This window comes from Chinchilla lanigera, unplaced genomic scaffold (assembly GCF_000276665.1).
Source record: "Chinchilla lanigera isolate Chin_1 unplaced genomic scaffold, ChiLan1.0 scaffold00016, whole genome shotgun sequence".
In the NCBI taxonomy this organism is placed as follows: Eukaryota; Metazoa; Chordata; class Mammalia; order Rodentia; family Chinchillidae; genus Chinchilla; species Chinchilla lanigera.
Window position 1 is genome coordinate 7,027,271 of NW_004955417.1, and position 72,089 is coordinate 7,099,359.

The following is a 72,089-nucleotide window of genomic DNA, read 5'->3' on the forward strand; positions in this document are numbered from 1 at the left end:
GATTTGGGTTCAAGGCTGAATGACATGTGATATCATAATCGCTTTTGCCTGGTGATTGTCAGGAAAACAAAGTGTTTTGCTTCCTTCTGTTCCCATACTACAATCGACAGTGAAGATTTTTGATACCAAGAGCTGTGGAATTTTTTTTTCTTTATTCACCAAAGATTCAGTTCTGCAATGAATGCTGGCTGAATGTCCTTGAATCCAGTTCAGTTTTTATACTACTTATCTGAGATCACATCAGATCCTACAGAATGAAGTGTGAGTTGCCAAGACCATCCCACCCCGAACTTCATAGGCCAGCCAAAGTACAATCTTGGATTATTTTACCTGTGCTTCTGACCTACCCACTATAATTAGCATGCTCACAAGCCCCTTGTTGGTTTCCATTATTTTGCTTAAGCAGCTCATGGAACTCAGGGAGAAGCTTACTCACCAATGTCATTTCATTATACAGAATGTTATGGGATACAGATGAGGAAATGCACAGGACAAGGAATGGGGAAAGGGACATAGTGTTTCCATGTCTATATGGGCATGCTCCCTTCCAGGGATCACTATGTGTTCTACTATCTGGAAGCTCTCTAAATCCTGTCCTTTGTATTTGTATGTAGACTTCATTGCACAGGCATGACTGAAATATGGACAGCCACGTTGATACCTGACTGGACAAAACAGTGTGAGGGAAACACAGAAGATCCTATCTATTTAGAGTCTTCTTGGCCTCTCTATAGCCTTCATTCCATCAGAGTATGAGGCAGGACACCTTTTCAAAGAAGAGGGGCACAAAACCTATCCTTGGAGAGCAGGTGGCCTGTGATTCTGCCACAATTGCAGTTTGTGTCTTGGTCTTCAAAGCACCCTGAGCTTCCTGGAGACACTGGCCCACACAGCCCATGAATCACTAATACCATGGTTCCCATCCAGGCCCACCCTGCATGTGCCCTGAGCTGCCTGGGGACACTGGATCAGGTGGTCTGTGATCCACTGTTATCACTGTTCATGTCTCAGACCTGGGAGAACTAGGTATACTCCATCAACTGCTTCGTGATCCTGGACTGAGCAGCCCATCCCTGAGCCACTGAGGGGCAAGTCTGACCACCAGGAAAACTAGGGACACTGGTGACTTTCAGTGAGTTTCCAGGGAGGAGTGAGACTGGGTACTCTGCCTCTGGCATCAAAAATGACAAGATGAAGGACCAAAATGCAATCTCAGAACTCCACCCTGCTCAGAACAAGTCCAGGAGACATCAATATAGAAGAACTTGGTAATCACACACCTGAAATCAGTGAAATGATTGCAATAGAAGTAAAGAAACAACTCCATCAGTCCGTACAAGTAATCAGTTCAGAAATAATCTCTCAGGTAAAAAATGAAATGACAACAATAATGAAAGAATTGCTCAGCACATCTAAAGAAGACATATATAAAAAAATAGATGAGCATGGCAAACTGATGGAAACATCAAGTGAACAATATAGGAAAGAACTAGAACACATGAAATGGATTCAAAGAGGTATTCAGGAAAACAAAACTTCCACTGAAAGCTGGCAAAACTACTTGAATGAAGCCAAAGTAGAATTTCAGACTTGAAGACAGCATGGCAGCTAATAATTGTGAAAGGAAAGATCTCTTAAAATTAACAAGGAACCAGAAATAATCAAGTAAGCAGCTGCAAGGTGAGGCAAACAGAAATAATGTAAGACTAATAAGGTGTCAACAAAACAACAGGAGGCAACACAAATGACATAAAAAGAATATTTGTAGAAGTAATAGCAGAAAATTTCTCAAGCATGGAAAAAATCTGACATACAGGTAAGTGAGGCGTAGAGAGCCCCAACTACCCATAACCAAAATAAAACTACACCCAGATATATAATAATTAAGATCCCAGGTATCCAGCAAAAGAACAGAATATTAAAAGCCATTAGACAAAAGAAGCAGATCACCTATAAAGGAAAGCCATCAGAATCACAGCAGATTTCTCAACACAAACCATCAAATCAAGAAAAGCTTGGAATGTAGTATTCCAGGTCCTAAAACAAAACAGTCTCCAACCCAGATTGATGTAGTCTGAAAAACTATCCTTCAAATTTAATGGAGAAATAAAATATTTACACAATAAAGAACAACTGAAGAACTCCATGCCTGCCAAACCAACTTTACAAATAGTACTAAAAGATATTCTAGACAGAGAAAAAAAATGACCACAATTTCAAGAACAAGAATAGAAAGGAACCCTCAAGTAGAGAAAGCAATTAAACAGAGAGAAAAAGTAGGAAACCAACAGCAGGTAAATAACATGACAAAGATAAGCCAACACATATCAGTTATAACCATTAATGTAAAAGGCTTCAATTCAACAGTCAAAAGAAAGAGACTGGCAGAGTGGATCAAGATACAACAATATGCTATATACAGAAAACACATTTTACTCAAAAGGAGATCCATAGCCTGAAAGTCAAAGGATGCAACAGGAACCCAGAAAAAAGCAGGGGTAGTTATTCTGGTGTAGACAATGTAAACTTCAAACCAAAAGCAATCAAAAGAGATAAAGAAGGTCATTACATACTTGTTAGGGAAAACTGCAAGAGGAAGAGATAACAATTATAAATATGTATGCACCAAATATGCAAGCACCAAACTGTATAAGACAAATGTTAATAGACATGATAAAGCAAATAACTAATAACACTATTGAAATAAGGGACATAAACACCCCTTTGACACAAAGAGATAGGTCAACTAGACAGAAAAGTCAGCAAAGAAATTATAGATCTGGTGTCTGTGAACAAATGGACTCAGTGGATGTTTACAGAGTGTTCCACCCCACAACATCATAATACACATTCTTCTCAGCTGCACATGGGACATTTTCTAAAATAGATCACATTCAGTGCTGAGGATTTAGCTCAGCTGAACAGCGCCTGCCTGGCAAGCACAAGGTCATGAGTTCAATTCCCAGGACTGGAAAAAAAGAACAAAACACCAAAACAAAAAAAATAGACCATATTCTAGCCCATAGAGCATGCTTAACTAAATGCAGAAGAATTGAAATTATCTCTTGCATATTATTTGACCATAGTGCAATGAAATTGGAAATTAATGACAAAAGGAACTCAAAAAACTCCATAAACATTTCAAAATTGAATAACAACCTCTTGAACAAACAATGGGTCACAGAAGAAATTAAAGAAGAAATTAAAAAGTACCTACAAACAAACAAAAATGTAAATACAACTTACTGAAATCTGTGGGATACACTGAAAGTAGTCTTCAGAGGGAAATTTATAGTGGTGAACTCACACATAAGGAAAACAGAAAGAAAACAAATAAATAGCCCTATGCTGCACCTCAAACTTTTAGCAAAAGAAGAACAAGCCAAGCCCAAAGCCCAAAGAAGGGAGGAGATTATAATGATCAGGGCAGGAATTAATGAAATTGAGATGAAGAAAACCTTACAAAAAATAAATGAATCAAAGAGTTGATTCTTTGAAAGAATAAATAAGATTGATAAACCCCTAGGCAACCTTATCAAAAAAGAAAGGAAAGAATTCAAATTCATGCAATAAGGAATGAAAAGGATGAAATCACTACAGATCCTACAGAAATTCAAAAGATCATTAATACATACTTTGAAAATCTTTACTTCCGGATAGAAAACTCAAAAGAAATGGACAGATACCTAGATATGTATGAATCTCCAAAGTTGAATCAAGAAGATTTAAAAATTCTGAACAACCCAATATCAATTAATGAGATTGAAAATGTGATTAAAAACTTGCTGACAAAGAAAAGCCCAGGTCCCGATGGATGCACAGCAGAATTCTACAAGAAATTCAGAGAAGATTTAATGCCAATACTCCACAAACACTTCAATGAAATTGAAAAGGGAGCATTTCTCCCAAACTTATTTCTAGATGCAAGTATTATACTGATACCAAAACCAGAGAAAGACCCAACCAAGAAAGAGAACTACAGACCAATCTCCCTAATGAATATAGATGCAAAGATACTCATTAAAATACTAGCAAATAGAATGCAGCAAATCATCAGGAAAATCATACACCATGACCAAGTGGTATTCATCCCAGGAATGCAGGAATAGTTCAATATTTGCAAATCCATAAATGTAATACACCATTTCGAAAGAGCCAAAGACAAAAAAATCATGATCATCTCAATAGATGCAGAAAAAGCTTTTGACGAAGTCCAACACTCTTTCATGATAAAAACCCTACAGAAAATATGAATACATGTTTTTTTTTTTAACCTCAATCTGATCAAAGCCATCTCTGACATACTAAGAGCCAACATCATATTAAATGGACAAAAGCCAGCAGCTTTCACTTTAAAATCAGGAATAAGACAAGGATGCCCACTGTCACCACTCTTGTTCAACATAGTTCTGGAAGCATTAACCAGAGCAATTAGATAAGACAGAGAAATAAAAGGAATAAAGATATGAAAGGAAGAAGTGAAATTATCATTACTCATAGATGACATGATACTTTACATGGAAGGCCCCAAAAACTTCACCAAAAGACTCCTAGAATTAATAAACAAATTCAGTAGTGTAGTAGGATACAAAATCAACACCCAAAAATCAATAGAATTCCTATACACAAACAACAAACACACTGAGAGAGAAATTAAGGAAATCATACCTTTCACCATAGCATCCAAAAACTGAAATATTTAGGAACAAATCTAACAAAAGAAGTAAAAGATCTACACAGTGAAATGTACAGTACTCTGAAAAAGGACATCACAGAGGATTTCAGTAAATGGAAAGATATTCCTTGCTTATTGATGGGAAGGAATAACATTGTGAAAATGACCATACTGTGAAAATTGTTTTACAGATTAAATACAATTCCAATTAAAATGCCATTGGCATACCTCAAAGATCTAGAGAAAACATTCCAAAAAATCATCTGGAACCAGGAGAGACCCAGAATAGCAAAAGCAAGCGTGGGCAAGAAAGACAAGTCAGGTGGTACCACAATCCCTGACTTGAAATTATATTACAAAGCTACTGTGATAAAAATCAACATGGCACTAGCTAAAAAACAAACCTGAGGATCAGTGTAACAGACTGGAAGAAGAAATCATGACCACAAACACACTCAGCCATCTGACCTTTGACAAAGGGGTCAAACAAGTTCATTGGAAGATAGTCTCTTTAATAAAGGGTGCTGGAAAAACTGGTTTGCCACATGCAAAAGACTGAAAATTGACCCATGTCTATCACCATGCACGAAACTCAAGTCAAAATGGATCACAGGTCTCAATATTAAAACAGAAACACTCAATCTACTGGAAGAGAAAGTAGGAAAAAATCTTGAAGATATAGAAGTAGGCAGAGGGTTCTTGAACAAAAACAAAACTGCCTATGAAATACTTCAAAGAATCAATAACTGGGATCTCATCCTACTGAAAAGTTTCTGCACATCTAAAGAAATCATCAGCAGAGTAAAAAGAAAACCCACAAATTGGGAAAAAATTTTAGCTGACAGTCCCTTGAACAAAGGACTTCTATCTAGAACATATAAAGAATTAAAAAACATCAACCCCCCAATTCAAAGATCCAATCCAAAAATGGGCATCAGAGATGAATACACACTTCTTACATAAGGAAATACAAATGTCAAATAAATACATGTGAAAATGTTCAACATCATTAGTCATTCAAGAAATGCAAATTAAAACAACCCTGAGATTCCATCTCATCTCAGTAAGAATGGCTATCACTAAGTCAACCAATAGCAAATGCTGGCAAGGCTGTGGGAGAAAAAGGAACACTTCTCCACTGCTGGTGGGAGTGTAGATTGGTGAAGCCACTTCAGAAATCGGTTTGGAGATTCTTCGGGAAAGTAGGACTAGCGGTCCCATTTGACTCAGCTATTTCCCTTTTGGGTATTTTCACAGAAGAACTGAAAACACCATATCACAGTGATACATGTGCTCCCATGTTTATAGCACCACAATTTGTGATAGCTAAATTGTGGAAGCAACCCAAATGTCCATCCACTGAGGAATGGATAAAGAAGTTGTGGCATTTCAGTGACCTCGGTCACTCAGCTATAAAGAGAGATAAACTCAAGGCTTTTATAGGTAAGTGGTCACAACTAGAGACCACACTCATAAGTGAAATAAATCAGATCTTCATGTGTAAACACCATATTGTCTTACTAGTGTAAGAACCTGAAAGAGTGAATAAAAACTAGGAGGTATGATACATAATGTGAAACAAATGGAAACTGCTCAAAAGCAAAGAACAACTGGGATGAGGGAAACGAGAAAAGAAAGAAGGAGAAAATTATGTATATATACAGGATAGCTAACGTAGTTGTACTACTGAATTCTGTTGCTTTATCGAAAGGAACAGTTCATGTTTAATTGTTTGATCAATCTTACATGTGCATATTTGTTTACCTGAGTAACCAATTTGAAGATATGCAACACAACCATTGTTAATTTTCTATCACCTTGTCTGAAATTCAGTATTGTTTGTATTTTTTTTTGTATTATTTGGTAAATGTATGTGTGTTTGTTAATATGTTTTCATTCTTAATCTTTAAAATTAAAAAGAAAACCTATCTTTGGAATAGGATAGCTCAGAGAATTTCTTTATGGTCAATTCTAAGACACAAAGCAAGTGAAGATCGCAGCATCTATGCCCCATCTTGAGGAAGAGAAATTTCAGTTTAAATGGTCTGATTTAGGGAGGGAGTGGTGAAACAGGAACTGTGGATGAAAATCAAAACTTATAAGCCATAATATCATACTAGGTGGGAGGAATTTTGATCAATGGATCAGTAGCAAAAAGTGAAAATTTGTCTTCTTTACTCCAAAAGGAAAATGGGAGAAAGACAATAAATATTTTATACCTTTTAAGAAGAAAGTGAAAATAAAACACGTACCTGGGTTGTAATGAGAAATAGAGGTGTGATAATCTTGGATCCAAAGACATTTCTTTTAACATTGAAATAGTTTAGATGATAAAAAGATTTAAATCAACTTTTGTTGACACATGGAGAAATCAAAATAAGGAGCCGATTGATAATAATTTTTGGTACTTATTTTTAGATATTTTAATATAATTGTCCTAAAGTACATAGATTGCACTCATTTCTAATGTATAGGAGAAAAAAACCACTGGAAAATAAAATATTATAATTTATAATACAATCATATTGTGTATAATAAAATAATACATTTAAAGGAATTTAATATTTGGGTATAACAACTTAAATTTTGGTAAGGTTTAAATGTAAAATACACTTCTGTTTAATAACAGTCAAATATTTTTGGTAGGCCTTAGTGTGGCTTTGGACATAACAAAGAAGAAAAGAATAATTAACGTTTATTAAATGTCTAGAGAGAGATAACCACATTCAATTTCTATCTTCTTTTGCCTTTACTTTAAACTTTTCTTGTGAAAAAAATCTTCCTCTGTCAAGTCTTATTGATAGAATCCTGCAGATCAAGTTTATCTGTTTCATAATTAATAATTTCTATTATTCTAATATGAGATACTACAAAGTAAGCACTAGCTATTGTCTGGAGCAAGAAAAAATATAATATTAAAAATAATTGGCTTCCTGTTATGTTATTAAAATCATTATTCAGGATATTAATTTTATATCTTAAAATGAATCTGGGTCACTGATATAGAATTTAGAACTCTGTCTTTTTTTTTTCCTTCGGGTACCAGGAATTGAACTCATGACCTTGCGCTTGCCAGGCAGGTGCTGTGCTGCGGAGCTAAATCCCCAGACCCCAAAATTTAGAACTCTGAATAACATAAGTGTGAAATTAAAGATTGTATACTTTAACCTAGACAGCTTAGAGAGCAATGATTTGAAAAGGACCCAAACATATAAATGTATTCAAATATTTTTTAGAAAAGGATAATAAAGAGAGAAAGCAAAAGCAAAGTAAATCTCAGTGCCATATCAGCTGCATAATGAGTAACTAAAGAAGGCTATAAAAGTTACCAGAAAATCATTCAGTCATAGACCTCGAGAGAGAGAAGGGCTCTCAAGGAGTCATGCAATCTAGTTCTTTGCCCTAGAGAAATAGGATATCTCGGCTTCTTTCAATTCTAGCTCTCTGGCTGCTCTGAAAGACTTCCCCACATGGATTATGCTGCGTTTCGGGTCAACAACAAATGTCAGAGTTCCTACTATGTGGCAAAACTGAGACAAGAACAGAATCATGAAGAATAGGTCTATCCTTTTATATCAAGGCATTTATAGCCAAGTGAGAAGATGGTCATGTAGACGGATAATTATAGTTCTGTAATATTAATTCCTTGGCCAAATATGCAACAAAATTTGAGATTAAAAATTTCTTTCAATGTTTTTGATCTTAGGACTTAATTCTGTGGCAAAAAAGTGAAAGGCTCTATCAAATGGCAAAAAAGGAGAGAATGTGGTAGATGCTTATTGTACATCTACAAATATCATTTGGATATTTAAACATTTCTAAGAAAAAAAGAGAGAGAAAGAGAGGGAAGAAAAAAGGTCAGTAGGTGAGAAGCAATTGACCAGAAAAGAATAAAAATAAAGCTATTCTGATTTTTTTCTTATTTTGCACTTTTTTGGATCATAATATAAATATAGACAAATGTACAAATATGATCCATGAACTTTTGAAGGTAAACATACTCTTGCATGAACAACCTACCATGAGAAATAGAATATTCCCAATACTCAAGAACATTCACAATACCTTCTTTGTTCTCCCATACAGTTATTGTAAACTCTCAAATATATCTGCTATTTGATATCTAGCTCCAAATATTAATTTTGTCTGCTTTGAACTTTCTATAAATGGAATCATATATTCACTATGTCTGAGTTCCTAAATTTCACAGTATGTTTATGATTCTTTCATGTTGCTATGAGTAACCATAGTCCATTGTATTCACATAATTATTTTTCATGAAAATTTGCGTTGTTTTTATTTTTAAGTTATTACTTTGTAAAATTCTTGTATGTTATTTTGTGCACATACCTAAGCATTTATTTTGACTTTGTACCTAGAAATAGAATAATAGGCCACAAATAATGCTTTAGTGAAAACTTTCAGGAAGTTTTCTAAAGTGCCAATTTATACTTCCATCAGCATTTCTTGAGAATCCAATTGATCCACATCCTTGGTAACACTCACTGTTGTTAGTACATTATCATTCTTGTAGGTGTACAGTGGTGGCTCAATGGTGATAAATTTGTACTTCACTGGAAATAATTATAAGGTGATCACCTTTTCATATGCATTCTGGAAGTTCATATAACCTCTTGTGAGATGCTTTTCTCTATCTTCTTCTCTCTCTTATCTTTCTAAATACACTTTTCTGCCTTATTGTGAGAGTTCTTTATGTTATTTTTACTTTATGTATTTTTAGAGTTTTTTCTAAAAAAATCTTAATTTTAATGCAGTTCAAATATGTCAAGATTTTCTTTTAATGTCTTTCATACTTAATGTTCTACTTAAGGAAATTTTGCTTTCTCCAAGGTCATGAAAATATATTTGTTACAGTATATTCTAAAAACATCACTGTTTGACCTTTTACCGTTAGATCTATGACCCATCTGATTAGACTTTTTTATGTCATGTGCAGTAGAGTTTAATATAATTTACTAAATGGACAATCAATTAAGCATCATGTATATTGCAGACCCTGTTTCACTGCAGTAGTAATTTTGTCTTAATTTAAATGATTATGTATGTGTGGCTCTAAGTCTAGACACTTTCTTTTATTCCATTTTGTTTGTTTTGTTTTGCATGCTTTGTCTTTTATTATGGTGGTTTTAATTACTAAGATGCACAATTAGTCTTAGCACTAGTAGCATATATATCCTTTAAAGTAATTCTTTTATTGGCTCTGCTATGCTTGGCTCTTAAAATTTCCACACATCTTCACTTGGGCAATTGCCATTAAAATCTTATTATGATTTTAATTAGATTTGTGCTGAATCTTAAGTACAGTTTGAGAAAGATTGACATTTCCACAATATTGAGTCTTTATGAATATGGTATATCTCTTTTTTGATATTATTAATGCTACTTAAAACATTTAAAATACTTTTTGCTGTGATATAGAATTATCATTTATTTTTAAATATTGCATTGCATCCAGAGGTTGAATTCACTTGTTCGTAGTAGTTTATCAGATTTTGTTGTATTTTGTAGATGTGTAAATGTTTCAATCACAAATAATGAAGGTTTTATGTATTGCTCTACCATCTTTAAGCCTTATTCCCTTCTCTCCTTAATTGTCCTGGCTAGATCCTCTTACGCGATGTTGAAGAGAAGTGGTTATTTTTACCCCTCCTTTTTTTTCAGTGCTGAAGATGTAGCCTTAGGCCTTACACATGATGGCAAGTGTTTTACCATCGAAGTACCTTCTTAGCCACAAACATTGTTTTCTTCTACTTGAGGGGAAAATCTTTCACTATTTCACTATTTAGAGTGATATAGTACTTGTTGTGGCTTTTTTTGGTAGTTTATACTTAATTTTAGAAGTTCCCCTCTCTTTCTACCTTGATTAGCACTTTGAACATAAAGGAGTATTGAATTTTATTAGATTATACCTGCAAGTATGGGTTGATAATAGTTTTTATTATGTTAACGTTATATTAATTTTGAATATTAAACCAACTTTTCATTACTGGGATAAATCCAACTTAATTGTGTTATATTATCCTTTTAAGTATATTATCAGATGCTTTTTCCTGATATTTTATATTAAATTTGTGTGTTATATTAAAGAAAGGTATTGGCCACTAATTTTCCCATTTTATTTGTTTGTTTGTTTTGTTTTTGGTACTGGGAATAGAACGCAGGACCTTGAGCTTGCTAAGCAGGCACTTGTGCCAACTGAGCTATATCCCCGGCCCCAATTTTCCCATTTCATAAGGCTTTTAAAAATAATATTCTGATAAAGTGTTAATCTTTGAAAAGTTTTTGAGAAGTCTTTCCTTTTTTCCTGTTCTCTGGATTCAGTTTATGCATGATGGACTTTTTTCTTAAATATTCGAAAGAACTCATTAATGAAGTCACCTGGGCCTACAGGTTTTCCCTCAATAGTTTTTAAATTATCACAGCAATTTGTTGAAAATATATAACAGTTTTTGTTTTTTCTATTTCTTATTGAGTTGGTTGTAGTTTTCAAGAACTTGTCCTTTTATTTATAAAAGAAAAGAATTAATGTAGAGCAGCTGATAAAGAATTTTATTTTGAAATAAGTACCCTGAGTGATGGTAAAGAAAAAGTGGTGATACACAGACTATGCCAAAGATAGGCCCCCTCCCCAACTCCCATGGAATAAAACAGTCCATATGAACAGTGCCATTTGGTTCAAGTGTGCTTAATGGTTAACTTTTGGCACCCGAGGAACTACTCCAAAATTTAAGGGTTCAAAATGGTGACCACTTATTTAGCTCTTAATTCTGAGGGTAAGAAGTGTGGTCTTGTCTGGCCTTGGCTTACCCTGACTAGACTCCCCCTGAGTTTGCGGCTGGTTGGTAGCCTGGCCAGGCTTGGCTGGCTGGTTCCTGGGAGGTTAATGATGTTTTCATCAATGGCTACATGAACTCTGTGACCTTTCATGCTCTAGAAGGCTTGACTGGGCTTGTTCTTACAGGAGGCACAGAATTCCAAGTGAAGTAAGACAACAAACACCCAGTGCTTAAGAGCTTCTTGGTTCTCTGCGTCATGGTTTCCACTTACCCATTGGCCTGTGGAAAGGTGGCCACACCCACCCTCACTGTGGAGTCCATGACAAGGTGTGGAGTTAGGCACCAAAAAGCAATCACCTCACCACAGTGTGTTTGAGATATATTTGCAATTCCAGTTCCAATAAAAACTTCCTTTGGATACATATGAGATAAAACCCAATAAAGAATAATGTTGACATTTTTCATTCAGAGACAAAGATGAATACAGGACACAACTCAAAGTGACCTAAATACAGCCCAGAAAAGTCATTCACAAAATTGTTGTGGCACTAAAGAACATGTTTTTGTCCAATATTCTGTGCCCTAATAAAAAGTGAATTTAATTCAATATATGGGTGAGAAATGTGTATTTATGCAAACTGCCCAAGAGCATATTTTAGTAAAGCGAGATGGTCAGTTTAGGTCTGCTGAAGGCCTGGAAAGCAAGTGGAAGTGAACTATTCTAACGGAACATCTGTGGTGGAAGCAGGGAAGGCTGTCACAGTGGGGAGGGCTTCATGATGGAAAAAGAGGAGGGCAAAGGATGTCAGGTGTTTGGGAAATACATGTTATCTAGGAATAACAGTATTGGTAAACTTACATGTATTGAGGACTATGGGCTTTGTATTCATTATTTCTTTTAATCTTCATTACAACCCTATGTTTAGAAAATATGTATAGCCTTAAATTGAGAGAGAGAGAGAGAGAGAGAGAGAGAGAGAGAGAGAGAGAGAGAGAGAGAGAGAGAGACAAAGAGAGAGGGAGAGAGAGAGGGAGAGAGAGACCTCCCATACAAAAGTGCATATTGTCTGTGCTGCAGAGAAGGAAATGGGAAAGTGTGGAGAGAGCATCACGGGGTAACCTACAGAGGAGGAATGTAGATGATGGGTGTGAGCTGTACCTAACACTTAAAGTGAACAAAGTGCTCAGATGGAAGGGAATTTGAATGGAGGTTCAGAGGAAGCACTGAATGATAATTAAGTCCTACACAAGTGTAGAAAATATATATCTTCAAGTAGGACTACGTAAAATAGAAAGTGCAAAGCCAAGCCAGAGATCTCAGAGTCCCTCTCTGACATGAGAAACAAGAAAGATGTGCCGATCACAAGGGCTAAGTAGATAGCCTGTTGAATGCAAAAAATTGAAGAATGTGGTCATGAATCTTTTTCCTGATTCATACAACACAGGAGGCACACTAGGCGGGCGGCCCCATGCACACACAAAACATTGTCAAATATTGTGCTGTGCCTGTTTTAGAAAGCACATGAGTAGAATGGAAGGAAATTTGATTTTTTTAATGTGTGCATCCTGCCAAGCTGTGAAAGATAAAATAAAATATGAAGAAAAGAATTTTGGAACAATTGGGGGTAGAAATAACTTTTAAAAAAACATTCAGAGCAGTGTGATAGATTTCTTCTCTCTCAAAAGTCATCAAAAAGTCTTGTGAACATGTTGGCTATTTAGAGAAAGAATCTGTGGCTGTTCCCTTTTCCGAAAAGGCAGAGTTAATGCCAGGGTATGGAAGGCAGAAGGGTCCAGCAGCTGTGGCCTGTATACTCGGGTGCTCCCTGTAGGAGGGTAGAGGAAGCCTCCAGAAGAGCAGGTGAGCTGACTTGATACTCATTTGTGGTCCACGGGCTTGCAGCAGCCTCTCCTGAGTTTGTTAGAAATGTGGGATCTCAGGCCCCATGTCAGACCTCATGAAGTAAAAAAACTAACATTGGAGTCCTAGCATGTGTGTTTTTGAAGCTTCTGGGTGTTGCATGGTGAAGTTCGACAGCACGGCAGGGAGGCAATTAATACCACAAAGTGAAGTGAAGCTAAGGGGGAAAAACCAGTTTTCCTCCTTAAAGATAGAAATTCATGTATCCAACAAATAATTGTCGATTAATTATTACATTCTGGCTAAGCACAGTCAATGGGTTTCAGCATTTTCATCAGAGAGAATTCTTTTATTTAAAAAAATTTCCTCCCATGAATCTATAAACCAGGCCTAAAGCAGTGTTTCCCACCAATGGCACTATTGATGTTTTGGACCAGATAATTACTTCTTGTGGAGGCTGTGCTCTCTGCTGCAGGATGGTAATAGCATCCTCATTTGTGTCAAGCAAAAGTGTCCCTGGGCACTGCTGAATGTCCCCTGGAAGGCAAAATCATCCCGGGTTGAGAAATACAGTTTAAGTACCAAGCAAGATATACATATTGATATTATATTTTGCTGTTTTTATTAATCCAAATATATGTAGCCGACAATAAGAACCTGAAAAAGACAGGACTCCTTCCTTCCATCTTCAATGGCATAAGCAGTTCAGATCCTGGCTCTTTAATATGTTTAGTATGGACAATATTAGGAGTTATTTTCCAAGGCCTCCATTCTGTCATGCAGAAATGATTTTGTACTCAAAGATTAAATATAATAAAATATAGAAAGTTACCAACAGCTTGACAAAAAATGCTCAATATAATAGACATCTATCATTACCAGCATTGACTCTGTTTAATTCTTACACAAATCAATGTAACTAGAAGTGTCTATTGTATTAGACAGAGTTATTGTAGATAAAATATAATTTCCTTTGTGTTTCTTGAAATATCTGAATTAGCTAAGCACTCCCACTCTCGTTACCACAGAATTCCATGTGTCTATAACTCTGCAGTGGAAAAACCAAACAAGATCCTCTTTACAATCTCCTCCCTTTCAAGCAGTTTACATCTACATCTAAGATTTTAGAATTTTGCTTGATCTATAAAAGCCCTTAGACGAGTGCACATAGGAACATAATACATATCTCTTCCAGGCTCATGTTGTTTTTAGAGCTCTTGAAACTTTAAAAAAATAAGTTTTAGGTTAAAAATACTTGGTAAATATGTCAACAGCCTAAAATTTACTTACATCCAGAGGAGAGGGAAGGTAGCGCTGAGAAGACCTATGCAAAAAGCAGAATTAAGGTTGACACAGGGACAGCAAAAGATGCTACTCTTCTAACCCTGAAAGAGTAAAAGATGGAATAAATATTTTAACACTAGTTTAGGGTGGCAACAAAGGAGAGGGACTTTGACAGAATCCTATTAAACAGCAAGAAATAGAAAACTTGTCAAGAGGGACAACCAGGAGGAGGCAAACCTTCTTCTGCAGTGGATAATCATAGATATAGCAAGTGCTATTGGACTTGGGCCATAAAATAAGTTTAATGCATGTGAGGAGACAGAGAAATGATGAATGCTGAGAGCATACATAGGAGAGGCATGCTGCAAATGGAACAAGTCACGTGTGCTAATCGTCCTGCCATGAGAACTGCTCCTTAACCAATTATTAATTTTGGTGATACTGATGAAAGGAGATCTTTACAGAATTATTTCAAAGGCAATAACAGGTTCAGAAAGGAGGGCAGTGTGTGCATTAGTACCAGAGTTCTAGCCCAAAAGTCAGTGTGTTCTAACAGCTATCACAACCAAAGGAGTGAGCAGTATAAAGTGCCTGTAGAGGTAGAGCATCACCTATGACTGTGAAAACCACTGCCAACCTGTCGTTACTTTTGAGGATCCAGAGCAAACTATAATGATCATTGTCCCTAATACAATGAGAGAAACTGAGAGAGTCTACAGATGATAGTTCAACAAATGATCTTAAATACATGTCTAAAAGGTCACAAGAAAGATTAAAAGCTAAGAGATCTTTAATCACAATAGGATGCAGAAAGAGTGACCAGAGAAGAAAAATAATGATGTGGTTAAATATGTGAGTTTGAAGTCAGATGAATTCAGATGATTGGTGTGAATTTTGCAAGCTATTTTATTCTCCACACTTTATATTTCTTATCTATAAAGTAAGTTCAAAAATACTTAGCTCTGAGGACTGTTATAAACATTAAGTACCATCTGAAAAGATAATGCATTGAAAATATCTGGTGCACAGAAAATCCTTAGTATAATAGCTGTTACTCAATTTTCATTACAACGAACGTGTTCTTAAATGCTGTTACTCATTGATCATATATTTATTAGCTGGGCCCTGACAACCCCAATGTGAGGCAGAAATAATGATATACATTCCTGGCTTATGCTCTACATTTTTGTTTCAGTGATGGAGTATATTTTATTTTTTAATATTTTGGTGCAAATGATTGAACTCAGGGCTTCATGCATGCTAAGCATGTGTGCTACCACTGAGTTACACCCCCCCAGTCTATATATATATATTTAATACTTTTAGAAAAGAGTACGAGGTCCAAGGAGACAATGGCTGAAATGGTAACATTACAGTAATCATTTTATGACCTCATCACTTTAGTATTTCTAACAGCTCTTAAAATAAATCCACTCTCTAGGGACATGGTTATAGTTTACTTGTTTTTTTTGTTCCTCATCTCAGAGTAGAATTTCTTGTACTCTCTGTGGATTTCTGCCCATATGTTAGTTAAAAGGATTTGTTAAAGAATCATTCATTTACAGTAGGAAAAAGCCTTAGTGGTCATGTAACTCTTCTCTTCTCCTATAGACAGGAATTTCTGAAAGAACAGATTTCTAAAGCACATACTAATTAGGTGAAGAATGTAGAGTGGAATGCAGGTTGTTTGATCCAGTTTCTAGACTGTGGTGAGAGCTTTTGCTTTGTATCAAGGGCTAGTCATTCCCTAGGGGGGCGCTGGGGTCTTGAAGAGCACATAACTATGCCGACACAGTGCCTACCACAGTTCCCACAACCACTGTCCTTGCGTCCTAGAAACCTCCAGTTGGCAGAGGGTCCTTCCTTGGCAGCTGCTTCAGTAATTGTTCTCTCTACAGCTAGGTTTTAAAGATAGTCCCTTTGATGTAAATGATACAGATAATCATTTCCTGCAATTTAGAGTCCCCAGTGTGCCTGCTGTATGAGGAGGGAGAAATTGGGCCTTTGCCTAGTATGAATCTAGTGTGTGCCAGTTTTGAAATTTCTCAAGTGGAAGATTAAGTTAAATTTCAAGTCCCCACAAAGTTGTGCGTGTCAAGGTTAGGAGACGCGTCGGGAGGGTAGTGTGAGGAAGGTTCAAGATTGCCAAAATTGGGCTGGGGATTTAGCTCAGTGGCAAAAGCGCCTGCCTGGCAAGCGCAAGGTCGTGAGTTTGGTTCCTGGTACCGGAGAAAAACCAAAAAAAAAGATTGCCAAAATTCTAGGTAAGATGTAATTTGCACGCTTCTCAAACTCCTGCAGCCACAATGTTCCCTTTTTCTGTGCCAATTGTCTTGGTTTTTATTTTTATTTTTTATTTTTGTCAGTTTTTCCTTTTGCTTTTTCTTTAGTTTTTTTAAATTTTTTGATGCTGAGTACTGAACCCAGGCCCTCCCGCTTGCTAGACAAGCATTCCACTACTGAGCTAAATTTCTAGCCCCAGTGTTCCCTTTTTGATGTATGTTTATACTTGGAAAGTTTTCTGCTATCAGTGACTTCCTTTCAATCTCTACTTATGCCAGTTGGGCCCAGTTCTTCTGACACGAATCACTGTGGATTTGCATCCTGACTCACGATGTGAGACTCTGGGCTATTCCTGCACTTCCTTGAACCTCTGTTTTATGTTGCTAGCCCTCAAGGGAATTGTGAGCCATCAAGGGGTAGAATTTTAGTGCCTATCTCAAAACACTATGAGACTCCATGAGCAATTACTTAAAAATGTTTAGCACAGGGTCTGCCCCAGATTAAGCACTTGTCATGATTTCTGCTTCTTACCAGTATTCCCAGGAGAACTTACACTTGATTTTTTAAAAAAATCTCTAATCTCTAAACAACTCCATTGAAGATGTTTCATGTTGCGAAAACCGGCTGAGAAATCAAGGATCTTAGGATTTACTCTTAGAATTTACTCTTGGAGTAAAAATTCTAAACATAATTTTAGCTTACATGAGGACAACCTTGAAACTAACACCGTGAAAATGATCATCATGAAAGTATGTATGTATAGGATACATAGTTATTGCATTTGTGAAGACTTTCATTTGATGGCCACTACAATTATATGTGTCATCTTTCCAGCTGTTGGTGAATGCAGGGTCTGGCAAAAGGTAGCTACTGTTTAACTATGTGCTGAAAATTTCTACTTTCATAGAGAGCAGGAATTTCTGCACGTGCAGTTGCTGTAAATGCCACTTCCCTGAGCTCACAGAGTACCTATGTCCCTCTCTCTTATCACTGAAGGTGTTCTGTGGATATGAGGTGATGTATAATTGTCTCTCTCACTACCTGGACAATTCCTGGACATAAAGCTTTTTTTTTTTCTTTAACACCTAGCATAGTACATGGCCTATACTTTTTGATTAATAAACTGGTGAGAACATCCAACCTATTATTTGGATAGTTTGATGAGATATTTTCTGAATTTGTGGAAAGAATAAAAAAATGACTATTACCATGGGAAGTAAAGACCTTTAATTTATAAATATGAATGTTTCAGTGTGTCTAAGGAGGTAGTATTTCTATTCTGGTGGTGATAATGGCAGGTTACGTGGGGGCAAGCCAAGCACAACTAAGAAGGCTGAGACAAGCAAGAAAACCTATAATCAGAGGAATTTGACAAGAGTCATTGGAAACCAAAACTTGATGTCAGGATCTGAGCATGAGCATAATTATACCTCCTTACTTGAGACTTGAGAGTAACAAGAGGTCAATAAGGACTCATCTTTTCCAATGTCTGATTTTCACCTGGCTCAGGCATACTTACTCGAAAATGTCTGGGACTATCAAATCATCATCAGTAACCTTAATCAAAGATGGCACCCACCATCCAAGATAAAGAAAAACATGTTTAGGTACCAATTTATATACACACACACACAAATTATTGTACATATATATGTCTGGCATAATGACTGTCTTATCTTTGCACTTTAATAAAACCAATCACCAACCTAAGTTACCTTATATATGGTCAGTGTTCCTTGATATAGAATCTTTGACAAAACTGTCTCCATGTTATGAGGTATAGCTTCAAAAGCATAGGATTATGTAATGGTTAAGAGCATTAGATATGGAATCTGACAGACGTATGAGAAAAATCCAGTTCTCATACTTCCTGACTTTGGATCAGTTACTTGACTGGCCTAATGCTTAGTATCACTATGTAGTTGTAGTGAGGATGAGATAAAATGATTAATGTAGAGGACTTACTACGATGACTGACATTAGTGCTGAGTAACTGGTGATAGTTATTATCATCATTGATAGTAGCAGCCTTAACACGACAGGTAACAGTAATGGTAGTAACACATGCATAGAGGTAGGTCCATCCTCAAGAAGTGGACACTATGTCAAGACTTGAGAAGCAGCCAAAACTCTAAGGAAACTTAGGAAGACAGAATTGGAAGGCCTGAGAATTAGGCAGCAAAAGGAGCCCCTTGGGGATCTGAACTCAGAAGTGTCAAAATATTCTTTTGCATGTGAAAAGAAAGTTAGCTGGGGGAGATGTAAAAGGAGCTAGTTAAAGGGGTCACTGTCAGAAAACATATGAGGTATGGCTCTAACAGACCAGATGACCAGATTACAGATCATTTTTGTTTTTGTCTTCTAGTCTTCTCAAACTGGTTTTATTTTCACCTCATTTTAGATTTGTCACAGACTATGATGGAAACTGGGATTTTTTTCTGTATGAGATTGACATTATCAATGTTGTACTGCACTTGAATTCCCTACATGAATTCTTCTTGCCCATCCCAAAAGAGTCAGTGAGATTGGTACAGGGATCATTAACAACAAGTCCTAAAGACAAGGTAAAGTTGGGGACACAAGTTCCCACAAAGACATTTTCCCCTTCATTGATAATATTTTGCTTTGAATTTTATTAAAACTGTTACTGAATATTCTAACAGGCACTTAATATACCATAGTGTATACTTCAATGAGTATATTTAATATTATCTTTTGTTCTATTAGATTGTAAACTACCTGAAGGCATTGACTTTATTGTACTTTACAACAGTATCTGCAGCATTTGCTATACTAATTTCAGAGTGAATATTCAGTAAACAAGTTTACTAGTTATATAGAATATTAGATTCACTTCAGCATTAACAAGACCCTCAGCCTTTGTCAGAATGGCTCTGTATGTTTTTAGCCCATCAGATCTTCTGGAGCTGTAGGACACTATCAGAATTGGGACTCAGCTGGTTTTTAATAAAACCAGAGGATGCCTAAGAGGGTAATTAAATGTCAAGTTCACAATTCCACCAAAATATGCAATTAGGAGCTATCTCTAGTACTCACCACTCAAACATAGCTGACACAAAACTTAGCTATAATGTCTTGTTACACAGGATATGACATTTTAATTCACTTCCTAGAACTTAAATTTTCAGGGGAAATAATATATAAGCTGGATGTGAGAAGTTAGAAGATCCTATAAATGAGGTAACATGTTCAAAAGAAGCAAAATATTAAAAACCTAGCAAATGGCACACACAAAGTCCTCAGTTAGCCATCCTAATACCTGAGCAGGGGCACAGTAAATTCAAAATATAATTCCCAAACTTATAAATGGCACTGTAGCAGAATTTCATTCTTTGCTATAAACGGCACTGTAGCAATGTTTCTTTCTTTCCTAGATTATAAAACTGTATCAAAATGTGCTTTCATTTTCTAAACCTGGTGACAAGATCTTGGCCCTTTTTTGCAATTCAGAGGATAATATTTCTGCTGCATAAATAAGAACCTTTTCCATGCACATAAGCAATTGCCTGTCAGAGCACGCTTTTTTGCCAGTGATGAGGAAGCAACAGGTCTGACTTGGCATAGATCCATGAGGCTCAGACTTAGAACTTCCAGCTCCCAAGTAGGTGGAGGGTGGAGTAAAGGTGATGAGAGGTGAGGGACCATTGACAGCCATGTCAAACACTTACTTGAACTGGTTCCAAGACCAATGCACATTGCCAGTAAAACAAAGGCACTTTCTAGTTGTAGAAGGTCTCTGCACAAACATTACTTGAAAGAAAACATGACTCATTGCATTCTAACTACATCAGATATTGCAGCAAATTGCTTTGTGTGCATTATCTCGATTACCCTTCTAAACCATCTCATGTTTAATAAGATGAGGTGAGCAAGGTCCAACATTAAGCAGGCAGGGAATCTGGGGCTTAAAACCAATCTTGTCTGACTCCCATAGCTCTTTAGTCTTGTGCTATTTGGTTTGGTGTTTTGGGAATGTGGTCTATAGCAGGGGTAATCTTAGTATTCAAAATAGCCTTAGATCTTGTTGACCATGATGGTGTGATAATGTCCAGGGTGAAAGCTCACCAAACAAACACAGCTAAATTTGTCACAGTGAGAAAATTCATCTGCCAGACAATTTAAAAAACACATTGAATATTGTTGGATCTATGGCTGAGTGCCTATGACTATATATTGATATCTTGTTTGTAGATAAAGGGCTGGGTACCATGTAACCTCTGCCTCAATGCCATGTGCTCTTGCCTTCCAGAGATAGCACTTTCTATTCCCCATAAAGGTGTGATCTCTTTTCAGTTGTTAGATGACTACAGAGGACAGAATGTTCATGACATTATGATTCCCAGGTCCTGCTTTGTTAATTACACATCCTCCTTGTAAGATTTCAGTTTAAATATCACTAATAAGGAATCTAGTAGCATATAAAGCAAAGTTCCACTTTGGTAATTATGGGCAAAAGCCTCATAGCCCATGTTGGAGCTCTTGTAAAGGCTGACATAAAGACGGAGGCTTAGGACCTTCAAATTGACACACAAATGATAACTAGCATGTTAATCTTGTCCAGGAAAAAGGCGCTCACCTAGACTTACTTATCACATTGAAATAAAATAGATATATAAAAGAGATATAAGAGATAAAAATATAAGAGGGTACAATTATAAGAAATAGATATATGAGAGAAATATAAGAGAAATAGATATATAAGAGAGAAAGAAGTGTGAAGAATTGTTATATGTCTGTTAAGGCATCACAATACCACCTATCAAAAACTGTAGTCCAGTAAATGTTCCAGAATGGAACAATTCTGATGACAGTTCCACAAGAAGGGAGGGAGGGCTCTGGCCAAGGGCACCTAACTGGAGACCAAGAAACAAAACTAAAATCTTTTGCTTTAATTTTCTGTTTCTTCAGCGACCTGAGATCCTACATACTTTAACAATGGGATTATGTGAGGCCGCAAAAAACAAGAAAGTTCAGGAAAAAGTGAAGGACATATAGCAGATTGAAGCTGTATTCCGTGGTACCCACAGGCAGATAACATGGCTGGCTAGGGAGTTCTTCTTAGGAAAGCTTGCCGTGTAACCCAATCCCTTTAGGGACAGGATTCTTAGCAGAAGATCATAACCAAAGGGTACGCCTGAGCCAAAAGCTGATGATGAAGCAGCCAAAGCTTTAAGTCAAACTAATGTAAATCTAGATATGAGAATTAAGGTCTCTGAGGGACTCTGTAATTTGAAAGCTGGTTATACTGTGTGCTTCAATATTGGTAATAAAACTTGTAGTATAGCCAAATAAGCAGCTGCCTTAATTAACAGTAGACAAATTTCAATCTAAGCTGTAACTGAAGAGTGATTTAAAGGAATTGCTTATAGGTCTATCCATATATAGATGTATTCACTGATGAGTGTTAATTTTACCAAGTCAAGCAAATTAAAGTATGATTCTTTATAGACTGTCTCCTAAGAGTACTATCCAATGCAACTCCAATACAGAGCACAGTTATTGCCCTATTCTAAGTTCTTGTGTCCAGTGGATTTAACTCAAATAATTCTCTGAAGAGCAACAAAAAATACAATATTTGTTGATGGAATTGCTATTTATGAAAATCCCTTATACAACAGAGGTCAAATTTGGAAATATCAAACTCTGACTTATGTTCCAGGTTATTTAATCTCCAAAATCCACTTACTATGAAAAATTTTAGGTGAAAGAAAACCAGTCCTTTCATTTGTTCTGTATTGTTACCTATTATGTGTGTCCTCCTCAAGGTCAGCATCTGAACTACTGACCTCTGTTTGGCTTCCCCAACTAGTCCCCCTTCTCCGTGGATGTGCCTGGAATAGGAGGACACAGGAGCGGAGCTGCTGAGCATGAGGACACAGCATGTGAGCTTGAAAGTGTTCTGTCAGGTCTCAAAGACTTGTCCTAGATGGAGGAAACACAAGACCATTTTCAGTCACAGTACAGCAAACCTGTTAGAATTCACATGAGGTACCCAAATCAGAGTTGTTAGCCCAAAGGTATCTTGCTGGCGTCATCTTTTCTTGTACCAATTGCATTTGGAGGTGCTTCTTGTGTGGCATAAAGCATGCCATATATGACCACCACGGTATAACTTAGCAGTTGATCTTGTGGACTTGGACTTATCGTTGACTTATATTTTGTTCCTCCTCCAATATTTATTAACTTTATGATCTTGGGACAATTTCTTAACTTCTTCCAGCTTCAGTTTCCTTATTTGTATGATAGAAAAAATGTTAGTAACTATCTCTTATGGTTTATATCCAGATGTCTCCTGTAATCATATACTTATAGGGAGGGCTTTCGAGATGACTAAGTCTTGGGGGTGTGATACTATGTGAAATGTATAAGTGATACCTGATGCATTAGAGATGAATAAATGTAGATTGAAATCTAGTATTTCATAATATAAATTGGATGAGAAGGTCTAACCCACTGCCTAGAAGTGCTACCTATATGAAAAATGCTACCTATATGAACTAGGAATTGACATAATGTAATGGCTCAAAATAAATCAAAATTTATTTTTTTCCTACAAGACAGCACATGGTGGATGTTTCTAGTCAGCAGGGAGGACTCTGCTTTATATAATCATTCATGGACTTCAGGGGAGAGCGATAGTGCCATCTTCAGATTGGGGTCCTCTGGGGGTCACCATTCCTTTCAGCTGGACTGGAATTCAGGAAAGAGTATGAAGGCAACTTCAGAGGATGTTTTCATGTTATGCTTTGTTTGGTTTGGTTCTCCATGCTGGGGATTGAACACAGGGTCTTGCACATATGAAGCAAGTGTTCTACCACTAAGCTACGTTTCCAGTCCATCTTGAAAAGTTTTCTACAGATCATGTCTGAAAATGACTATTACTACTTCCCCTCCCATCCATCAGAGAGAACACAGTTGCAAGGCCCTATTCAGTTGCAGAAGAGATTGGGAAATATAAATACATGGGGAAGATACATTGGGTAGACAGTTACATTCTCAAATAATAGACTAAACGTACCAGCCTTGTTGTTCAAGGTCAAGGCTAAATGTAGCAGTGTTAAGCGATAAGTTAAGGCTGGTACACTTATAAGATTAGATAATATTTTCTTTAATTTTGAAACTTTAAAACCTTAGCAACAGAATAATAATCTATAAATCTATTTTTAGGCTCAGAGATTATGATGTTTACTAGAAACAGCTAAGAGGAAAATAGTCATAGAAGGCATCCACATATTATGCCACAAATTTGGGACTTAATTCAGGCATTTGCTCAGACAATTGATTGCATATTTACCTTTCTCCAGGAACTGGGCATTTGATATAATATAATAAAACAGATCTAGTACACAAAGAATTTGTGGTATGATAGTGACAGGATGATATGTCCACCACAAATTATTGTAAAGTTGGAAAGCGGAAGGAGTAAAAAAGAAGAGAAAGCAAAGTGCTAGATATAGATTGAAGCAGAGTTTCAATTAGACCAGAACTGCCCATTTCTTGTCACTTTGGAGTTTTCTAAAAGCAGTCTGTTTCATCGAACTATGTTTCTCCCCCTGTCTTCAGCTGGTCAGGTGGTCATGAAATGTGATCCTTCTTATCCCTTAACATGCACACACACATAATTTCCAATTTTTTGATTCCAAGAGGGAAACGTTTTAAGGGAAATTTTCTCTAACTATAATTAAGGTTAGATATCTCTGTGGGTACAAACAATTTATATTATAGGCCTTAAAATCTTACCTTTTTTTTTTGTTTTAAGGAGATTATGAAATTCTATTTATGTAATAATTTGGCTTTCAGAAATATTCTGGCAAAAGGGTTTTGAGAATATCTATTTCCCAGTCTATTTAAAGACAGAGCTAGAAATAAAGACAATTTTAAAATTAATTACAAGGAGATCTCATTAAATCCTTTTTGAAAAGTAAGGACAAAATAATTTCCTTTTTCCAAAAGTGAAATATAAGCATGGTTTGATTATAATTATGCCGTTACTGATTATTAAAAGAAGATATCACTAGAACCAAAATTAAACTTGCTGGAAAATATCACTTCCTATTTCTCATAAAAAGTAGTTTGAACATACTGTTTTTTTTTTTTTTTTTTGAAGATATTTCTATCCTGGACTTCATTAGACTGAGTTTTCTCTTGAACAAGTGGAAGATGAATTTCTAGAGTGTGTGGGTGCATCAGCTGCTCTTTGATGGGCTTCTAGTATTTCACCGGGCCCGCAACTCTCCACTGCAACTCCCTTCTTTTTTCTCTATTACAGCTTGGGCTACGTAGTTTTTTCTTCTTTTGAAATAGTTCCTTCCTTTTTCTCATGCTGAAAGGATGCTTTTATTTTTTATTTTTTTATTTTTTTTTTGGTTTTTCTCCGGTACCGGGAACCGAACTCACAACCTTGCGCTTGCCAGGCAGGCGCTTTTGCCGCTGAGCTAAATCCCCAGCCCTGAAAGGATGCTTTTAAACCAGCATTCAAACTGAGTCACACAGTCGAAGCACGATCAAAATGGGCCATCCCTTCAGCATTACGTCTGATGTCATGCTGTCTCCACTTTTCCTCACAGGTCAGGCTGCAACTCCCATGTGTAAAGAACTGAGGAGTCCTTGAAAATTCTGCTTTTGCTGAGCTCGTTCCCTTAGCCAAGTCACTTTCTTTCTCTGAGTATTAGTACCTTGTCTCGCAGTTAGACCTTTTCAAGTCTAACTATAGTTTCACTCACACAATCAAATCGTAGATCAACACCATTAATTATCTGACTCGTAAAAATCTGTTATGATTCGTCAGTTCTCTTACCCCTCAAATATCCTTAGTTCTATTAATTTTGCTCCATCATTTCTCCCAGTTCATGGAGACTTTTCTCATTATGGAAATTACAGGATTTTCTCATTCTAGTTATCTCTACATAGATAACTATCTATCTCTACATATAACTATAACTATCTATAACTAACTATCTATCTCTACATATCTCTACATAGAAATCACTAGTTATCTCTACATAGCCAATACTCACATCTCTACCTTCAACTTCTCATTCTTTCAGGTGTACTTGACACACGCGCTCTGCTTTTGACATGACTTCTCTGGGACCTGCTCCTGCATTTTTTTCCTCCCCAGTTTGTCTTGCTTATTCATCCTTCTCCATCACATTCTAAAACTAGACATTCTCAGCATGCCGTCCTTGGGCCTTTCTTTCCTCTATCATCATTGTCTTCCCTAGATAGAAATGTACTTTCCAGACTTTGAAGCACTTTTAACTTGTATGTTGACCCCCATTTGGATATTTACTAAACACCTCCAAGCAGAACAGCCATTGGTCTCTTGGTCCTTTTATGCACCAACAGCCATGCTGTTCTCAGGAAAAACACTAGCAGCGTGGAGTCCATGTGACTCTCACTCACTCCACACTTCCTCTCTGTGAGTAAGTTCTGTTGGCAAAACATTCAAAATAGATTCTGATTTCAACTACTCACTATTTCCACTGCTTTGACTCAAACTTAAGCCTCTGTCATTTGTCACCTAGTTATGGCAGCAGCCCGCTAACTAGTGTCTATTTCTCCACTATCGCTTGTCACATTTAATCCCCACAGAGCTCTGAGAATTATTTCTCTGAGTATATTTTAAAAAAAACTAAGAATTACCAAGTACTTATTATTTACCAAGTCCTGTTCTGAATTCCTTACCTGGAGTTGTTCCTTTATACCCACTGAAAGAATATCTGTTTCCATTTTATAGAGGAGAAAACAGGCACAGGGAAGGGAAGGTATATTACTAATGTGAGTGCATCTCCTGTCCCTAAGTCAATGGTCTTTACTCGAAATTTAAAAATAATCAGTGAGAAAGGGGTAAACAAGTGACATGCATGATTTGATGGTAAAATAAGAAATAGGGCATACGTCAAATATTTATGTCAAATCAAGAAACTCTGACACAAAATCCTGGAAGAGGCAGTATTCTGTTATCTTAAGGGTGTGTGCGCACGCATACGCCTCTATTTCCTTGTGTATATACATTATATTTTATCTCTTTGGATGTTGGTTTTATAACTGGTGTGTCTGAATAGGGCTATTTCAGCTAATTCTTTTCCAGGGCCCCTGCCGAACAGTCTGCTGGAATATTTTTTGCAGTTCTACTTCACGAACTCCTGGAGTCATAAACATCTCCACAGGTTCAGAGTTCTGTTCTGGGGCAATTAGTAGCTGGTCAGGAGAGGCACTATAAGTAGTGACTACACCGACAAATTTGATTATACAGAAAGACTTGTTCTGGTGACTTTTGTGTGTACCCCTAAATGCACTGTAATCTCAAAAACACGCTCTTAGCACCCAGAGATTCAAATTTTAGACAAACTGCAGCAATTGCACGGGTTTTCTCTTAGCATTCCACTAAACCTCTTTTGTCATTATCTCTGGGATTTCCCCATGGCTTTTCTTTCAGATACTCAAATTTGAAATCACTCTTAGATTGCAAAGTATCGCTTCTTGGCCTTTTGGCTAAGATCAAGTGCAAAGTATACTGAGTGGTCATTTGGCCAAGATATAGGCATACTGGGACTCAGGATGTTTCAGAAGAGAGCTTGAGAGAAGGCTGCCGTGTCTCCCAGAGAATTGGCAGAGGATGAGTAATATATTTCCAGTGACTAAAAGTACATATCCAAGAAAATATTTCTTTTCTCTTCCAGTAACAACTCTCTAAGCCCCCAGATCTAAATCATACCCTTTGCTAATGACCTGAGGCCCTGAGATCTCAGACAGTCCTGAAAAGACAGTCTTGTTTTATAAGATGTCAGTGAACACACACATGGTGTGTTCCTGGTGAAGCTGAGTCACAAGGAAACCATATCTCAGCCTTCTGTGCCCTTCGTTCATTTACTCAACTTTATGAGTTTTCATTTGCCCCTCTGAAGAAAAATAAAAAGTACAAATTAAATTTGACAGAAGGTAATTTACAAGTCTTAATCCATCACTGTACACTCCTGAGACACCTTTCCCTCTTGAGGTAATTTCTTTCATCCAGGCTCAAGGTCCCTGGATGTCAAATGAAGCATAAAATTAGTACAATCTTTGGAAAAGTTCCATGTGGCAAAAGGCAGTCGGCAGCATGATTTGGAAAAACAAACAAACAAACAAACACTGAAACTAATAATCGTGGATTTAAATTTCTGCATCCACATACCTTCCACTACCTGAGCTTCCGTGTGGTCTCCCCGTGGTTTCTTTCCATAAAGTGGGGCTCACCAGAGTAGACCTCCTTCCCTCAGTGGAGGAGGGCTAAGTTAATGTGTGAAAACAGGGTGTTCGGGCAGAGGGGAATATTGTGTGTGTGCAGGCACGCATTCTTATGCTTCAGTAGGAACTGCTGTCTAGGGTGCTGCTAGGTTCCCTGTGTGGTAAGAAGCTACTGTGTCCTTCCCTTTGCTGCCGGCATCACTTATTTCCATACCTAAGTCAAGCACAGGATGCAGGCCCAGGATCATGACTGATCTGGCAAACAACAGGACCAGAGGATTCTCTCGTATAGTCTTCAGTAGGGTCTGTCCTCAGGTTGAGGCTGAAGCACCATGTAGTTGTATGTTTGGATTTTTACCTCTGTTTCCTGTCCTTTATTTAGTCATGTAGAGCGGTAATACTCTGCATTGGGACAAGTGCAGGAGGAATTGAGGATTAAACACACACCCTGATCTGGAATTGTGAGATACTAATACCAAAATATTTATTCGGTACCTAGTACATGGTAGGCTCTGTTATGGGCACAAGAATGAAAAATAATCTTGAGATCTCTATGGTCAGTGTTTGATTTAGTGAGGAGCAAGTAAAACATATAAACTATCAGATGCAGGAAAAGTTCATCAGTTCTGAGGAAGGGGGTTAAAAGTGGGCTGAGAAAAGTGTGGCAAAGAAAACACATGCACACACACTGTTTTATGTGCTCAGACAGCTGTCTTTAGAAGAGAGAGAAGATTCTCACCTCCTCTGTTCTTTGCAATTGTGTCTCACCAAAACCAAAACATTTCCAGAGATTATCACAAGCATTGAAAGTTATTTGGGAGAAGTCAGGACATGCTGCATTGTCACTTGGGCTCTGGAACTCAAAAAACAACTTTACTTTCTGAAAAAAAATTAGCAACTTGACCTTGAGTTTTTCCACCTACTTTCATTAGTTTATGGGATGTTGAAAGAAAAAGACCTTCATAGATTTACCCAGACTCAGAAAAATAAGAGTAGGAAGAAACATGACTTCTTAAATTCCCAGTGGTATGCCTCAATACTTGATGGAATTTACTTGGAGTCTGTAAGAGAAGTGGAAATGTAGACCCTTGGACCCGCTCTGCTCAGAATCCCTCCCCCCCACAATTAAAAGAATTTCAGAGCAGTGTGGTTGCAACGGAGGCACACAGAGAACTGGGGCCATCTGTCTGCAGCTACAAATAGAAAGCTTGTCACAATGGAGACAGTATTAATCTTTGCCCAGGAAACCATGGAGTGGCAAGTGTCGGTACCATGCCTTCCAAAGTAAAACAGTGCTGAGTGGTGATGGGAAAATTACTAACAAATATACCTCCTTGAAATGCTGTCTGTTTGGATCACATTAATTAAGTTCTCCTTGACTGGGTTGGTCAACTTTATATAAGCTCGAGTCTCGGCTGAATTATGAAGAGGTGGAATGAAATTATTTTACTGGTCTTGTTAGACACCCCCTCCTTCTTCCAATGATAGACCAGAGGAGTGACAGCTCTGGATTTGGCAGTATGGTCAATGGGAACAAGGAGGCGGTAGGAAACCAAGATAGAATCAGCACCTACACTTAGCTACTTGTTCCACTCCTTCAGTGAGTGTCAGTGCGCAGCTGAGCGTGCAGCGAAAAGGCAGCAACAGCTTGGAGTATTCTCTCTTCTGTTGGGACCCCCGTGGCCTTTCTCAAACTTGCACATTCACTCTATTTCAAGAATCTCTTTAAGATAACCCAGAGATGGGGGAATTGGGTGCTTTATAATGCGCATTCCTTCCTCTGCTATTGGTTGTGGGATGTACAGCAGCCGATAACCATTTCAGCTCCAATTCCGGGAAGGAAGGCAATTATCTTACTGCTAAGCACCAGTAGTGCACTGCAGTGGGATGGCAGTGCCCTGTAACTTTGTACTTAGGGACATCGTGGCAATAGTAGGACTGGCAAATGGTATAAATCGGAGATGGATGTTTTCTCCTTAAAGAATAAATTTACCCACCTATCACGGGGTAATCTCAGATCTCTTGTAATTTTCACAGAATAAACTGGATTTAATCTCATTTTGCCCATGGGAGAAATCTTGCTAAATGGATAAAGGGACATTTGTTTATGTGTTTCCAGTGTTCGTCCCTAAGAACAACAGCAAACCTTCCAAGGAGATTCAGACAAAGGTCTGGTGTCATGAGTGTAACTCGGGTAGAAGTTTGCCAGTAGAAATTTATTTTTTCAATTTCCTGGCAAATCAAGCTTTGCCCTAGATTGCTCACTTGCATGGTTGGTGGAAACACTTTTGGACTTCACCTTCTGTCATTGTGAATAGTTTCCTATACGTGTAATAGCTCTTATCTCTAAAATTCTTGCTCTTAACAATGGAACTATTATGTTTATTAATCTCTTAAGCATCTTTGTTCAAAGATAGTTCTTCCAACTTGAAGTGAAGAGTCCTTTTTTGGAAGACGTATTTGTGTCAAACTGCTTTTGCCAGAAGAAGATGGGAGTGGGTGATGTTTTACTTGGAATTAGGATATTTTATTTAAAAGAGAGATTATAAAAGCAAGGGAGAAAAAGATGAACAGAGTTAAAGACAATGTTTTAACCCTGCCAATTTTATTTATCCTCAAACATCCTTTGGATGGAATTTTGAAAGGTTATGGTAAATCCTTCTAATATTCATTCTAGGTGGATATTTATTTTTGTTTAACCTGACAACTGGCAAAAATTTTGTTACAAGTGGCCAGGTTTAGAAGAGCAGAGATGTTACCAAGGGAATGAGAGGAAGAGCTATCAGTTCATGCCAACCCAAGTTGTGAAGTAGGAAAAATGTGTATTTCTTACCTTCCCTCTCATTTTCTGGAGATATAATTTTTTTCAGGAGTTTTCTCGTCTTGGACTCTCTAGCTCTTCACTACCTCTGAGTACCCCAATTCTCAGTCCTGTTCAGTTCAGTTCAATTCAGTTCAGTTCAGTTCAGTTCAATTCAATTCAATTCAATTCAATTCAATTCAATTCAATTCAATTCAATTCAATTCAATTCAATTCAAACAAATATTAACCACATTCTGCTTCACAGAAATTATACCAGGTCCAGGGATTTCAACATTACATAAATTAAAATCCTTCAAAGGAGTCTCCATAATTTGGTGGGGCATCCTCCCAATTTCAAAGAGTTCAGAATATCTACATATTATTCTATTTGTATAAACCAAATTCTACACAGATGCCAGTGACTTAAAGTCATCTTTACAGGTTGAGAAGGAGGGGGAGGGAGAAGAGCATTACATTATAAAAAAAATTAACATTTAATGAACATTTATAGGCCAAAGCATTTCTGAGGGCTTTACACATATTAAGCTCATTTAATTCTTGCAAAAGCTAATATTACTAATAATATTAATATGATTATTTTTGCTGCTTATGCTATCTTTCTGTCACTGTGACCAAAATACATAAGAAAATCAATTTAAAGGGTGGGGGAAATCTTTATTGTGGGTTGCGGTTACAGAGGTTTCAGTCCATGGCAATGGTTCTGTCATTTCTGGGACTGCAGTGGGACAGACCATTATGTTAGAAGGGCGTGGTGAAACAAAGATGCGGACCTCCTGCTGGTTAAGAAACAAAGAGAGAGATGAACAAAAAGAAGATCCAAAGAGAGCCTGATTTGGTAGCTTATATCTGTAATAGCAGCATGAGTACCTGGGGCAAGTGGATCACAAATTCCAGTCCAACCTAGTCACATTGGTGAGTGTCAAAATAAAAAAAAATTGAAAAAGGACTGAGCATGTAGCTCTGTGCAAATGCTCCGGGTTCAGTCCCCAGGAGGAGGAGAGAAATGAGCTGGAGGCAAGATTGTCTCTAAGGGAATTCCCTCAGGGTGCACTCCATTTAACTGGGCCCTTACTTGTGAGTTTCCATTGCCTTCTAATAATGCCATCAAATTACAACTGTCAATGGATTAATCTACGGATGAAGTTGGAGGTCCTAGGACGCAACCATTTCCCCAAAGCTCACCAACTGGCAAGAAAGCCCACCAGCATATTCTGCTGGGGGACATTTCTATCCAAACCATTTTGCTAACATATCTGTTGGGGCAGAGTAGGGGTAAGTTGTCAGATACAGTTTAAGTACTGAGGTGGTTTTGGACATCACAGAGCTATCATAATGATCCCTGTGCTGTGTGCAAAGAGATCTGTATTCATCTGTCCAAAGCAAAAATTAAAAGCAGTTCATTCCTTCATGCATTTCAGTATCAATTGGAAGAGATAGCTCATCAAACTGATGTGGCAAAATCTCATATAAACAAAATTCAAGGTTGATTAAAGAACATAAGAGGGGCTTCTATGTGGGGGCAGGAGTTGTGTGCAGTGAGTGTTAGTTCAGTTTATATGCTTCATCCACTTGTAAAAAAGATTTAAAAGGATTTTCAGTGATGCAGAGTGTATAATAACCTTGAAATGTGCAAAATCTTTTGATTAGGGCCTTCAGTCCATTTGTTTTACTATTTTTTCACTCTCTTTCATCGCCACCACATCTGCACTGGCACAGAAAAAGTATGCTGGGGAAAACCATGACTCACAGGCCCGGTCACCAGTAAACTGTTAGCGCCACTCAGCAGGTATAATGCATTCCCCTGATCCATTCATTCTTTTTGTCCCTACACCAACTATTTCATGCTTAAAAAAAAACCAACTCTTTACAAACCTCCCAGACTTCCTTGCATGTTCTCACTTGTAACACGTGACGTCCTTTCCCACTTTGCAGAGAAAATAGAAGACAAATGAGCACTTCCACATGTTCTGCACATTGCCGGTCCCTCTTATCTGTATCAACCCAAGGGATGTATTTCTTCCTGGCTCCTCTGTATGCTCTGCTTCTGCTGCACTTGTGTAAATGCCTACACTTGGATAGCAGTTTTTTTCTTTTTTTTTGGTTTTTCTCCGGTACCGGGAACTGAACTCACGACCTTGCGCTTGCCAGGCAGGCGCTTTGCTGCTGAGCTAAATCCCCAGCCCCTCGGATAGCAGTTTCTATCACTTCTTGCATTACTAGTACTTTCCTCTCTAATGGATCAAACTAGCTTTTATTTCTTCAATCTTTAAGCTAGGAACTCTTCTTCAAGCCATTTATGTCCTACTTTTTAGAGCAAAACTCCTCAAAAGAGTTATATACACACAGTCTGCAAGTGCATCTATTTTATTCACTCTTCTCCAGTCAGAATTTTGCATCTGTATCTTCACTGAAACTACAGTGACCAAAAATATTGATAAGCCTCCATTGTACTGAATCTAATAGTCTATTTTTAAATCTCCATCTTAATAGTAATCATACATTCATTTCAAGCATTCAATGAATTCTCTTTTGCACCTATCATTTGTTGCACTATTCTAGGTTTTATTTTTTTTATTTTTTATTTTTTTTCCAATACCGACAATTGAACTCAAGACCTCGCACTTGCTGGGCAGGCGCTGTGCCATTGAGCTAAATTCCCAGCCCCTATTCTAGGTTTTGGAAAGACACACTTTTCTTCTTTTGCTTCTACTTTAGGTGTTTTCCCAAGTTTTGTTTCTTTTTCTCTTCATCTTCTCCTAAATGTAAGCATCCAGGACTTAGTCTTTGGATTTCCCTTCTTTTTGTTTTAAATCTATGCCACATATCCATCTTTCTTCAACCTCTCTTCTGCAGTATATGGAATTTCCCATTTGACATCTTCACTTGAATACATAATATATATTTAAACTTAACATGATCAGAGTTGAACCTCAAGCTATGACAATCTATTTTGATCATACTATTTTACACCTCACTCACTGACATTTTTTCATTTATTCATAGTAAAAACCTTGGTAGCATTCTTGACTCTTTTCTGGCAACTGATGTTAACTGCATTAAGAAATAATAGACTTTCTGTTGAAAATACACTCAAATTTTGTTGACTTCTCCACTGCATCATTCTGGTGAAACATCATCAGCTTTTACCTGGATTATGGGATTATCATTTTGCTTATACCCTGTTTTAGTTATTTTTCTCATTCCTGAGACAAAAATACCCAACACCCAGAGTTAAAGGAGGAAAGATTTATACAGCTCAGAGTTTGGAGAAGTTTCAGTCCATAATTGGCTGGCTCCAATGCAGGGTGTCATGGCAGGCAGGCATTGCAGAAGAAAAATAGTTCATGGTAGGCAGCAGGTAGCAAAGCAAACAACAGACCAGAACAACATTTTTTTGGTGCCTTTTATATTCTATCTAGGCTACTGGGATTAGGGGGGTGCCACATCAATCAGTGGACTGACCTAGTGATCATCTGCCTTTAGTCTTAGCACCATTAATCCCAGCATGATTCCATGAATCAATCACACACACTAGATTCAGCCACTCCTGGCTGAATCTTTGGGGGGACATGTAAACACAAATCATAACATACTCTTTGTTGTAAAGTCTATTCTCAACAGACAAATCACAGTGCTTCTGTTAAAACATGAGTTAATTTACCAGTGGTCTTTTAGTACATTCCTAGTTGTTTTCCATCTCCTTCAGAGAAGAGGAATCACTCTCAAAATCATCTTAGTTCTGTACTTGATGCCCCCATTAGCTCTTGGGATTCCCATTTATCAGATATCCTCATGGATTACTTTCCTACCTGCCTCAAATCATCAATCAGACATTACAGTCTTGATGAGTCTTTCCATTTATAACATTGCTGCTCATTACCTTTTTAGCTCCTGAAACTCCCTAGCATCACATTTTGGTTGCTTGGAAAAACAATACCTGAGACACACAACTTAAAGGAGAAAAGGTTTATGTTGGTTCAGATTTCATGGGTTTCAGTCCATGGTTAGCTGGCTCCAAAGCACAAACAGCATGGCAGAGGAAATCTGCTTATCACATGGCAAACAGAAAACACAGAGAGAAAGATAGTGAGAGATAGAGACAGAGATAGAGATGGAGATGAAGATGGGTAGAGATAGAAATATAGAGATAGAGACAGAGATAGAGATAGAGACAGACACAGAGACAGGAACAGAGTAGAAGAAGAAGAAAAAGGAGGAGGAGAAGGAGGAGGAGGAGGAGAGAGAGAAAAAGTGGTGAAGGGAGAAGGGGAGAAGGAGCAGGGACAACAGTATACCCTTTCAGATTATTCCCTGTGACCTACTTCAACCAGTCCCAATTTCCCATCAGCACATTAGGCTACAAACTCATGAACGGACTATTGAAGTTAGTGCATCATGATTTACTCACCTTGCAAAAATTCTACCTCTGAAAACATGAGCCTCTTGGAGGACATGTTTTATCCAAACAATCAAAAATCTTTCCCTGGTTCCCAAAAGGCTCATGAACCTCTTATTATGCAAAATGCATTGTATTGATCTCTAAGAGATGCTGAGGTCTCAACACTTCCATCATTTCTCAAAAGACCCACTCAAAAGGCCAAAGTTTCCCTAGAGGCTCAAGGCAAACTCTTAACAAGTCAGTATAAAAACAGGAAGCCATACAAAATACAAAGTGTATATAATATGAAAAACATGAATATTCCCATGATACAAAGGTACAGGATAAACATAGCCATTACTAAAAAAAGGAGAAAGGAAAGATAGAAAGGAATAAGACCAAAGTAAGCCCAAGACCTAGCAGGGAAAATATTAGATCCTGTAGCTCCACGTCCAACAGCTGGGTCAAGTGATGGTAGGATTTGCACTCCAAAGGAAATGATCAGCCCTAACCTTTGGGCCTTGCAAATTATGTCCCACAAGCTCTCCCTCTTGGGCTTATCCTGTTCAGTGCTTGCAGCTTTCCTTGGCACATGTTCCATGTTCCTTGCATTGCCAGCTTCCTGGGGTGTCTGTTGCAGTCTCCTGTTTATTCTCACAACTTTATTCATTGCCCCTCTCAGCAGTTGCTTGAAGAGAATTCAGGTCTGTAATAGATTCCCTGTCTTCCCAGGCCTTCCTTTGAAATCTCTGTGGAAGTCTCCACACCCACACAACTCTTGCATTTTGTATTCCTACAAAACCTGTGTGGAGAATTATGTGGAGCATTATGTGGAGAATACCAAGGTCTGCTGCTAGTGTGAGTAGTGCTTGCCCCCCTACAGTGATGACTGCCATAGTCTCTGAGTGCCTGGATGGCTAAACATGGGGAAACACTTCCTGAGTGAGCACGGTATCCTGGAGCTCACAAAGCAAAGTATTTCAAAGAAATTTATCATTTTACACATTTGAGCTTGTGATGAACTGGGGCTGGCAAATTTCTGAGATGCCCTCAAAGCATTTTTCCTGTTCACTGTCTGCAGCACAGGTACAAAGTACTTGGCTTTTTAAAAGGGTGTTAATGTCTCCAGCAGCCATATTTCCTTTGTCGTCAACTATGCAGTGTTTCTTCTTTGACCAAAATGCAAATTTGCAAAAATTTTTGGTCCTGCTTTTTGTTTGGATTCTCACCGTAAATCTGGCTAAAAGCAGCCATCAGTATCCATGCTACTCTCTGAACATTGGGTTACTTTGGAATTTCCACTGCTAGATCAATTAGTCTACTGCCTTTACACTCATTCACACAAAGCTTTAGGGTATGAATAAACTGTAGACAAATTCTTTGCCATAATTTATTATGCATGGCATTAAATCCAGTTTGCAATAGAGTCCTTGTTCTTACCTGAATCCTCATAATCACAGATTTTATTCTGTGTGATCTTGTCAGCATTCTGCTCTTCTGAGCCTCTATCAGAGTGGTCTATCAAGCTCTACTTACAGTATTTTAGGGCTTTTCTATTCTGAATCTCCAATCTTTCCAAATTTCTCCCACAATCTATTTCCAAAGCTTCTGAACTATATGGTTATGTACCATCACAGCAAGAATACCACTGTTCTGGTATAAATTTTCTGTGTTAGTCAGCTTTTTTTTTTGCTGCTGTGACAAATATAATATAATATGATATATAAATTGAAAGGGAATCTATCAAGTTGGCTTATAGGATCAGAGGCTGAATAGTCCAGTGCACAACTGGTGTTACATGTTAGAGAGCCAGAAGTTCCAGAAACTACTTAATCCAAGAAGCTGGAAGCTGCAAAACAAGAGGGATGAAGGATACAGTGCCATCAGGGACCGAAGGTCTGGAAGCTCCCTGGAGGGTCATTAGTGTGCATTGACATCAAGCGGCTGTGGGAGTTGGGTCTGAGGTCCAAAGGTAATGGCAGCATCAATGGATCCACCTGCTCAAGCCGACTTGAGCTTGCAAGTACAGGCTGATTCTTCCATTCATCTTTTTGTTGCATCCAGGCTACAAACCTTTTGGATGGTGCCATACCCAGGATGCATCTTTCCCCTCAGTTTGCTGGTCTATGTACCCATTATCTCTAGAAATACCCTCACAGACATACTCTCAGAGGTGTGCTCTACTAATTTCCTAGGTAGGCATCTCTCAGTCTGATCAAGGTGACAGTCAAGATGAATCATAACACTGTTTTAGAATATCATTTCTTTTGCAATCATTACTACCTAGGAGATCCACTGGTTTAATTATTGACCTTATTTGCTGTCTTCTCCTCCCCTAGAAGACACTCTTCATAAAGATTTTATTATTTAATTTATTTTGTTCACTTTTTTATTATTTTCAGTATCCCACAAAATGTCTTGGCACAGATTGTATAATCTATAATTAAATGTGGAATAAATGAATGGGTTTAAAAAAGCTCTATAGCACTTCAGGCAGATAGATAGCCTTACTCAAAATTTGTTGAAAAATGAAGTAATGGCACAAAGTATAACATGAATGTAGTTGAGAAGAACTAGGAGAATGGAAAACAAAGGTAGAGCTAGAAAATGAAGTAAATTTTAGGTTAACTTCTATTCCATGAACTTTAGTGTGGTAGATCAGAGATTTGACTCAAATGCATGGTGTCGACAATATGATCATAAAAAAATAGTGGTGCCATGATTCATAGATCTAACATTAAGGCACACTTCCTCTGGTAAAGCAAAATTACTTCCAAAAGTCATTTCACACAAGGGTTCTAAAAAGAAAAATCTCAGTGAAATGTAGTGAAATAAACTCTCCAGACCTTGTAGATTGTGCCTCTACTGGCCAATGACATCATTCCACAGCATAACTTATCCATTAACAACTTCTAAAGGATCGAATATATTATCTAGGTACCTAGTACTTTGCCGGTGTTGCTTAACTTGGCACATTTTAAGAATCTAGTGGAAGGGTTGGACTGCAGATTTCCCCTACATTGGTGTTCTATTTGTTCACTTCATGAATATTTATTACCTACAATGAACCACTAATGTGTTCAGTGCTTTCCATACAGTAGTACCTAAAAAAGATCTTACCTCTTATGTCACTAACTCACCTTTGCAAAAATGCTCCTTCTTTTAGTCAGTCTGAGGGCAGTGGTGAGTTTGAATTTTGTTTTCCTTCCAGAAATTACAGTGCAACTATTATGCTTAGAGTTTTGATATTGTTCTATGCATGAAGTAATTATGAAGTTGTGGTTGTTGACTTGTGCTTTGGACTTCATCAGATCTGGTTCTGAAGCTTAACTCTAGCTCTTACTACCAAATTGGGCAAATTGCTGAAGCACTCAAGCTTCAGTTTCTTATTAAAAAATAAGCTATAAGAATGCACATGTGGGTTTGGGGAAAATTAAATGGGATATTTAAAGCATTTAGCACAGAGCCTGGAATTCCATAAGACGTCAGGAAATTTATTAATATCATCAACTAAGCTGAAAAACTAAAAAGATGAACAAGGCTTTAGTGAAAGGTCACTCCTGCTTCACTTGGAAAAGGCTTATGAGATTTCTAGGTGCCTGTGGGAGAGAAGAAGAATGATTTGAAAAACAGGCAAGAAACTGCCCACTTTATTTACATAGTAAGGAGTTTGAATTTCAGTTTTAGGGGTGGTGAACTATATATAAATTTTAAAACTGAGGACAATATGATTAGATTTATGCTTCACATTTATCACTGTGCAGGCAGAGAATGAATCAAAAGTCTTAAATTTGAAAGATAACCAGGGAATTAGTTAATAATTCAGAGAAAAGAAAATGAGAGCTTAAACCAGAACAGCAAGACTGGGAATAGGAAAGAAACCATTTGTAACTGTTCCTCTTGAATGTCCCCATTTTGTGTTCCTTTCCTTGAGAGTAATGTCACATGACCATTCTGATACTGTGATATGAGCCAGTGTTTTTTTTTTTTTTCCATTACAGTACTGTATGGTGATGTCCCCGCAAAAGACCATTGGTTTCTAAACAGCATCTTCAGTGCCGAATTCTAATGCTCTGTCAGTATCAGCATTTTAACCATCAAACCAGGGGTCATAGAGAAAATTTTTTGAGGAAGGAAAACCTTCCCTGGTTTTCTTAAGCTTCAGATAATTTTGTTCATAGTTGACACTGGCACTTACTTTCGTCATGTAGTCCACATTTAATAAAAGTGTAGTCTGAAGAAATGGAAATTCTTTTATTAAAGCAGTGCCAATGTTACAGCAGAGGATATTAGATATTTTTGTCTGGTTCTACTTCTGATATTTGAACGAACATGATCCAAAGTCGAAAGGAAGGTTTTTAAAGAAAAATCCAGTCTAGAGAAACCAAGAGAAGATTAAATCAAAGACATTTCCTACCAGCTCAGGACACTGGAGGAGAAGGAGGCAGCATGGTGAGTCACAAGCTTACAAGACTCACAACCTTTAACTAAGCCCTTTTTGGAGCTGTTTCTTGAAGTGGTATCCACAGACCTTTGTGATTGATGAGTCCAATAGTTGTGAGAGGGTGGGTATAATGGAGATGAGAAGGTGTAGGCAGACAGGAGAATGGAAGAAAATATCATCTCACTGTTTCCTCATTAAGTACTTATGATGATGGAAGAAACCTGGTTGAAGCTTAAAGGATCCAGAAGGCTTTTGTTCTAACTTGTCTTTTCCGTATACTATCTGGTTCACTGTGTGTAGGTCATTTAACTCTTGCTTTCTCAAGTGTAAAATTCATTAAACATTCATTCAACCAATATGTACCAAATGCCAAATGTGTGCTTAGCCCCATTCTAACTCAGCATGAGCATGCAATGATGTCAAAAAGAGACAAACCCTCAGGGAGTTCAATTCTAATAGAAGAGACAAATGTTGAATGATAAAAAATGGAAAAATACAGTCAATGCATAATACAATACTGCTCATATATAGTAAGTGTATGCTTTCTATATTTTTGTATTATATTTTGTATACATAACATACAAGTAATTACTTATAAAGCTGCTGTACAGTAAGTGATAGATTTCAGATATTCAATATACAATGAAGTGAAGGTAATAATGTCTTTCTTCTAAATACTACAAGAGGTATAAGACCTGAAATCTTAAAAACTGTTTTGAAAAACATTGTACTACATAAATGTAGATAATTGTCATTCAGAGTGTGGAAACGTGATGCTAGATTCAATTTTATGTTTCTCTGTTTTAGGTCATGGCTTTAGAATGGTACTGACCTCTTGGATCTGATACTTCAGTCCATATTCTCCAAAGTTCTTAAAGAACGTCATATAGTTGACTTGGCTGTGAGGATGCCTCTAGTCTGGGGATTCCAACTGGCATAAACATGATGTCTTGGGTAGTTTTTTCACTTATGCATTATGATTTCAGCTGATGGTGGCTCTAGCAGCTGGGTTACATCATATAGCACTTCTTATGCTGCATGTAATTGTTATATCTCTGTGGAGACAGAAGAGGTACCTTCTTAGGTAAATTCATTTTGCTTTCTTAGGTAAATTATCTGACTACTAGTAGTTGCACAGTAGCCCCTGAAACAATGATTGCTTAGGAAGTGGTAGTTATAATGATTAATTTTATGTGTCAATTTGACTGAATTATGGGATCCTCCAGATAGCTGGTAAAATATTACTTCCAGGTATGTCTGACAGGGTATTTTCTAATCCATTTTCATGGACTGGCATTTTCTAATCCATTGAAGCCTGAAAGAAAAAAAAATGGTACTGAAGGGATAAATCTACTCTTTTTAGTTGAATAGGAACATCTGTCTTGTCTTGACTATTGGCACATTAGCCTCTTTGGCCTTCAGAGTTGATCTGGGATTTGTACCAGCAGGCCCCTGCCTTTCTTTCACTGAATTATATTATTGGATTTCCTGGTTCTCCAATCTGGATGGCAGATTGTGGGACTTTTTAGATTCTATAATCATGTAAACCACTTTCAAAAAAACCCCACAATAAACCAAAAAAAAAAATAAACTTCCTCCTATACCTATGTCCATATCTACATCTATAACTACATCATCCATATCCCACTGGCATATTTCACTGATGAACCTCTAGGGGAGTTGGACAATGTGGTAGAACTACATGGTGCCGGTGGGTGGGAACTCCTCACACTCTTGGGTGAGGGTCTGAGCTGACCTCCATGCTGTGCTGCTCCCTGGCCTTAAATGAGATTGAAATATCAATAAACTGTGTTAATATCAAATTTATCTCCATTGTTTGAGAAACCCATTTCTCCTTCATATGAAGTTTGGATATCCAAGCAAAGCTCTGACCTAATGTACAACTGTACTTTTGTTTTTAAGCAATTGTTACTAAAGGTCATCTATGTGTGAATGCCATTTACTCCAGTTAGATTTTTGCCATTTTTGTACTCAGGGATTGCATAAATGCAGCTGACATTAGGTGTGTACATGCACATAACTGCTGTCTTCCAAGAAAATGACTCATTAACACGAATAACTAACATAACTGAGATTATCTTGTCAAACTTTCTGAATAAATGGCAAGTAGAAATAACCTAAACTTAGTGGTGAAACTGACTGATAGAGAAGTGTTGGGAAGCAAAATAGCGGTAATAAAAGAACAAAAAAATTTCTAAATATTTGGATTAAAATAGTTCACAAGTAGCATAATGCTAAATTTTCCACCAAGAAAAAAAAAAAAGGATGGATTGATTGGGTTTCAAAAATGTTGGCAGTTTCTTCAACTCTTGCAATTTTTGATCAATCTAGCTTTCTTTAATTTTGGTATAGCTTAACAAGGGCCTGATTGCAAATGCAACAGGGGCTCATTACCTTCATTTTTGTTTATAGAAGCAGAAGGCAAGAAGAAGGCAAGTGGGAAATGATGCAGATTGAAGTAATGGGCATTAATGATTCAAGCACAGATGGAATGGTTTAAACGTAGAGGCAGGAGAGTCAGGGGACTTATAGTTTGAGCTGTGTTTTGAGTGTTCTAGCTGCCATATTGTCTGAGAACCACCGACAGGGAAGGATTTTAAAACTGAGAAAAACATAAGAAGAATAACTTGCTTAGAAAAGAACAGTTACCTCTGAAATTCTTTAAAAAAAAAAAAAAAAAACAAAAAAAAAAACAACAAACCAGAGCATTTTGAAACAGAGTCTAAGGAGATTTCATGAATAGGCTTCATGTTGCCCTTGAGCCCTCAAAATCATAGGTACAAATTTGAGTGGCTTGGTATGCACTTTGGAGGCTTTTATAAAAATCTCAGGTCTACGACTCAACAGACCATATAAATTAAAGATATAACGGAAATAGTAGCACCCCAGCCTGACATTCACTCTCTGTGATTAATTATTTAACCTCTATGTACTTTTGTTTCCAGTGTATGAAGTTTAGTCTGTCCTGTCTTCTCCATAAGTGCTGTTATGGGGAGCAAATGAGAAAAAGTCTAAGAAAATATTACTTTCTGACACTGCTCTAGAGAGCACTTACCCTGTGCCAAGGACATTTTAAAGAACTCAAAGCATTTTCTCTCAAATAATCTTTGCAACAACTCTATGACATGACAGTGATCATTTTACCTGTTGTACGTAGAAGGAAACCAAATTAGAGAGAGATCAAGCAGTTTGCTCAAGCTTACACAGCTAGTAGGGGACACCAGTGGGGCTTGTAACCCCTCAGATTTCAGAGAATGGGCTTTTTGCTGCAATATTGCTACGCTTTTCTAAAGACTTTGTGAAACATCATTCAAGCATGAGCTGAGTCATGAATGATGGTCAATGGAGATATTTTAAAGATGGAGAAGTTAAAATTTGCAGGTAATTTTTTCTTTAAATTGGTGATTTCAATGGATGCTTGGGAGGCCACCTTGGGGGACAGTTAGGTAGCAGTAGGGGAGACATAAAATTTAAGCCTGAAGTCTTTCAGATTTATGGTCTTCAGATTTGATGTTCCATGCCCAGATGGTTCAGACAAATTGGTCTCAAGCTAAACCCCAATTTAAAAAGCTGTACCAGCCAGTCCAGCCTTAATGTGCTTCGCCAAAGTGATTTAGGAAGGGCCTAATGGTCTTTCCCTTGTGTCATCCTGTTTGTTCAGTGTGGCTTTTCTGGCTGATTTCTGATGAAGGGCATTTGGAGTGTGGGCATGGCCAGGATTCCCAAGAGTGAGATTTGAGGCCTGGAGCATCAGAGAGTTAGACAAGGTGTTTTCTGATCTATATTTGCTTTAACAAGAATATTTTTTCTCCCTGCTTTCCTGCCCTGGCAGCATGCACTGGTTAAGCAATGGCCTGATGTCTAGATGGGATGTAGAGCAGCGAGAATGACACTTTGGGGATTAGAGCCCGATCCCAGAAGTCAGAGATAATTGTAGGTAAGAGTGTGCTGCTCAGAGCGCAGAGAGTTCCTTTCTCTCAAGCATCTCAGAACACTCACATCTGAAAGGAATCTCAAGGTGTCGTTTGCTCCAGGGTTGTTAAAGAGCTTCGGAATCTCTGTGAACATAGACACCTTTTCTGGGATAATCTGTAGCTTTCATAAGAAGTTCATGATCCTTGCAAAACAAACCAAATAAAAGCCCCAGCAACTTAGTCTAAAACTCAGACATAGAAAACACAAAATTAACTTTAATCCTTCCAGAATAGATGCCTGCTTTACAAAGCTCTTCAAATGGAACTGAGTGAGGGGGAAAAATGTTTTTGGCTACTTTTGATTCTTGAAAAGTTCTTCCATTTACCTGCTTGAAATTTCTGAGGCACTTTAAATTCACTTTAGTTTCAGTCTCCATAGTGATGGATGGGCAGGAGCTGGAAAAAAGCACCTTTACAACAGTGTTGCAGACACTATGTTGCCGAGGAGTTTTTGTGTTTCTAGAAAATCGCTCTGACTCCTTGGACCTCTCCTTAGTTTTACTTTTTAACCCTTTAGTCATTTTTGTGGTTGTACTCTGGGCCTTATCCAGTTTTGCTGGAGCCTTCTCACACTGTGAAGATGAGAAACAGTGCTTCCCTTAGTGTATAAGGAATGCCAGGCAATGGATAGGCCACTTCCTGCCACAGGATCCTCACCCTTGGCTGATATACCATTGTTCGCCTGCTATTTGAAATTACATTATAGTGGGATTGCTGCGGTAGGCCTCACTCTGGGGGATTGTCGTTGCTTGGAGGTATGAATTATGTCATATATTAATATTACTTTGATAGGTAAGGGGCATAGGGGTGTTAGGTCATTAGGCAAAGTGGAGATGGAATTGAAATTATATTCTAATTCCTCAAATGTCAAGAACTATATTCACACAGATTTCTAAAAGTTTCAGTATAGGTCTCAGCTTATTGGGAAGCTTTTCCTTTACCTCTCTAACCTGGAGACACAGTAATCCCCCTTTATCCACTGCTTCACTCTCTGAGAATTCCAGAAGTAAACCATCTGTAAATTTTAAGTTGTCTACTATTCTGAGTAGGGTAATGAAATCACAAGGCATCCCACTCATCTTCCTCAGGACATGAATCATCCTTGTGTCTAGGCATCCATGCCGTATACATTATCCACCCATTAGTCACTTTGTAACCATCTGAGCAGCAGAGGGACAGCTGTGATATCACAGGGCTTGGGATCAAGTAACCCTGAGTCTGTTACCTCACAATGCCTATGTCATTTACCTCAAGTCATCTCATGTGGCCATTGTATCATCCACAACATAACAGAAAAAAGGATGAGCACATACAAGAAGACTTTGAGAGAAACCACCTTCACATGACTTTTACTACAGTTTATTTTAAATTGTTCTATTTATTATTCTCTTACTATGCCTAACTTATAAAAAATATCATCACAGAAAGAACATAGTGTAGATAAGGCTCAGTACTATCAGTGATTTCAGGCATTCAGTGGGGGTTTTGGAATGTATCTTGTACAGCTAACAGTGAACTTTTGCTGTCCTGGGTCTTTTCTGGTTCCATATGAATTTTAGGACTGTTTTTTTTCTAGTTCTGTGAGGAATGCTGTTACTATTTTGATTTGGATTATGTTAAACCTAGGTATCAGTTTTGGAGGATGGCCAATTTGAGTATATAGGTTCTGCTTATCAAGAAATGGGATATGGCTCCATTTTCTGATGTCCTCTTCAATCACCTTTTTCAGAGTTCTGTGGGTTCTGTTGTGGAGGCCTTTGACTTCCTTGGTTAGGTTAATTTCTAGGTATTTAATTTTTTGATGGTATTGTGAGTGGTATTATTTTGCTAATTTCTTCCTCAGTGAGTGTTTCTGATTTTTCAGGATTTTTTTTTTATTAGTACATATTTCCTGTCCATAATGACTATATTCCTTATGGGAAATTGCCGCATGTACATGCACATCTAAGTTCTTTTTTCATTCCCGTTTCTTCCCCTCCCCACTTCCTCCACATTTTAATTCTCTTCCCATGTGAGAAGATCTATCTCCCAACGTCTTATGATCCATCTTTTGTTTTGTTCTTTATTCATAGTTTGGTTTTCTTATATGATTTTTGTGTGTTTACTTTGCAAGAAAACAAAGCAGGAAGCATCACAATCCTGGACTTCAAGTTTCATTACAAAGCTACAGAAATAAAACCAGCATCTTACTGCCACAAAACCAACATGTGGATCAATGGAACAGAATAGAGAATGTGGAAACAACCCTAGGCACCTTCCACTGCCTGTTCCTTGGCAAAGGGCCCAAAACACACATGGGAGGAAAGCCTCTTTCATAAATGGTGCTGGGAAAAGTGGCTATACATACACAAAAGAGTGAATCAAGACCCATATTCCTCAACATGTAGTAAACCAAAATAAAAATGGGTCAACAATCTAAATGTTAAAACAAACAATTCACTGGGAGATGAAATGGTTAAAATTCCTGAAGACATAGGTATATTCCCATATGGAATGTAATTATTTTGTATTGCAAACATATATTAATAAAAATTAAAAGTTGGAAAAATAAGTAAAAAAAAAGGGGGTAAACTTTCTGCAGGATCACATAACTCCTAAAATCAGTGTGTTCTGGGATGGCAAAGATTGTGGGTGGCTTTAAGTCCCAGTCCTTATTATGCCACTAATTTTTTTGAATTTGCCTTTGTTATTTTGCTATGTGATACAAAAGTATTCATTTACCTCTGATAAATGCATATAGTTAAAAATGATTGAGAAAGAATGGTGGATTTCTGATATCATGGGGACATTCAAACGGGATTTATGGGTCAATTTTTTTTATGAATTTGAGGTTAACTATCATACAAGTATACTTTCCATTATTAAAAATTGAGAGATTGCAAATAAAAATTCAAATTTCTGGCTTCTGCACATTTTTTACCTTAGGATACTAATCAGCTGGAGCCAGTAGCAATGTCTTCTAAAGTTGAGGCTTGAAATCTAACTTTTCTCAGCTGTCATCACTGAATATTTTTGACCCTAGGATGAAGACATGTAGAACTTGGAAGGAACTGTTACAAAGTATAATCAAAGTACACATTTATAATTTGCTGAGCAAATATTCATGCTGTGACTGCATAGTCTGAATGTGATCAGAGAACTTTGGACTATTTCTTTACATGTAAAACTAAAATTCAAAGGATGATCTTAATGATGACTTCAAAGAAGTTGTGGGGAATTATTAGACTCCCTTCCATTACAAAATATAAGAGTAAAACGAAGACCAAGGCAGCATAGTTACAGATAGACCAAGGAGGGTCAGTTATATATTTAGCTAAAATAAACATCACTGACTCACTGATTGATCATTGAGTCACTGATTCCACATAGGCCATATCTTCATAGAGTTTTGAGAGAAGCACTAGCTGTGCAATAGCTCTCTGCCTGATGATTAGCTCTGTAATTGGAGCTTCATTGTCAGATGCCTTATAAAAGAGACATTGAACTCACAAGAGCTGTATGCAAAGAGAAATTTGGTGAGGGGCACAAATGTACTGAAGGTCAGTCTGTTGGAATTTTCAGAGCTTTAGTGATTTCAATAACTGACAATATTTGCAAACACCGCCTATTGCTAAGCCAGCTGCTTTGCAAATCTATTGAAATATTACTGAATTTAAGTATTCTTTTAAGAAACATACATACATATATGTAGTTATTACCCACTGGGAATAACTCATTAGTGTATGGTCATAGAATATCAAACAGGGTTTGATCCTGGCTCAATCCATTTACTAATTGTATGATTCAGTTAAATCTCTTTTTGTTTTAGTTTTCTCATCAGTAAAAAGCAGATCATAGTTATTTCAAAAGATTATTAAGAGGAATAAATGAGTTGAAATACAAAGCATTTAGAATATATTTAAGATTTGATAAGTATTAGTTATTATCATTTTGCATTATGTGGAGGATATTCTAAATATTGCAATGTTTTGCAGGGAAATTGGGCTTTGTTGTTTCCTGTCTTCGCAGTGTGCAGACTTGAACCCAACACCTCACACGTGGTTGGCTGTTGCTCTCTCATATTGCTCTCCACTCTATTTTCCCCTATTCTAAATACTTGAAAGTCAATTTTTGAGTCATCATATTTATTACAAACTACCCTCTCTAGGGTCAGTATTTAGAAAGATTGCAATGCATTACATTTACTTATGCAAGAACTTTTCTCACCCAAGCTTGGTTTAATTTGTACATGCTACTTATTTGCATAGCCTATGTCTTAGGCACTATACTCATGGAAAAGAAACACCTTTCCCTACACTCTGGGAGAATTAATCACTGAGCTTTCAGTGTCTGGTTGGAAGATAAAATTTGCACAAAAACATTGATTCATCAGACTTTGCTCTACTGGCCTGTGATAGATTGACTTCTCTGCATGAAGAGCAGCTACCTGATCCTCTGAAGGTCAGAGATAGAGTAGCTGGCCTAAAACCAACTTCTGGTTTTTCTGACTTCTCATCTATTTTTTCTATCTTTTTATGAGGTAAAAAGAGTTCTATAATAAATGGCTGGGAGACAGGCACTTATAGTCCATTTCATGCGGTTTAAAACTTGTCATGTGTTGCATATAAAGATCTCATTCCTGTACTTTTTATCCACAGTACACGGAAGAACAAAAAGGACAAAGTGAACTTACCTGCCTGTGCAGTCTCAGCAGTTGGCTTCACTGCATTGCAGAGGCTCAGGATCTGGAAAATTGAATTTCTGTTTGAAACTGGATACTCGACTGCATTTTCCAAGTATAGCTGACAACCTTTTGTCTTATTCTTGGTTAAGGAACACTTTTTTTTCTATAAGGTATATGTTTCAAAAGGTTGGAGCATTCATCAGCTGGTGCTCTGAAGCTCTCCTACTTCAGTAGGAGCCCAAAAGAAGAGCTGTCATGAGCATTAAAAATTCAAATTGCCCAAGAGTCTGAGAGCCAAGTTTCCAGATTACCTCTTTTTTTGTGTATAGATCTGTAAATCGGCTTAGGTACAGCTTCTCAGCCTGCGGGGAAATCCTATTTGTGAAGCTGGTTTCCAAATGTGTAGATGTGTGATATATTTTCTGTGATCATGCAAAGCAGCACAAGAGTTAATCATTTTACTGGAGGCTTTACTAAGAGGCTAGCTCAATGTTGTTCCTATGGTCTTGGCCATGGCAAACGTAGACTGCAACTTAGTAAGGGAACTCCATTGACATAGTTTGAGCCTACTGGAGTTTACAGGTATCCTCGCATAAAAACCTCAACCTTCCCACTTAGTAATTGAGGCAAATTAACAAACACTTTAAATTCTATTGCTGTCTATGGAGAGATCCCATTCTGCCCATCAATAAAAGAAGAGTTTTGTTTCTACTAAAAGTGGATCAGGAACAAACATTTGAAAATGATACATTTTTCCAAACATGATTGCTCACTTTGTGTGGACACACTTCAACCACTCAGATTTCATGATCTTTTTGGTGAAACAGCCAGGCAGTTACTGATTAGCATATGCAAATATTGGTGTGTAGAATGGATGGTTGCTGCTACATCTCAGGCTCTTTAGGTAGGTGACCAGCTGTTCCTGTTTCCTTGGTACTGTACAGATTTTAGCAATGAAATTCTCAAATCATAGGAAGCGCCTCTCTAGAACAAGAACAACCCAAATTTTTAGAGCTAAATCATGAATGCTGAGGGGAAATTACACAATTTATATAGTAGAAACCACTGAAACTAGGGGTTGGTACAACAATGTTGAATGAATTTAGTGCTGAATGAATATGGAGCAGTGTATTTCCCTTTTATTGCCTATTGTCACTATTTTTCATCACTTCTTTTCCTGTTCTTACTGATTTTTGGCAACCATGATTTTCAATTTCACAGGAATGGGTGTGATTAAATTGTGCAATTTAAGTGTGTAGCAATCATAAGCATAAGTGTCACAATCTGTCTTTGATGTTGCCTGTGGATTGATCATACTTTGTATTGAGATAGTGCTATTTTACCTTTGAAGATTGTAAATGTTTCTTTTCTGAGTCACCATATTTTCTGATTTAAATAAACTGAAGATGTGAATGATTCTAGCTAACTCCACTCTAACCCAAGAATCGTGAAAAAGAAGCACAAATGATTGTATAAGAGATGGGGAAGATGTACAACTGGACAAATACCCTACAGATAAATACCTTAAAGAGGACTCTTTCGTCAAAGACAAAGTAGGCGGAAAAGAATTTGGGATTGAGATGATAACAAAGGAGATATAAAAACATGAATGGATCTCACAAATTAGGGTGAGATAGAAAGCATTTATAAGACGATCAATAGGTGTTTGTTTTCTTTTTTTCTTTTTTCTTTTTTTATTTTCTACTAAAAAGAAATAAATGCTTTCCCAAAAATTACAGCACTTAAATTAGCTTGGGTATACCATAGGAAAGAGCACACAGTATTGTATCATTCATTTGATTGCTGAATAAAATTTAGTAAAATCAGTTTCAGAAGTCACAACTAACTTCACAATGTCCTATGACACTAACCTCAGAAAAGAGAAATCCTTATGATAAATGACTGGGCTGATTTTTCAGATATTATTAGCATTCATTCTTTCAGCAGTATATCAAGTTAAACTTCAAATCACAGCAACAAACAATATTCCTTCCACTTAGGCACTTTGATTGGAAGAATGGAGTTTCAAGACATCTTGATTCCTGTGAGAATTTTAGTAAAACCTTAGAAAATACAAAACAAGAGGTTATTGATATGTTGTTAAATATGAAGTAGATTCTGCCTATCTACCAGAATATTCCATAGAGAGTGCAAATGTAAATTTTGGCAATTTCCATTCTGACTGTAATTTCTTACCAAAACTTATGAAGATCTTACTTGCCGTATATTTGGAGCCCATCACAGAGCACTGATAGAAAGGAGTATAGTGTTACCTACAGCCTTGAAACATTTGTAAGACAAATTGTTTTTATTTTTCAGTTTCCTCAAAATGTGAAGTGCTTAATGATATTTTTGACTTTATATAAATAAAAGAAGGTAGCCTCCTCAGACATGTGCCTAGAAGATGGATGTAATTATTGTGGGTCATAGAAAAAAAATGGAAAATTCTATATTAGTGTAAAATTGTATTTCAAAGTGTAAGAGAAAAATCATGAGTTTCTCTATTTGGAAATAGGTGGAAGCTGAAAACAGAGAAAAGAATCACAGTAAAAGAGAAATTAACATCCAAAACCACTTGAGGATTTGTGAAGAGATGATAGGTGTTTAGAAAAGCATGAACTAATGGCATTGCAGCTAATTTTTTTCTTTTTTTTAGAGATAAAAGAATGAAAACATATTAACAATCACACATACATTTAGAAAACAACACAAAAACAGTACAAGCAATACAGAATTGCAGACAAGGTGATAGGAAATTGACAATGGTTGTTGGATTACATATTGCTATCTTCAAATTGGATGCCCAGATAAACATAGACATGTAAGATCGATCAAACACTTAATCATGAACTGTTCCATTCAATAGAGTAATAAAATTCAGTAGTACAATTATGTTAGCTATCCTGTGTATACATACATGTACACATATTTTCCTTCTCCTTTCTTTTCTCTTTTCCCTCATCCCAGTTCTTTCCTTTTGAGCCATTTCCTTTCATTTTACAATGTCTATCGTACCTCCTAGATTTTATTCACTCTTTTAGGTTCTTACACTAGTGAGAAAATATGGTGTTTACATATGTGGGTCTGATTTATTTCACTTATTAGTATGGTCTCTAGTTGTGTCTATTTACCCATAAAAGCCTCAAGTTTATCTTTCTTTATAGCTGAGTAATATTGTGATGTATAAAAATACCACAACTTTTTTTATCCATTTCTTAGTTGATGGTCATTTGGGTTGCTTCCACAATTTAGCTATTACAAATTGTGCTGCTATAAACATGGATGCACATATATTGCTGTGACATGATGTTTTCAATTCTTCTGGGAAAATTCCCAGAAAGGGAATAGCTGGGTTGAATGGGACCTCCAGTCCTACTTTACTGAGGAATCTCCAAGCTGATTTCCACAGCAGCAATTGGTATCACAATCCTTGACTTGAAATTATACTACAAAGCTACTATGATAAAATCAATATTGTACTGGCAAAAAAACAGACCTGAAGATCAATGGAATAGACTGGAAGATACAGCCACAACCATAAACACACTCAACCACCTGATCTTTGACAAAGGGGCCAAACAAGTTCACTGGACAAAAGATAGCCTCTTTAATAAGTGGTGCTGGAAAAACTGGCTTGCCACATGCTGAAGACTGAAACTAGACCCACGTCTGTCACCATGCATTTCAATTACTGAGTGTCATGTTTAGGCTGCAACAAACAAAATAAAAACATGACTAATTTTTGAGGAATAAATGGCTTCAGAAAACATAACCAGAGCAAGGAAACCAAGTAGAAAATCAATCCTTTGATTTCTTTACTAAAATGAACCCACTTGGAATTGAATATCAATTGCTCAAGTGCATATTGGTTCTGTGTCCTGGGAAAAGGAGAGAGAGGTACAATGTCTGATGATATCTAATGTACCTAGAGGAGTTTAATGGTTAATAGGTCTTTTAGACATGGATCGTCATTATAAAGAACTTATAGCTGCAAAAGACTGGATTGACCAACAGCTGGGCCACCACCAAACAAACAAACATATCAACAAACCCAAGCCAAAAAATAACAAACAGAAAAAAGTGGAAGGAAATTCTTGAAGATTAGAAATTATTTCTTATAACTCTAAAAGCCCTCAGATGCTAGTAAATAGAATCCTAAATATTCATTCTCAAATGTTGTTGGAGAATGTTTAACTTGATTCTGTCACTTTGGACTGAGACCAAGAATCAGTACAATGTAAGTCTGATAAGAGCAGAGCTGCAAGCCAAAGTGAATTTTGTTTGAAGTTGTTCAATTTTACCACTACATAAAAGAAAAAGGTGCCTGAAGTCCTAGTAAGATCAGAGGAGTGCTAATGGAAAAGGACAGAATAAAAAGCACATCTTGGAACAAGGAGAAACATGTCAATATTTTAAAGTTAAATATAGACAATCTCTATTTACTTAGCCATTATAATACTTTCCATGTAAAGTAACACTAAAATATCTTAATAGTATACACTTTGGCATATAAAAAGACACATAGACCAGTGGAACAAAATAGAGGGTACATCTACAGCCAATTGATTTTTAACAAAGGTGTTAAAAACATGTATTGAGAAAGAACAGTCTTTTAATAAATAGTGCTGGGAAAATAGCATATTTACATATATAGGAATGCAATTAAACTACTACCTCTCACTAGTTCTAAAAATACACTCACATAGTGTATATTAAAAACATATTTAAGACAAGAAATTATGAAAATACTAGAAGAAAACAAAGGGGAAACATTTCAAGGCAGTGAAATGGGCAGGGATTTTTTGTACAAGAGAGAAACCAAAAATAAAGAAATAGGATTATACCAAACTAAATGACTTCTGGTGCATAGCAAAGGAAACAATCAACAAAGTGAAGAGATAACCTATAGAACTTGGAAAAATGTTTTCAAAGTACATATTTGATGAGAATTTGATATCTAGAATATAAAAGCAACTACCAAAAACTCAACAATAAGTACTTTGATTAAAGAGTGGACAATAGACCTAAAAGATGTTTCTCAAAAGAAGATACACAAATGTCTAGCAGGTATATGAAAAATGGTTCATAAGGATATGTAAATCAAAACCATAGTGAGATATCACCTTACTCAAGTAAGGATAGCTATTATATAAAAGACAAGAACTCACAAATGCTAATAAGAATGCAGAGAAAAGGGATCTGTCTTAGTTATTTCTTTGTTTCTGGGACAAAATACCTGACACCCACAATTTAAATGAGGAATGGTTTGTTTTGTCTCACAATTGGAAGAGGGTTTAGTCCATAGGGGGCTGGCTCCATGGCAGAGGGGCACGGCAGAGGGAAAGGACTCATAGCAAGGCAGGCAGGAAACTGCACAGTCAAGGGAGGAGGAAGAGGGATGCATCTATATCCAGGCCACATCCACCTCGCCACTGCTTCCCACCAGGTTTCAGCTCCCAACATCACACCCAGCTATTAACCCATTGGTGCACTAATCCAGTATCACACCGATGATCCAGTATCACACCGATGATCCAGTATCACACCCATGATCCAGTATCACACCCATGATCCAGTATCACACCCATGATCCAGTCACCTCTCAAAGGTCTCACCTACGAACACATGAGGCTTTGGGAGGATGTCTACATAAACCATAACAAGGCCCATGAACTGTGCTGTTGCAAATGTAAATTTAAATAGCCATTATGAAAAACAGTATTCAGTTCCTCAGTAATTTAAAAATAGAACTATTCTACTCCTGGATGTATATCCAAAGGAAATGCTATCAGTATATAAAGAGACATTTAAACTCATGATTACTGTGGTACTGTTCATAAAATCCAGGAAATGGAAACAGTCTAAATATTCATCCATTTTGAATGGATGAAGAAAATGTGGTGTATATATACATAATGAGATACTCTGCAGCTATAAGAAAACCTCACACAACATGGATGGAACTGGAGATCATTAAATTAAGTGAAATAAACCAGGTACAGAAAAAGAAGTATCATGTACTGCCACTGATAGGTGAATCTAAAAAGTGGATCTCATAGAAGTGGAGAGGACAATGATACTTACCAGAGGCTGGAAAGAGTGTTGGGGAATAGAAGGGTGGTGAAAGATTGGCCAGTGGGTATTAAGTTATAGTTAAACAAGAGTAAAAAGTAAAAAAATTAGAACCTATTTTTATAGCTATTGAACGTTTTAGAAGGCTTTCATCCCTTGGCCCTGATTCTGCTGTAAACTTTGGATGTACTTATTATTTGGTTTCCTGGGCATTTTGCTTTCCATATCTACCTTATTCAGCTGGATTTGTCTCTGACTTCAAGGACATGCTGAAATCCTGGACAGCTGAATGGGAGCAGACTACCCCATGGTTTTCTGTTGAAGTTTAATCAAAATTCAAACAAATGTGAGCCATATCAATGGCATAAAACCTTTAAAACAGCGATTTTTGTACTTATACCTTCTTAGTGTTCAGAATACATTTTGAGATTGAACTAAATAGCATTAGTCCATTGCTAACGTCTGAGTTAAATATCAAGGCACAGTAATAAGCTCTAAGGAAAATTTTCTGAGTTTGTATGAATGTAGAGTGCTTGAATATTTACAATTTTATAAATATATTTGTTCTACTAGTGGAGTTTTTTTTTACACAGAAACATACACATGTGCACACATACACAGAACAGGTGTTCAAAAATTAATTTCTCACTTTCTCTTAATAAGTCAGTCTTTATATCCCAGATTAATTGATATCACCATGGGAAAACACCATTTTTATATCTGATTTGCTGCCTAATGTAGGGACTGTGGAATTTTAAGCTTGTTTTAATTTGCTTATTACCACTAATAGACCTAATTAAACAGAAATTTCTCACTTTAGAAAAATAAATAATTAGTGTTGATAATGGAAGCATAAATGGAAACATGATTAATGAATTTCTTTATTAACCATTAATAGTGTCAGGTTTCAAATGTTGAATATTTGATTATGTGTTGATAGTTGATAGTATATTACATTAAGTAGTCTTATAAAGTTTGTGAACAGTTTTTTTATTTGAAATAACAAAAGACACAGGCCTCTTCTCCTTCTCTTTCTCCTTGTTCTTTTGAGATAGAATCTCTCAAGTTTTACTTCTGCCTCGGTTTCCCAGGAGCTAGGACTATAGACATGCATTGTCTTACCCGGCATAAGCATATTTCTTTCATGCAGTGGTTAAAAAGACAAGAGAAATATGTTGCTAATAAGGAGGATTTAAAATTAAATTGTGATTCTAGTAGATCCAAATATGGAGAGAAATATAAATTTTTATAAAAATCATTTGCATAAAATCTTTGTGACAGCTATTACCTTAGTAGATTGTTGTTTTTAAAAATAAAATTAAAGATGAAAAGACATCCTAAACAATAAGTATGACTTTAATTGATAATTATAAGTCACAACAACAGCCTTTATCTTTTGAGTTGTACCTTGATTTAATAAATTTTGACTCATTGAAGAGAGGGACAATGTATCACTTACCTTGGATCTCAAAGAATGCTTACTGCTGTTTAAACAGAATAAGTTCTCATGTTGTAATCTTCCAAAAAATAATTGAATTCTATAATTGGTCCAAGTGTAAAAATAGCATGTAAAAAACAGGATTCAAGTTTATTTTAGACCTCACCTTCAGGTTTTGAGGTAGTAAAACAATGTCAACTTTTGAAAATAAGTTCTATCAGTTCAATACGGATTGTCCGGTCATTCAGTTAAATTATACCTACATGCGTGCTTACAGACATTCACACTGGGAACTTTTCTCCATTGGTTACTGATTCCATTCACCTCTTCCTGTTCAAATCACTTTCACCTTCACATGTTACTCTTTCAATTAACTATATAAGGTTAATCTAGAGTATTTTAAATGTAGTATTTTGAAAGTCTTTGTCTAAAATGATGCTACGAAGTGCTACTATACCTGATATATTATCATTTAAATTTAAAAATTAATGCTTTCTACTTTACCTAGAGGAGTATACTCTGGTTACTGTCCTGCTATGGCATCCATTGTGGTGGTTACCATGTTCTCCACTTGCTGAAGAACAAGAGATTTTAAGAAATTTCAAGAAACTTTAATAGTTTGATCTCTATCTCAGAAATGAATGAGCCCTGATCAAACTGTAAGCATGGAAAAGTATATCTATCAATTCAAACTTTGAGGGTCCCCCAGACTGGTACTAGTTACTTTGATATTTACACTGAAAATATAAATAAAGATTCAAGGTGAGATAGATTTTAAATGAAACTATGGTAATAGTCTAACAATTACTCTATCAACACTTTTAAAATGTAAAACAATATTTTAGCTAATGGTGCTATTCTTTCCACAGATTATATAACTTTAGGTAAAAGCTTTGTGTTACATGTTTTAATAGATGTTACATGTTTTAATGTAAATACAATTATTATACTTATTTGAATTAATAGTAATACAATTACATGTTTTAATGGTAATACAATTATTATACTTTTTTGAATGCTTAAAAATCAATTTCTAAGAACTTAGTATGGTAGTGTATCCCTGTAGTCTCAGTTATTTAGGGGGCTGAGGCAAGAGGGTTGCTTGAGCCCAGGAATTTGAGACAAGACTGACAATGTAGTAAGACCCCGCTTCAAAAATAAGGATAAGCTAGTAAGTAAATTTATTTCTTCTACTGGGCTATTTCTCATTTTATGGCTTACATATTCTAAATCTTTAAACATTGCTGCACAAAAATATGGATAGCAGAAAATTTGCAAGCAACATGAAAATATGAGATGACTGCAATATTTTCAGTTTCTGTTTTAAAACGGTATATTGATTTGAAGATGAAGTTCTTCATTTTATCCACTATGACCTTGGGCATTTAGTGGAATGAAAAAAGAATGAGAACTACATTTGTACAGAGTGTGTTATATAAGACACATAGTTTAGCAAAAGTGAACCAGACAAGCAGACATGTGGGCATGTACAAGCTATTGCTTATGCATCTTTTTTGTTACTTAACAAAGTAGTTAAATAGCAGCACATTGATCTTTACAGGACAATAAATTCTGCACACTCTGCAGCTATCTCATCTTTATGCCTACAAAATATGTTGTGCAGAACTGAATTCTTCAGGAGACACTCCTTAAGAGGAAGAAAATCTCAGCATCAGCTTTGTAGTGCAGACTTACAATTATATCATATTGAAGCAGAGGAAAATTGATTTCCTTACTTTTCACTTAATATGTTTTAAATCATTTACATGTATTAAATAGATAAGAACAGATTAATAACATTTGAGTAAGTGGAAAGAGCCCAACAAAGACATGTGTCAGGGTATTATCGATCTATTTCAGAACTGGAACATTATCAATGTGTTTGAACTTTCCTACCTGCCTTTCCTCAATTTCAACCTTCTATCTTACATGTTTATATTTATAAATAATGTTTGATTATATATTTTTAAAATTTGCAAAAATAGTTGCTTTTTGTACAGCATTATGACCATGAGATTCACCTATTTTGATGTATATAGCTATGTCTTTCATTTTTATTTTATTCCTGAGGAGCTTTTAATGTAGGAATACATCAAATTTTGTAATTTGTACTATAAGTGATGAATATTTAGATGGCATCATAGTTTGGATCTTGTTCATGCTCCAAAGGTTCATGTGCTAAAGGATTCTAGTGCTAAAGGCTCAGTCCCCAGTTTGTTCTCCTGGAAGGTGTGGGGCATGGTGGGAGTCCTGAGAGTGGCTGGGAGCATGCTTTCAATGGGACTGCTGGACCCCAACTTCTCTTCACTTTCTTTTTCCTTCCTAGCTAGGAAGTGAGTGGTTCCACTCCACCACATACTCTGATTATGATTTGCTGCGTTACCACAGACCCATAGCAAAGGGGACCGGCCAGTAACGGATTGGAATCTCTACAACTGTGAGCCACAACAAACCTTTTCTAAGTCAATTGTCCCAGATATTTTGCTGTAATGATGGAAAGGTGATGAACACAGGTTTAATGCTTTTGTTAATACAAAAATACTGCCTTTGATATTTATCTCTCTTCTGATGAGCTTCCTCAGTAATTTCTCTTGTATATGTACTGGCGTAGGAATGGGATTGCTAGAAGTTAAGGCAAGTGCATTTTTAACCTGGTGACATGATACCAAATTTTACTCCCACTTGCAAATCTGCAAATACTCAATATCACTATCTGCACTTAGTATTCTATGTCTCTAAATTTTTTGCAATCTAGTGAGTGTGACAGAGTTTACTTAATTTTGTTTTTCCTGATGATTAATGAGACTTTCGTTTTTTGATGAATGATTTTCAATACCAGTAATTATGGTATTGTTCAGTTGCAATCTATTCACGTGATAAATTACCTTAGTTCATTTTATAAATTTCCATTTTTAGGGAGAAACTTTATTTGATCATGATATAGTATCTCAGTCTCATAAAATGAATTTTGTCAGGTGTTAATATTTTTCTATTCTATAATGGCTTTATAAGGTGAAAATGATATAACTTCATAGAATTTTTATGGAAAAAGTTTTAACTTCTGAACCCACTTTTCTACTAGTTCAAATTTTATTTTCATATAAGAATATACCAAATGTTCATAATCTATCCTATACTGATGAATTATAATTAATGATTGTATTATTCAAATTTTCTGTTTCTTTATGCATCAATTTTTGGTCAGTTACATAGTTCTAGGAGTTTGTCTCAATTCCTAAAGTGGTTAGTGTTACCTTACTGTGTGTTTAATCTGGGCAATGCCTGAAGTTATATATTTTTAAAATTATTATTTGTATTTATTGTCTTCCCTTATTAAAGTTATTCTCAAATTTTATCAGTTTCATTAGTGTTATCTTTTTTGTTTTTGTTGCTGTTCTCTGTCCTATTTTTCTTATAATTTCCTTTTTTTTTTGAACTGGGAATCAAACTCAGGACCTTGCCCTTGCTAGGCAGGCGCTTGTGCCACTGAGCTATATCCCCAACCCTTCTTTCTGTTTTTATATTTATTATTTTCACTTCTCCATTTCTTTATCTTTATTCAGTTGTTTTTATGATGTTTTAAGCTGGGCATTTAGCTTATTTATTTCTAAGATTACTTTATAATAATGTAAGCATTTTTAATGGTATGAATTTCTGACTCAGAGGTACTTCAGCTGTACCACATAAATTTTGATATACAGTGTTCTAAAACTTCTGTAATGATTTATTTTTCTCATCCATTAGCTATTCAGACACTAGACTTGGAATTTTTAATGTATAGATTCTTGATTTCTAGCTTAATTATGTGTCGCAAGTAATGCTGCGAAGTCCTCTTACTCAGCACTGGGTATTGGATGCTTTGAGAGCATGCCTGTAATGTGCTGAACCTGAGATTTCTTCCTGCCTTTGCAGTCTTTTGTCACTTTGCCTGGATTCTGGTTTAATGCTTATTCAACACAAAAGTGATTTTTTTTGGTCTCTACTACATTTGTGGGGAGAATTTCTGCTCTAAAATATTTCATTCTTACGTATTTTTCCTCAAGAGTGTGTGAACTCAATATATACATAATTATTAAAATTATTGAATTTGCCTATATTCTTATAGAGATTGTGATCTAATAATTACAGACAGAGATGTGATATGAGATTTTTCAAATTCTTGATTTTGTGAATATTTACAGGTTATATTTTAAGATTATAATGTGAGGATATTCAAGTTTAGAATGATTAAGTCTTCCTTTTAATTGATAATATCATTAACACTTAAGGGCTAAATTTATTTTTGGTACTGTGCTTTGCATTAAAATATAAATACAATAGCAACAGTTTTATTTCAGTTAGCATTTGAAAGTTTTTATTTCTACTATGGTTGTTTATATCCAACAAAACTAATCTTTAAAAATTCACATTTTTCATACACTAATTTTTGGCTTATTACATAGTTCTAGAAAGTTTGCTCTTTTCCTAGGGTGTTATCATATACTTAATCAAAATAAAAAATATCGTGACTGGGCATGCATATATCCCCAGCACTCTGGGAGTCTGAGGCAAGACGCTCTCAAACCCAACTTGGGCAATTTATTGATTTGCCAAGACCCTGTCTCAAAATGAAAAAATAAAAAAGACCTAGAATGTAGTCTAGAGTGAAGTCCCGATGTTCAATCCACAAAAGAAGAAAATAAATTGCATTTGTACCAAATATATGGAGACTCGTTTTCCTTGTCCTTAGTCTCTCTACAATATAGTATAAAACTACTTTGTTAGCATTTATACTCTCTTAGGTATTATCAGTGATCTAGAGATGATTTCAAATATATTAAGTACGTGGGTAGGTTACATGAAACACTGTGCTATCTTATGTAAGAGACTTGAGCATCATCCATTAATTTTAGCATTCACAAAAGTCCTACATACTTTTGTCTTATTTCTGGCATCTTTCTCATTTTTTAAAGTGCTTTCTTTTGGTTTCATATTTTCTTATGTTATTTTGAATTTACTGATTTTGTTTCTACTAGTTTTGATGTTATATATTCTATTTATACTATTCTGATGATTAAAGATTTCAACACGCGTGTTTTAAAAAAGCAAAGTCTAAAGTGAAACAATATTCTATCCTATTCCCAAACAATAGAAGGAGTTGTAGAACACTTTAACTCATATCACTCTTTTCTTGACTTAGCAAGATATTGTTTTCCAGATTTAAAAAAAAATTATTTGGTATATTGTTGTCTCATAAGTCAATGTTTTGATTAGATTCACCAACATATTTTATATTTTTGCTTTTGTTGTTCCTTTCTACTTCTCAGAATATAAACAGGATATGACTTTTTTTTTTGAGGCAAGTTCATTAAAATGTCCTGTGGCACAGGTTGGTTGGGGTTGAACTTTTTCAGGTTCAGTTTGAAATATAACTGTACTGTTATAAATTACAAGTCAAGAGTGTCCTTGTATGTGGACGTGTGCGTGTGTGTGTGTGTATGTGTGTGTGTGTGTGTTTGTGTCCGTGGTAGGAAGGTACACTGAAGATAGTATCCTACCATATGATCCAGGAATAGGATATGTCTGGTGGTAAGCTGCGGGTCCACTGAAATATTGCTGAGGGTGTACAGCTAAGAGCCTTAGACTATAGAACATACGGAACATGTTATTATGTACTTAATGGCAAAATAATGTAATCAGCATTCAGACAAAACTTTAGGAGATGAGAGGAAGTATGAAAGTACTAAAATTCTCCTACCACAAAGTAGAAGCTAACCAATGATGTCTAAATTGAAATGTAAGTGTAAAAACAAACCGGCAACCCCTTCCTTTCTCTTTGTTATTCTGTTTTCTATTTTAAATTTGCAAGAATACTTAAGAAATAGTATTTCTTATGATAAAGTAAGTGTTTTGCAGTTAAATGGTTTTTTTCAGTTTCATTTTCGTTATTTAATTAAAATAAAATTAAACGTAATTTTAAACAAATCTTACTTATCTATTAACTCTGTCCTTAAAAACTTTTCTCTCATTGTATTTATTGTATTGCAAAATATTTATATATATATTGAAATACAATTTGAGAAAAATTCACAAAATAATGATAGTAATTTTCATGTAATGGAATTTGTTTTGAAACTAATATTTGTTCTTTTGAATATTATTAAATGTTGTATTATTCAGCAGTATATCCAATTTTATGCCAATCATGGAGTACTTTCTTTTAAAAGAGATGAATGTGCCAAACTTTGGAAGTTAAATACGTTAACATATTTCTAGATTTCTAAAAATGAGAAAAAAGATTTTTCTCTGTAAGCTTTCTTACTTTTTCCCCATAGAGTCTACATAGGACAAATCTCCTGAAATTTTTATAGGAGGATTAGCCAGATATTGCCTCTTCTCATGTCTAGGAGTTTACAACATACTTCTGATCAATATGGGGATATTGACTCAACCTTTGGAGCTCCTCTCCCTTTGTCTCATAAGCTCACATCAGTGAGAACTGTTGTTATTATCCACGTACAGGTTCTCCTGCAAACTTTCCCATAAATTTTTCGTAACTCCTGAGGCAGCCCTTTTATTCCTACTTGAACAGGTTCCTTTTTCTTGACAACCCCTAACGTCTGAATCTCAAAGGCCTGAACTCTTTCGTGGATTGGATTCAAGGTTGTTGGAAATTTGTCCTGTTGCTGTTCCCTCATGCATGCACTGTCCCTACATTTCAGAAGATTGGCAATTTGTGGCAGTTAGCAATTTAAAAGATATCTATTTTTCAGAATCTACAAATAAAGTAGTCATTCTTAAAAATCTAAATATCATCAAGAACCAGGCATGGTGGTGCACCTCTGTAATCCTAGCACTCCAGAGGCTGAGGCAGGAGGATCATTTTGAGTTCAAGGGCAGCCTGGGCTACAAAGTGAATTCAAGAGCAACCTGAATTGCATAGTGAGTTCATCTTTTTGTCTCAAAAAGACAAAAAAAATCATCAAATATCACTACCAATATCATTTTGGTTCAATTACAGAAGGTTAAAAATATACAGATTTTTAAAGTCAAGGCCAATCTCCTTTGATTCTGATTTTATTTTAAAAAGAAAAAAATAACAACAAGAAAGATAACAAAACAACACAAATACAATAAAAAAGATACAGGATGTCAAAACAAGATGATAGGAATTAACAATGGTTGTTATATTACATACTGTTATCTTCAATGAATTTGCTCATATTACCACGTGTAAGAATGCAACATTGATCAAACAGTTAAAGATAATAAAAAGTAATACCCACATGTGTAAACACTGTATTGTCTCCCTAGTGTGTGAACCTGAAAGCGTAAATAAATTCTGAAAGGTACAATAGATATTGTGAAAGGGAAAGAAACTGCTCAATAGGAAAGAACAACTCGGATGAGGGAAGGGAGAAAAGAAAAAGGGAAGGGAAAAAATATACATATATACACAAGATTGCTAAGATCATTGTACTACTAATTTCTATTGGTTTATTGAAAGCAACAGTTAATGTTTAATTGTTTGATTAATCTTACATGCCTATATCTGATAATCTGAGCAACTACTTTGAAGATAACAGTAAGTAACATAACAATCACTGTTGATTTCATATCATCTTGTTTTAAAATTCTGCATCATTTTCATAGCTTTTCTGTTGTTTTGTCTTTGTCTTTGTTTTTGTTCTTTTCCCTTTAAATAAAAAAAGTAATAGAAAAACATTAGAAATGTTACAGAGCTTCACTAAACAAGATGGTAGGAATTCAACAATGGTTGTTATATTGCGTATTGTTGTCCTCAAATTAGTTGTTCAGATTATCACACACAAGCATGCAAAACTGGTAAATTTAAGCATTAAGTGTCCCTTTGATTCTGATTTTATCTAATAAAATTGTAATCACTGGCATATTTCATCATCCTTTTATTCTTAATTATTTATATCTGTACAGTGAGGATTATAAAGCCTCCCTTATACTGGTATTGTCTTGAGAGTTCAGTATGCTGATAATACGATTATTATTATAGAAAATGTTCCTCAAAAAGGCTACGTTGAAGCTGGTTGATAGTTTTGGGGAGATGACTGGGTTATGAGGTCTTTAACTTGATCAGTGAGTTAGTCCATTGATAAATCATAGTGTGATGGCATTATTGGGAGGGGACTGGGCCTAACTGACAGGAGTGGACTGTGGGGGGAAAGCCCTGGGACTATGTTTGGCTGGTATGGTTTAGACCTCACATGTTCCTCAAAAGCCTCAAGTGTTTCCAGCCAAAAGTGCTTTAAAAACATGAGGTCTGGTTGGAAGACAAGGGTCACTGAAGGCATGACCTGGAAGGATTAGCACCGTGACTGACAATGCTTGTTCGATGAGATGAGAAAGGAATAGTTGTACTCAATAGGACATGCGCTATTCAAAGGGAGGTTAACAGAACCCCTAAGGCAGGGTCTTAGGATTTTCCTTCAACCTTCTCATTCTTTAAGAATGAGGATTCTTTAGGAATGAGAAATTCTCCTCAATGTTTGCTGATTTCTTCTGTCTGCAGACAGGCACAGAGGTTATAGTTCCACTCAATATCAACAGCATAAACGTCCTGGAGGATTTCTTGTCATGAAAAGGCATACTTTTTTCATTCTTAAAGGAGACAGGAATCTTTTATATCAATAAGAAAGTTGCTTTTGCTGTACCTTCCTTGAGATTTGCAGTTGAGGTTACTTTGACAGGCTGTGCCCCTATCTGAATCAGAATTCTGTTTTCTGTTAGAATGTCTTTCTAAAGAGCTGGAGTTCCTTCAGAACAAGACTGTTGAAACAGAATTTCAGAGGCTTGTTAGATATAGGCCTGCAGTGGTTCCTTTACTGGATCCAAATGACCTGATTATTTGTAGATATTATTGGCTCCTCTTTCTGAAATGCTACTTTCTCAAATTCCTGTCAATGCAGGAGGATCTTTGCAAGGCAAAGTAAAATAATACCGATGGCATTCAGATGATATGCATCCTCAGAAACTTGCTTTCAATCAACTATTTTATCATCTCTGAATAAGAATGACAAACGGGTACTAATGTCAACACCATCATTTCAGAATATAAATGGATGTGAATATGGTCAAGTAAGATTTTGTCATTTGTATTGATAATCCTAAAGCACCGTAGAGTAAAACATAGAGAAATAAGGAAATAGTCTTTATTGTCCTGATTATTTAATCTACAAATGAGAATTTTATTTGACCATAAAAGTGCCCAAATGCCTTGGAGAAGAGAAATCCTCAGAATGATGTCTGTGAACTCACACAGGTAAGTGGAGCAAAGCATGCAAAAGTCTTTATGTGAGGTGTCTGCTTTTGAAATTTGGAAACAGAACATCAAATATTTAACAACATTCAGATCCATGTATCAGGTTTAAATTTGGCCACATCTTATCCAGGTCAGTGCAGAGCTTGCTGACCATGATATGATTTTTTTTTTTTTTTCAAAAAGAATGTTATTTGGGATTTGTAGATTCACTCTAAAGATAGAACTTTACTTTCTTCTGTGAACAATACAGGATGAGTATCAGCAATGTGGGATGTCAGTTTTACGTGTTCATCCTTTTCCACAGGGATGGCATCAATTATTTTCATTCTGCATTTGTGTGGTGTCAGACAGCCAGTAAGTCAACAGCATTTAATGAGTGTCCACTGCGTACTCTGGGGAATATTAAAGGAAACAGTTCCTGTCCTTGAGGAATTTATAATGAAATGGGAGACACAAGACAAGCACATGAAAAAGAAATGTACAATTGTTGTCATAGAGTCTAGAACCAATTTTCTGTTTTTTTTTTTTTTGTTGTTGTTGTTTGTTTGTTTTGCTTTTTTCCAGTACCGGGAATCAAACTTATGATCTTGTGCTTGCCAGGCAGGTGCTGTGCCGCTGAGCTAAATCCCCAACTCTCTAGCAGCAATTTTCTGATAATAACAACAGATAACTCAGCTGTCCAATTTCTTTTGTCTAGAAGTAAAGAGAACAATGTCACTGAGTTTCAGGAGTTTCTAGAGGACTATCAGCACAAATGCAAACATTTATGTTAAGCATTCTAGGAAAATTCCTAAATTTTTAAGTGTTAAGATGAGTTTAGTACTATTGAATTCTTTATTAGAATATCTTTAGCTGCCACTAATAAATGGGAAGTCCTAGCTTAGGTTGCTGAAGTTGCAACCGGAAATAGGGACACCATCACTGCTTCCAACATTTGACATTCTGTCACTATGGTCTTGATGATACCAGTCAGCCTTTGAATGAATCATTTATCAGATGATATAGGGTATTAGTAAGAAGTGTTTGCCTGTTGTCTTCTCCCCCTATTCCAGTGAGAAGGATGAGACAAAAGTTCCTGGCTTCCTTCAAGTCTGATGTCTGGACAGTTGACTCTCAGGGTCACCCGTAAGAGCTGTCTGATTGCTCAGTGTATGAATAGTGCTTACAACATGTGTGGTCCTAATTTAAGAGACTACATTTTTTTCATGCAAATATTTCAAACTTGTCTTTGGTGCCCATCCCCCCATCCCAGGCACAGAACCTGGTGCTAGTACAACTTTTGCCAGAGCTCACCCATAGGATGTCTTACTAATGAACCACCATTTTGAGGGAGTTTCTCCACTTGACTATTCTCCATCTCTCCCAAACTCACCTATTCCTTCTATGCAAACTGACGCAGTAGAGCATACTAAGTTATTAATGACTTTAGTGGTTTATTATGGTCTAATATTTGCATTGCACTAAGAATTTCTGAAGAGGCAAGGAATCCATTTCAAGGATTGAAATTTAAAACCTGGTAGGATCTCTCTGGGTCCAGTGTTATTGCCCTCAGGCAGGTTATATTCCTACCATGGTGGGAGATCCAGCTTAAGATCTTGGGTGGGGTAAGGTAAGACAATTTACATATTTTACCCCTCTGCATACCCTCACGGGCAGATGATCTCATCTCCATTATCCCTTCCTTCACTGGGCCAAAGCCCTCTTGACTTGATCCAGTTCCTCAACCAGCCCAGATCTTTCCTGTTCTAGAGAGTCTAGAAATTCTTAAAGCTGGTATCTCCCAGATATTCAGGCTTCCTATAAAGTTCCATGTCCTCAGAGAAATCTTTAGATACAGTGCTGTCTAAATGAGTTCCTTCCGACAATCCCATCATATATTTTCTTTATAGAATTTTTACTTCCTGAAATAATAAAAGTTTTATTTCTCTTTATTTTTTCTTTTATTTATTTTTATTTTTTTATTGTATATTTTCTACCCCAGAGAGATTTTGAGGGAAAAGACTATCTCATTATTGCTATATCTTCAGGTTCCAAATTATGCTGGGCTTATAGTAGATGTAGAACTACTTGCAAAGAGTCTGGATGGGATAATCATAGCTACTCTCTGGTGAATATCCATTCTAGTGAAGAGAAATATTTTTGAAGTAAAAAATAAATATTTTAAAATGCTTGATTCTCTATTGGCAGCTTGGTTTTAGTTTATTGATGAAATGATTACTTGATCATATTCCAAACTTTCTCAAAATATCTGACTATTAGTGGATTGTTAATGTTTCTGCTCTTCTAATATCTCTAATTCTTAAGGGAAGAAACAGAGAAAGATGATGACAATTGAGGAAGAGCTCAGAGCTCCTATTGAGGACAATCCAGTGGATCACATGGGTACTTGGAAATCACTGGTTAATCATCATCACAGAAATGAAGCCAAAAGAAGAATCTTTGTCCTGAAACCTGTTACAGTGAATCCATACATCATTTCTTCTTTGTGCTTCAAGTCCCTGAAACCAACAGATATGGAGTTTGGAGCAGAGACTTGATAACAACACAAGAGTGAAAGCAGAAACACAGACGGTGGCAGATATTGCACACAGGGCTCTGGTAGCAAGTTACGGCCCTAGGTTAGGCCACAGTTCTTCCACTTGTCATTAGTATGACACTGGCCGGCACTAGCAGAACAAACACTTGAGAGATGGCTCTCACTTTTTTCAAGTTCACAATAAGTAGTTTTCTACTGTCAATGGCACACTCTCCTGGTTATTTTAAAGGTACAGCTTATGTATACCTATAGCGATGGAAACGAAAGCGTGAGAAATGGCAGGCTCATTCTTCCTTACTTCAGTTATTATTTGCTTGCTTTAAACTCCTTTATCTTTTTTGATCTATTTTCCTTAAAAGCCTTACCTTAACAATTTTGCTACTTAAAAAAATATATATATATAAAATATATATACACATATACAATATATATACATATATATGATAGTTAAAGTAGGTATACTTTTAATTTCTCTGAGTTCCTTGAAAAGATAGGTTTGTTCTAATATTGTTTGGATAGTTAAATGCTGATATCCTTTACTCTGAATAATTAATTTAAAGATAACGATGTGCAATGTATTAACTATTGTTACCCTCCTATCATATTGATTTGGAATTTTGTTTTTTTTTTCTGAAATAAAAATTTAGAAATTTTGCAACTTTTAAAAATACCTTTAGGAATATGTCTCAATTTATGTTGGAGCTCAATGAGTATTATGACTGGAAGAAATTTCTTTCAACTTGAAATGTAAACAATGGCAATATGATATTTTAATCTCTATTTCCTTGATGACTTGTGAATAGATTTGATAATTTATTTTTTCCTGAAGTATTTACTATTGATGTCCTTTACTTTTTTTGTCAGAGTATTTGTATGTTTCTTAACGAAGTTTTTTTTTTTTTTTTTTTTTTTTTTTTGCCCTACTGGGGATCAAACTCACAACCTTGAACTTGCCAGGTAGTGGTTAAGACTCTAGCTCTCATTTTTCAATTTTCATTTTTTATTAGTAAATGTTTACAATGCAGAATAGTTACATTTCATGTGTGGATTTGGCACATGTACATACCATATTGTAATTATCTTTTAATCCTCTTTTTCTCACTTCCTGCCTCCCTTCATCTCTTGTTCCTTTCTCCCATTTGCAAAAGATTACCTCTGTTTTCTATTATCTAGTTTTTTATCTACATGTTGAATTTCTCCTGTAGGAGAACCCATGTGATATATTAAAGCTCATTGGTCTGATTTATTTTACTTAACATTATAGTCTCAAGGTGCATCCATTTTCTTAAAGGACTTAAGTTCATTTTTCTTTATGACAGACCAGCACTCTATTTTGTATAAATACATTTTCATTATGCATTCATCTTTTGATGGATGTGTAGGCTGCTTTAAGATTTAGGTATTGTGAACTGTGCCACTATAAAACATGGGTATCCATGTAACACTGCAGTGTGATGCTTTAATTCTTTTAGGAAGCTGCCTAGAGGAGAAATAGCTGCGTTTAGTGGAATTTATATTTAAGTTTCTTGAGGAATCTCCACACTGCCTTCCACAGTGATTGTACTAGTTTCCATCCCCACCAGTGATGTAGAAGAGAGGTTTATTTTGGCTCCTGTTTCAGTTCATTGTGGGGCAGAGGAGCACAGAGGAGAAAATGTGTTCATATCATGGCATCCAGGAAGCAGAGAAGGAGGGGAGGAGCAGGAAAGGGAGCTACAGGCTTCAGATCGCACTCCCAGGGACCTGCCTCTCCCAACCAGATGCCACCTCCCAACAGCAAGTTAGCTATAAAGCTCCCGCAATCCAACCTCCTCTCAGAAAACCTCCCTGTGAGTGCATTAGGCTTTGGGGGATATTCAGATATAAACCATAACACTTGCTATTGTCTGTGTGTGTTCAGAGTCATCTTAGGGGATTTGAAGTTATGGCTCATTGTGGCTTTAATTTTAAACATACATTTATGAACCAGTAAAATGCTTGAGACACTGTGACTTACCCTATCTCTGTGACTCCCAAATATTTAGTCTACTGCTTAGTGTTGTTTTAACAGTAACCCTTAATTCATTTACTGATTCATTAATGCTACAACAGTTACCAGAATGCTTACAATAGGTCAGGCAGTGTTCTGGGGAGAAAAAGAATTAAAATGATTCCTGCTTTCCAAGACTTGAAGAAGTTAATTGGGCGCATGGTCGTAGACAGCAAGAGTTAAAATACAGTGTAACAGATTCATAAAAGTACCAAATGGTATTCTAGTTTAGGTTTAATTAATCATAACATCAAGCCTTTTCAGTTGCATTTCTCTTGTCAGGAGAAGATCTTTTTTACATGTTCAAGGTTAATTTCTAACGGTAAGGGAATTAGGTTGGCATGAGATAGGAGCTGACTTCCTGCAAGGACTACTACAGGCTTCATATTTCACTTTTCGCCCATTATCAGGCTATTATCTAGTTTAGAACTTGATATGCTGAAAACACCCTCGTTTTTGTTCTTGCATCTTAAAGTAGAAAGATCAGATGCTATTTCCATTAGTTGTGCATCCGAGTACAACCACATAGGCTGTTCCCTTGACAGATTTAGTTTCATCATATTTCGCTGAGTGTTTCTTAAGGAGGAAGAAGCTGAAGTGAACAAGGAGTTGAATTCTGGGATTTTGACGGTAATGGAGCTTGCCAGCAATGTGTAGCAGGTGGAGGAGGGCAATCCCCGAAGCACTTCCTCCTGTGATCTCTGCTTTTATTTCTTTTATTTCCCCCCTCCACACACTCTCCTCACTTCCACCACCTCTTCCTGCAACTCTGCAACTAACTTACACAACATCACCCAAAGATTTAAAATACGAATGCAGAAAAGGAAGCACAGAGATTATTGGTACTTCTCCTGTTCCTTAGAGTAGAATTAAGCAAATCATTTCAAGATGTTTACCTATTGTATTAAAAATACCTATGGCAGAAATTGTTCAACCTGTTCCACTGTTCAGAATTCCTGAAGTCTATGATTTAACACTGAAAATAAACTGGAGAGGTAGAGAATTTTTATAACTCACAGTGACATCACACTTGACTGAACTGATTGAATGTATCAGACTATGATATCTGTACATATAAATTTTTGGTGATAAATGCCAATCATATTTTTGTAAATCATGTAAAATTATAACATGTTCATTAAGTCCATCAGTTTACAAACACTTATTAGGTATGGGTAATAAGTCTGGCAATGTACTAGTTACTTGTGAATATACAGAGCATAAAAAGACGATCATCATCTTCAAGGAACACACTCACTGGACAGGCAGACCTATAAACAAGGAGTTACCACACAATGTAATAAGCATAAGAAAAGAAATTCATCATAGCAAGAATGAAGTAGTTTTGGGGCCTATGGAGGAAACGTTTTTGACTTGTGTCAAATATTTGCAGATCGAAGTGTGGTGTAAAAACCAGGTGTAGTTAGCTTTGCTTCACCGTCACAAAGTATCTGACACATGAAGGAAGAAGATGTTTTCTACTTATGAAGGAAAAGAAGTTAATTTAGTTTCAGAGGTTCAGAGCCATAGCACCTGCCCCAACTCAGTGAAGGTGAGGAATTCATGCCGAGTGGCAGATGGTGGAGTATGTGTTGGAACAAGTGGTTAAATCATGAGCAGGGAGCAGAGAAAGCCTGGTGGGATCAAACTCGGGATTGTATAACAACCGTCTTTAAAGAACTAGAAGGGGTTCCATAAGAAACACCTTCCCAAGACACATCCCCAAAGACTTAAGGACCTCCCAGCTGGCCTTACCTCTTGAAGGTTTCACTACCTAAAAAGAGTACCACATGGCCAGCCATGCCTCCAATCATAGTAGACTCTGGTGGGACACTCAAACTGCAGTAAAACCGGGGCTGGGGATTTAGCTCAGCGGCAAAAAGCGCCTGCCTGGCAAGCGCAAGGTCGTGAGTTCGGTTCCCGGTACCGGAGAAAAACCAAAAAAAAAAAAAAAAAAAAAACAAAAAACTGCACTAAAACCATAGTACCAAGGTATTTTCATTGTCTGGAAACTTATTGGAATTGCAGAATCTTAGGTCTTGTTCCGGATCTACCAAATCATCACCTGCTTTTTAGTAAAATCTCTGATGACTTCCATAATATTAAAATTTGAGAAGTCTTTCCTGACAAAGTGCTTAGAAATTTTCAAGTAAATGTGTAAGAACAAACAAGTATTTTCTGGAAGTTGGAATTGTATATGTAAAATGGCTCTCTGTGTGGAATTCTCCCCAAAGCAGACCCTGAAATGAAATTAACACAAACTGTTTATTGTGGGAAAGCACG

General features: G+C 36.4%; 1 long non-coding RNA gene across 1 annotated transcript; it reads right to left on the reverse strand.

The window, feature by feature from the left end:
- Window positions 1–13,723: 13,723 nt before the first annotated feature.
- LOC102011444 lies at window positions 13,724–40,799 on the reverse strand. The gene is made up of 4 exons (XR_260460.2): window positions 40,632–40,799; window positions 22,708–22,843; window positions 14,624–14,718; window positions 13,724–13,870 (listed from the first exon to the last, which is right to left on the reverse strand). It is a non-coding gene; the product is annotated as an uncharacterized LOC102011444 (long non-coding RNA).
- Window positions 40,800–72,089: the final 31,290 nt, after the last annotated feature.